The following is a 60,948-nucleotide window of genomic DNA, read 5'->3' on the forward strand; positions in this document are numbered from 1 at the left end:
AAACTTGACTGCAATGTACTAATATTTAAATAACCTCCAGGGTTTCAATTATGATAATCACAATTTGTCCCAGGATGTGATTTCTGTGATTTTCACACCCTGTGATTTCCAGGCCAATTGTGATTTCTGATATTACTGGGGGGAAAGTGAAATAGCTCGTTTAAAATATTTGCGTTCTAGGACAAAACTAACTTGAAACTTGGATTCAGCACGAAATTCTGAGAATTTTTCTATCCGGCTTGACCCAATTAGGACAAAGTTGTATTTTATTTGTAAATTCGTTAAAAATTAAAGTTAATAAAAGAAAAATGAATATTAAAAATGTCTCAATTTCCTATAAAAAATTCAGCATCCTTGAATTTTTTTAGGTGAAAGTAACTGATGACCGCAAATGGTTTCGCTTTAAGCTACATTTTTTATTACGAATTACACAATCCTACGTTAACCTTAGATAAAATATTCCCCATTTTTTTTTTACAAAATTCAGTAAAAAATCGTCATCATATCGTCCATATTAAAAAGAACAGAGTAATAAAACATAAACGTTGACTCCATCAAAAATATCAACATAGATTGAAGGAAGAAATTTCAGACTAAGAAATGGCAATAATTTATTCTAAAAATCAAAAATAAAATAATTTAAATGTTTCCCATTCAAGTTTTTGCATTGAAATATTTTCATAATGGCGAAAAACGAATCTAGACATTTAATAAAATAGAAAATTTTGATGTACGATCTACGTACCTATTTTCATTATCCCAATATACGATTAAATTCTTAATCGACATCCTTACCTTACAAGTTTTAGGAAACGTACAAAATGATAAAAAGCTGGACGAAATGAAAATCGATTAATACTGAAAGTTTTTAAAATGGCAATAATTTATCCAAAAAATAATTTTTAACAAATAGAAAGCATCACGAATTACCGTTTCTTCCAAACTTTCATAAATATGCAACTCTTCAAAATCCACGATTCAACCGTAACTGTTGACATTAATCAAAACATAATTTTTAGGAAACCTAAAAATTCTAAATTCAATTAAGCGGATAATATAAAAATCAATTGGTACAGCTCATCAATAAAAATGAATTTCGTTTAAAAAATGTATGAACTTAATCTAATTCCACATTTCAAAAAGATTTTGCACGATCAATATGCACAAACATGTATGCATTTAATGAACCAATTAAAATTTTAAATGGCATAGATAACCCACAATTTGCAAGAAATATGCTAAATACAAAAATCGTTTAAAAGACCTTTAAATTTTCGAGTAAAATAATTAATTAGTACGGTTCAATGGAGTAGATTTTAATTTAAAAATGGCAACAATTTCTCGAAAAGATAAACAAAATTGTATGCTTTCAACAATTAATTATTTATTAATGATCTAAATATGTTCAATTCATAATTTATTACTGTTTTTTGCCACCAGTTTATAAATTTCTTTATAAAGTTGTACTAACATTCATGCGATCTAAACCCGATAGAATCTAATGTAAGTTTTACTAGTAAACTTTGCAGATACTTTTATTCGGCTTTAAAATCCAATAAATTTTATAAAATGTTTATTCGAAAAGAAATCTTGATTGACATGCAGCTTTCGGGCTGCAATTTTGAATTTAAAAACCTATATTTTAAAAACTTTATAAACAAAATACAAGAAAAATAATAAATATATACTAAACTAATACTAAGAAATGTCTCAATTTCCTAAAAAAATCAGCAGCCTCGAGTTTTTGAGGCGAAAGTAAATGATAACCGGAAATGGTTTCGTTTTCGTTACATTTTACTATTTCGTTTTATCACGAATTACACAATCCTACGTTAATTTTGGATAAAATATTTCTCACATTTTTTTAAATCAGGCAGAAAATCGTCATAATATAACGAAATATTTCGTCCACCTTAAAAAGAACAGAGTAATAAAGTTTATTACATCGAAAATTTCAGCAGAGATTTCAATCTTGACGAATTATTAAACTAAAAAGTGGCAATAATTTATTGTAAAAATTACAAATAGAATAATTTAAATGTTTCCTGTGCAAGTTTTTGCATTGAAATATTTTCATAATGCCGAAACGAACCTACACATTTTCTAGCTTTTAAAATTGTGAAGCATACTACATCTACACTTTACTACATCCGAATATACGATTAAATTCTTAACAGGCATCAGAATCCTACAATTTTTAGGAAACGAAAAATAATAATAATTAGGAAAGGAAGAATAATAAAAAAAAACCTGGATGAAATGAAAATCAATTAGTATGGATTTTTTTAAAATGACAATAATTTCTCAAAAAATAATTTTCTTTTCAACAAATTGAAAGCATCACGAATTACTTACATTTACCTTTTCATCCAAACTTTCGTAAATGGAACAATTTAATCACAATTACACTTTTCAATTTTTTAAACTTAAATATAATATTATTATGTTGTAGGTATTTTAAAATAATCTACTCGTTGAAGTCTCGTGCAGAAATTGTTGAAATAGATATTTACAACTTTTAAAATATAGCAGATTTTTAAGAAAAATATCGGTTTAGTTAAATGTTTCAAACTGACGTCACTTTACAATTTTTTCATAATTTGACTTATGTGAACTCAATTTAACATATTTTTCACCAGTTCTTGTAACTTTCTGCTCATTTTCACAGAAAACAATTTTCTAATCAAAGAACTTACTCTTTAGTAACATATCTCTTGTAAATTTTTGAAATTTGTACGCTTGTAGAAATTTTGGAAGAAAAACAGACAAAATTTTAGCATTGTTAGTAGGCAGGTATCAAATTCACCTCCTTTTTATACAATTTTTTTCATAATAATGCAAAAATAAATTAGTAAAATTCCTCTTAATTTGAGGCTATTTTTTTAATTGTCTGCTTTTCCAGAAAAATAATTTCCTACTCGGATGAGTTACAATTTTCTTCTGTATAAAATTTGAAAAAAATTGCAGATTTTAAAAACGTAGAAATATTAGAAATATCTCGAATTGACGCCACTTTGCATTTTTTAAGTAATTTTGTAATCTTTTTAAAAATTTAGATGTTCTATTCTTCATGTCGTGTGGAACACCAAATGATTTTCCTCGTCGAACTTTATTTTTTTTTTTAAATAATTCGAAATCACTTATACCAAATTCAGATAGTTGTCGTCGACAACTATCGAAAAAGACAGATCGACAACTTGTCGATCTGTCTTTTTTCATAAAAAATAAATTTCCTGCTGGAAGGAAACAGCATTTTACTCACTCTTGTATATTTTAAAACTGGCGAATTTTATTTAAAAACAGGATAATATTTAGTAAATAACATGTCTCCAATCGACGCCACTTCGCAATTTTGTCATAATTTAAAAAGTCAATTATTCAATTTAGATGTATCTTGTTCATCCGCAGAACATAAAATAAATTTTTTTTTGGTGGAAGGAAGCTAATTCATAAAATTTCTCGTATACAAATATAAATTCACCAAATTTTTAAAGATGTTTTTTTTAGAAATGTTCGGCTTTAAATTTGAATAAAAAACGGAACGTCTCAAATTGACGTCACTTTATTTTTTTTTTAATAATTCGAAATCACTGAACAAAATTCAGATAGTTGTACTAAAGCTGAATTCCGTGAATTAAGTATACACAAAATAAATAGACACCCTTGATCTGAGGAGATTTTCAAAAATTTTGGAACTAATTTTCCTCCAAAATATTTGTAAAAGATTGTAATACTACAAAATTAACAATGTTACCAAGGACTGCGTGAATTGCCGCATCATTTCTCAAACCCAAATTAACATAGTATGCTCCAAGAATCTGTAAACCTTAATTGCGAACTAAATTTATCCATAATTTTGCAGATGGAGTATGACAAATATTTTTTATTGCGAATTTCAAATAAATTAAAATTGAATGTAATTATCATTTATTCAACTGAATGGGAACATTTTCACGAATTTTCACGAATTGGGCAGGTCATCATTAACTAACGAATAGTTTTTATATCCCGAGAGGAGACTTCCCTTGACAGCATCTGTAATCAGATCCGTTGGTGCAGCAAAATGTCGGTTGACAGCAAGCAAGGGATCCGGGCTAACAAGTTTGAATATAATGTTCAGATTAAAATTCAGGTTCGAAAAAACCCTAATTCTCTTCTTACCCCACAAGCATAGCAGGCGCCGATTTCGGGTGTTTCAGCTCGTTCAACCGGTACGTACGTGTCAGTACCACTGGCTTCAGAAATGGCCAAGGTGGCGATAATCGTGAGGAAGATGACGGTTGAGAATCTGTAAAATAATTTTAATTTTTGGGTTTACATTCCAAATCGTAGTTTGCGGAATACTAATGTTTTTACTCAACAATTTGGGCTATTTTAAAAAAGACGCCTCGATACCACTTTAAGAGTTAATGCGGGACAGGGAGGGACTCATGTCATGACTCATCACCAAAATGGTCAAAATCATCAAATTGTTAATCATTTCTGGGAATTTATTTTAACATTCGACAAATTTGAAATTTGTAGTCACTAAATGATTAATAGAATGGTGTTGAGTTTTTTAAGCCTGTTTCGACGAGTTCCAATTTTTCTGTAGGCTTCTTAAACTTGAAATTTTCTCCTTTAAAAACTATCAAAATCTGGAGTGTATCTATATTTTTAAAAAATTCTCAACGACCTGTTCTACAAATTTGTTGTCCATAATTAAAAAAAAATTACAGCGTCACGAAATTAAACAAAACAAAATAAAAATAATTTTTAAGCTTTTTAAGATTTTGATGAGAAATTCGCAACAGTGATATTTCGAAAATTATATTAAGGACACGACTTTTATTTGGGGACGATGTGCAATTTTGAAAAAAATACTTACTTCATGGTAATTTTTCTGGTTAATCTCGTAAAGGTCGCAAATATGATGTTTCTTGTATGGACGATATTTCTGATTGGGCTTTACCGTCTTTTTATACCCGACCTAATACCCACCCACTTCACCTAATAATTTTGGAGGTCAAATAAAGTGGTGTCAGTAGGTTTCCAGGTGTCTGATAAGACCTAATCCTTCAAGTATTTAGTTCTAAAAATAAAGTTTTCCTGATCCCGGAGAGAACAAAACATGATTCATATTTCATAATTAATATTGAGAAATCGGACCGTGACACTACAACAATGAGACTTGTCAAGGTCATTTTGATGGAACGACGACAAACAAATTAAGCCACTGACACCGAAATTCCGTGATAATTTTTCATATCGAAAATGAAATTTATGGACGGTGTCGTAATAGGTATTCCTGCATATGCTAATTGAATGACTGGAATACGTGTGTTATAAAACTAAATCATCAAAATCACCTCATTTTTAGCCACTTCTCTCTCTGCTCTGGGAATTTATTTTAAAATTTTGAACGAAAAATTTTGTTGTCAGGTTGTTGCCAGTTTTCTGAAATTATAAACTCCAGATTTTGACATTTTTTGAAGGACAATCTCAAATTTAAAAAAAATTGGAACTCATCGAAACTGGCTGAAACAACTCGCCGACAGTTTATTAATCAATTACCTGAGTACAAATTTCTGGTCTAGAATTTTCAAATAAGTTCCCAGAGCCGAAAAATGAAAATGTGTTGATTTTTGACGAATTTGGTAATGAGTCATCGAGTCAGATATGAATAATGAGTTGGTTTCCACTTTCCACTAGGTTTATGATAACATCTAATCAATCATCAAGCATTTTGTATAACAAGTTTAGTTTCAAAGGTAACATTTTCCTTGTTTTGAAATGTTTTATCGAACATAATACCATTCACCAATTTCCACAAAAATTGTGAAATTGATAATTCTCTCCGGAGAATTATTTTCTGGAAGTTTTTGAACTCAATTGAATTTTAAGATTCATGAAATTTCTAGGAAGTTGGTAATTAAGATAACAGTATTTTAAACAAGATCAAGGAAATTGAAGACAAGATTTCTAAGTTGAAGGATAAGTTCATGACGTGTGACGAGGACATCATGTTCTTCATAGTTTATGCTGTACTGCATTTGAAATTATACTTATTCTGATGTAAATTGCGCTAGAACTATTATGCAGAATATGCATAATGCAACAAAAGAGGTTCCTTTTTTGTGATGAAAGTTTAATCCCTAAAGCTCTGGAAAGCTAGAAAAACGAACTACGTATAGTTAATAAAGTAAACACATCTGAGAAAAAAGTATATCGATAGCACCACGGACTTTTAGTTTTCTCACAAAACCTTGAAAACTCGGCACTAAAAAAGGAACGAAATTATTACACATTCGTAATATGTCTTTGAGTACATGCTTACAGTTAAATATACATTTACAATAAAAAGTTAGATTTTCATATAAATTAGTGCCTCGCGAAGCCATAGACAAACACGGTGTATTTTAAGACTAATTGGTCCTTAGCAGGGCTCTCTAATTAATTAGTTGATTAATTAGCAATGCCTAACTAATTAATAATTACCAATTAAATTCAATGAGCACAGTCCTTGCTAATTAATATTACTCATTAATTAATTTTATCGAACAAATCAATTACTAATTAATTTTTTACCTCGTGTTTCTTATTAAAATCTCTATGTTTTTCTCAAAGGCAATCTTATGTCTGCTCTTAAAAATTTCTTTAAAATATACGATACCGTTTAGTCAACTTTTACAACATTTTTGCACTAAATCGTTTGATCTTTCAACATGCGTATTAAATAAAAGATATGTCTGATGCTTAATTTATAAATTTTAGAAGTACTTATGTATATATTTCTAAAATTTATAAATTCAAGTGATCCAACCAGGAAAAAACCTACAGAGACCCCCATACCAAATTATATGTGCAACGGAAACCAACAAAAGCCGAACGCACTTGAAGGAATCGAACCTTATATTTCCCAAAATTTCATTTCGTCGAACCTTAAAAATTAGTTTGAATAATTCAAACTAATTTTGCGATAGGAAAGGGCCTCTCCTATCTCACAATGTTAAAGTCCCCAGATGCCTCCACAGCTTCCGCCTCTACACTCTTAATAACTGGGTATTGATATGCGACTCCACTGCGCGTTGGTATTGAGTGGTAATACCATTTTGGTATTGAACTAATACTTGCTGGTAACGATTTAAATACTAACTGGTATTGGATTTATAACCACGCAGTATTAATCTAAATAATACTGATTTTGTGCAAATCCATAGCAACGCGGTAGAGTCACATATCAATACTGTGTTAATTGATTTTATCAGGAGTGTACACAGCTTCTATGGTTACCAAGTATCCAAGGAGCATTAAGACCTCTGAATTGTATGCATGTGCGATTTTTCTCAAATAATTCCTAAAAGATAAAGAATCTAGAAAACTCTAAATATTTATTCCAAATTTGTACATATCGAATGTAATATAAAATCCGTTCTGTAATAAGCCTCCTACGATATTACATAAATCCAAACTACGATCAAATTCTCATGCAAAACCTTAATGAGAAAAGATTTACAACCACATTAAAAAGTACACAATGTCAAAAACATAAATATTCATGTTTGTCTACTACATTATTAAATAACTCTAGTAAAATGAACTACTTAAGACTAATTTACACACTAAAAATAAATATAACACTTGTTTCCTCCTTCTCTCTTTCCACACCACATTCCCCATCTCATTGATAACTCCTCATCACCCCCTTATCTTCCCATCTCTCACGTGGATGTCCATATGCCTGGGAAAATAAATAAATATTAATAAATCCACCTTCCCCTTAGACATTTTAGAAAATCTCTATCAAAAATACACCCTAAAAACTCTTGTAACAATGAGTCCCCCAGGCCCAGCGTTGGTCTCGGAACTCCCCAAATTTCTCCATAAGGTGTGCTACACCCTGATTTTTGGGGTTGGCATGCACAAAAAACGTTATCAGAAATTTTTTTTAAATTAAATTAAAAAATTATTTTTTTTACAAATTTAAAATTTTCACCAGTAACGTTTTTTCTGCGTGCCAACCCCAAAAATCAGGGTGGAGCACACCTTATGGAGAAATTTGGGGAGTTCCGAGACCAACGCTGGGCCTGGAGTCCCCACTTGTCCTCTATATATGACTATACCGCATTGGTAATAAATTATTACCAATGCGATAACAATATTATTATTACTAATAATTAATATTGTAATCGACTGGTGGTAATTTATTACCCATAGGACTGCATATGCTTATGTCACCTTTCGTAACAATTTTATTACAACTTGGTAACAGTTTTATTACCATGTGGTATACAGAGGTCACATTTACATATCTAGAGTACATATGTACCTAGAGTACAAATGGTTGTTACCACAGTTTTTAGAGTATACCTATCTACTCCCCCTTACCGTTCCATATCTTTAAACCTCCCACAAACCTTGTCACACCCATGGAATCCGCAGTGGTACACTTTCACACCCTCCCTCTCAATCGCCCCCTTCTCCCAGACCACTTTGCACACGTTTATCTCATGGATTATCCGATTGCTCTGGTTCGACATCCGCTTCCCACACGCCGTGCAGGGGTACCCTCCCTTCCCATGGATAAGGTTCACATAATTCCGAAGGGTTACCTGGTTGCAGAAGGACTTTGGGCAGATGTGACATTTTATCTTGGACCGTCCCCGCCCGTGAACTTGGGAAATGTGCTGCTTCAGGAGACGCTTCGTCGTGTACACATTGTCGCACTGGGGACAGATTTCGACCGGAGGTGGGGAGCAAGACCGGTCGTCAAAATGTTGAATTGATCGTGACGGCCTGGAAGAGAGGGTTACATATTTATTAGCAACCTATATAAATACATACTTGAATAATGTAGTTACCAATCATATTATACGTACCATAATGATACTATCATTATTATAATAAATAATATATAAATGTAAAACTTACTGATAATATATTGCATTTATATATAATATACTTACTGATAATGTATTTTTTACTATTTTTTTTAATTACGAGTTAAATAAGCGGAGGACATGGCTGCCGGATTTTGAAAACAGTGCTTCGTTTTCTTATTGAGTCTAATTTTTTTGAAATTTTGCGAAAAGTCGAGCAAAACCTGACACCCACAAGCTTCGACCCTTTTATAAATCAATCACAGCTCAAAAGTTATGCATTGACTTGTTTGAAAATTATAAAAGTTAATATACTTATATAAATTTAATTTGACCTCCGTACCTAGCTTTTCCATTTTTTTGCAATTGACTCAAATATGAATAAACCCATTCCGCTGTTTTTTAATACATAGTAAAAAGAGGGAATTGTCCATCTTTTCCAAAAGTCGTCGTCTCTTAAAAGAACTCACTTACACTTCATAGTTTAACGCTCCCAACGAATTTCCAATTTGGCCAGAACTCGGCGCTTGTGGGGGAGGACCTCCAGAAAAATTTTGACTATATGCCAAACGATCATGCAGCATCGGGGGAAATGTGTCCAACCGTCCATGAAACATTGGCTGACCTCCCATCCTAATTAACCCACACCATTTTTAATCAATTTACAATTTTCTCAGATTTATTACCTTTCTGTTAAACCCTCTCTTCCTATATCCCAAGATTTATTGTGTATTCTAAAATGTTTTGTCAGCACTTTTCCAACTATCAGAGAAAAATAACACTTTACAAATTTGCTGATGGAATCACAAATACTTTCTAGAATTCAAAAGACACCATGTTTACCATGACTACTTCAAATTTCCACTAAATTTTAGAAATATTTACCTTGATATAATTGATACACAGGACAAACTACATATGTACAGCGCTGACACACAGTTTATGGAATTAATTAATTAATCCAACAGATTAACTCCAAACAATAATAATCTTCTCGTGTTACGACGACACGTAAACTCCAGCAATTATTAAAATCTTCAAACTAAAGTGGTCTTTTAAGACGATATATTTTTTAGTTTGCTCACATTAATATTTAAATAACAATGACAAATGCATTTATATCTGTAAAATATCATAAGTTTATTTGCAAAAACTTTGTATTTATTTTGTTTTGATTTTTACTGGTCTTTTTTTAAGCAGCTGCAGGTAGAAAGATTTGCCGGTGGTGCTGGTTACCAGGGCAACGGTTATACTCTGTGTGTGGATGTGGAGTAGGGGGATATGAAGAATCCAGCCATTTATGTAAATAAAGACAGGATGCCTATATACATACCATGCATTGTGGTTGAATAATGCGTTGAATAAGTTTGACTGGAATTTGCGTACATTTGCTCAAAATATGTGCGACACAAATCGTTTTTATAAAAATTAAGTTAGCTCACATTAAATATGTAGATAAATAAATGTTACGAAATCAGCATTGACAATGCCTAATGGTATTTTATTATAGTTTAATGCATTGTAAATAAAATATTGCAAATAACATGCTGCACAATTGTTTTTAGGATTTTAAATAATATGATTTTATTCTTCGACAATGTTAAAGTGTATATATGCATGGCCAATTAAATAAGCAACTATTAGCTTCATATGGTCTGTGCTAAATTAATAGGTCGTTTTCTTGAATTTTCTCCTGCGTACGGAACACTAATTCTTAACAGATATACAAGTCAAATTCGTATTTTTAGATTAATTATTCACTGATATTTAAAATCCAAATTGTTAATCCAAATTAGTAATGAATTTTGAACATTTCACCATAGCCAAAAGAAACGGCTTATTAATTTATTTAGAGTTTATTCAATTTAGTAAAGTAATATATTCGCAGAGTTATTAATTTATTAATAATTAATTTATTAATTTATTAATTTTGCACGGACCATAGTCTCAGGATTTTAAGCTTTTATCGTCCCCTTTGGTCATAATAACGTTTTAAAATCACTGCAAAAACAACGATGACTACAATGACCATAAATCCAATTACTGCGTTGGGGATGTCAGGTTCACAGAGTTCCACCTTCTTCTGCGAGTTATCCCAGTCCCTCACCGTGTAGTGGACCCTGGAGTTTGTGTCCGTGACCTGAGTGCAGTTGAGGTCGTCATACAAAATGGAACACGTATCTCCAGCCTTCCGTTTAATCGATCCTTTCGGCTCGGGCTCATAGCCAGGGAGGAAGATGGAATCAGAGTCATAGATATGGACACATTCATTTTCTGCAATGGAAAAGTTACAGCAATTAACAGGATCCTCTAATAAATAAAGGTTTTGATTTAAAATAAATATTTAGAAAATTCACCATCTGCCTGGGATTTATTGGCAAGCGTTGTTGCAATAGTTGACACGCAACAAATGGCAAGAATCTCAATTATGGTGGATTTGTTCATTTTTGTGTAAGGCTATATTTTTATTAGTGATTAACCTTATAAAAATTAGAACGAAATATTTACAACAATAATTATTTATTCAATTCGCCTCGTACTGTCTTCTGGATACTGTTGACTGAATGGCAGAGATATTGAATTTAAGAAAGAGTCATTGCGTAGTATGTATAATGATAAATCATTTTTCTTGCTGCTGCCATACCTATGTATAAATAAATATTCATATATACTTTTATTTGTGTAAGTAGGTATGTAGTATCAGTGCATAACGTCAATTCAAGCAAAAAAAAAATTCCTTGGTATTAATCCAACATAATTTATGTATGAATGAGTTATACAAGATGAATTCAAGTCGTACGTATTGAATATGGGATCTCATGCAATACACCGAAATCCATTATTGTCTATATGAACATTTTCCCCTCCACAATTTGCATGCAATTGAATCCACGCTGATTAATCAAGTCTGAAGATGGTGGTGGTTAAATTAGCATGTTTACATATGCTTACCAGACCAATATTAAGTATTGTTTACGTTCATATACTTATTTTTGATCAATTTGAGTGATTAATTTGAGTCAAAATTTGCAAAAAAAATTCGCACATTTTGGCATTTATCTCGAAAACTGGCTAAGCGCGCCCCCAATATTATTACGGATTATTGATCTACTCATTATTTCGCAAATTTTAAGCCATCAAACTCGAAAATCGTACGAAGATGAAAAATCACGATCTCATTGTATATATCTATCTTAACTAATATGGAAATTGAAATAATTTTGCAAAACTCAATAAATTGGAAAATTGGGGTCCGAAATCGAGGCAGTGGCTCTATTCTAGTCCAAAAATAATTTATCAAATTATTTTCAGTCATATTAAACCGAATTTGGACGAGTTTGAGACAAAAGTCAAAATTTGCAAAAATTAGCACATTTTGGCATTTATCTCGAAAACTGGCTAAGCGCGCCCCCAATATTATCACGGATTATTGATCTACTCATTATTACGCAAATTTTAAGCCATCAAACTCGAAAATCGTAGGAAGATGAAAAATCACGATCTCATTGTATATATCTATCTTAAAAATTGCAAATTTTTGCAAAGTACTTAAGGTTTTTAAATTCAAAATTGTACTATAGTTTTAAAAAATTCAAGTCAAACAAGATTTCTTTTCAAATTGAATATTTTATAAAATTGTTTGATTTGAAAACCGGATAAAATTATTTTGTCAAAGTTTAATATTAAAATTAATAATTAAATTATCAGATTTGGAATGGGGATCAAAGAAGTACAAACATTTCAAAGTTTTTTTAAAATTTTTAAAATCCATTTAAACTTAGAAAATTAAAAAAATGTATGTACCATTTAAACATTACTTCGCCTCTTGTAACCAAATTATTTATAAAATTAGAAAAACTTGATGTCCCAATTTCCTAAAAAAAATTCTTCAGCCTCGAAGTTTTGAGGCGAAAGTATTTAAATGATGACCGAAAATGGTTTCGTTTTTCGCCGCATTTTATTATTCCATTTTATCACGAATTACACAATCCTACATTAACCTTGAATGAAATATTCCCCATTTTTTCACGAAAATTCAGTCAGAAAACCGTCATAATTTCGTCCACATTAAAAAGTACAGAGTAATAAAACACAAAAATTTATTATATCGAAAATTTAAACACAGGTTGAAATCCCCGAGAAATTTTGAAGTAAAAAATGCCAATAATTTTTTATAAAAATGAAATAATTTAAATGTTTCCAAATGCAAGTTTTTGAATTATAAAGATATTTATGGAAATATTTTCGTAATGCCGAAACGAACCTACACGTTTTCTAACTTTTACAAATTTGAAAGCCCAAATCTATCTATTTTCTATATCCGAATAATACCTACAATAAATTCTTAATATGCATCAGTATCTCACAATTTTTAAGAATCGTACAAAATAATAAAAACCTTAACGAAATGAAAATCTATTAGTATGGAAATTTTATAAAAATGACAATAATTTCTAAAAAATAATTTCTACTACATAAATCAAAAATATCACGAATTACCTGAAATTACCATGTCGTTCAAACTTTCGTAATTACGCAACTCTTCGAAATCTGCAGTGGCATTTACAATACATAATTTTTAGGAAACACAAAAATTCGAAATTGAATTAAATGAATACTATAAGAATTAACTGGTATAGCTCATCAATAAAAATAAATTCCGTTTAAAAATGCATGAAATTAATCCAATTCCCTATTTCACAAAAAAATTTAATAAATATTAAACAGAACATGAACATTTTCCATAAAAACTAGTTCTACAAATTTTTGCACGAACAATATGCAGACAAATGTGTGCATTTAATGAACCAATTAAGTATTAAATGACATAAATAACCCATAATTTTGAGGAAACATGTAAAATAAAAAAATCATGAAAAAACTCAAAAATTTTGAGTAAAATAGTACTGTTTAATGGAACAGATTTTAATTACATAAAAAATAACAACAATTTCTCGAAAAGATAAACAAAATCGCATGCTTTTAACAATTACCAATTTATTCATGATCTAAATTGTTCAGTTCGTACCTCAGATTACACGAACCCAGGGTTCGGAAAACCCCGGGGTTTTTCTAGAAAAACCCAACCCTGGGGGTTTTTCCGGGGTTTTTGGGGTTTTTGTTTTTTGTGGGTTTTTTGTAGATTTTGGGGCAGGTTGAACCAAAAATTCCTAAAATCATATATTAGGGAAAAACTTATTTAATATACGAATTTATCATGCAATTTTAAGCGTTATCATTGACTTTGATTGTTAAATCGAAAATTCTTGTTTAGCATGTAAACCTGGAAATATACAACGATACTTGGAAATTCATGTCGCACATAAAAATTCTCAAAACTTCATGATGAATCCGACAATTTATTTAGGATTGATCTAAGTTGTAGTTTAAGGGATTTTGGTTCAATCTGCCTTAAAATCTTGCAAAAACCCCGCAAAAACCCACAAAAACCCGCAAAAACCCACAAAAACCCGCAAAAACCCACAAAAACCCGCAAAAACCCACAAAAACCCGCAAAAACCCCATTAAGCATTAGGGTTTTTTCGGAGATTTGATACCCCAAAAACCCACAAAAATCCCAAAAACCCCAACCCACAAAAACCCGGGGTGGCGAACCCTGCACGAACCTTTTAATTTGCATCAATAACTCCTTATTTTTACGAATATATTTTTTTGGAAATACAAAAAATAGGTAGGCCGGTGGCAGTCTGGATGGGTGATGTCTTCCGTTCCGGAAGACTCAAATAATCTAGACACTCATGACTCACATAACCTTATTTCACGCTGGTTTGTAGCGCTCGCAAATTCCCCAATTTTTGAAATGTGTAAAAATTGTAAAATTTCAGCGATTTCTTAAGAAAAAGTGGAAATTTAAAATGTCGCCAAATCGGCGACACTTTTCAATTTTTAAAACTTTAAAACAATATTATTACGCTGTAGATACTTTAAAATAACAAAGTTTTGAAATATTTAAAACTTTTAAAATTTAAAAGATTTTTAAGAAAAATGTTGGTTCAGTTAATTCTTTCAAACTTACCTCACTTTACAATTTTTTCATAATTTGACATACCTACATGAAGTAAACTTAGCATATTTTTTCACCAGTTCTTGTAATTTTTTGCTCATTTTCACAGAAAATAATTTTCTAGTCAAAGAACTTACTCTTTGGTAACATATCTGGCGCTGTTCGTAAACTTCGTAACGCTGGCTAACCATAGGAAGATAGGGATTTTTCCCTATCCTGCCCATACTGGCCAGCGTTACGAAGTTTACGAACAGCGCCTCTCTTGTAAATTTTTGAAATTTGTACAGCTGTAGAAATTTTGAGAGAAACACAAAATTTAGTTTTGTTGTTAGACAGTATCAAATTCATTACATTTTTAATTTTAAAATAATAATGTAAAAATAAATTACTAAAATTCTTCTTAATTTGAGGCTATTTTTTAAATTGTCTGCTTTTCCACTAAAAATAATTTCCTACTCAGACGAGTTACAATTTTCTGGTGTATAAAATTTGAAAAAAATTGGTAGATTTAAAAAAAACGGGAAAATATTGCCATTTAGAGAAATATCTCTAATTAACGCCACTTTGCATTTTTTTTAGTAGTTTCGCTATCTTTTTAACAATTAAGATATTTTGTTCGTTTCTCTAGAACACCAAATAAAATTTTCCTCCTCGAATTTTATCTTTTTAATAATTCAAAATCACATTAAACCAAATTCAAATAGTTTTCGAGCTGTATTTTCTCATAAAAACAAATTTATTGCTGGAAGGAAACAGCATTTTACTCATTCATATCTTAAAAATTGGCGAATTTTATTTAAAAAAAGAAAAATGTTTTGTGAGTAACTTGTCTCCAATGCAAATTTTTTATAATTCATAGTATCAATTATTCGATTTAGATTTTTATTACTCATCCGCGGAACACAAAATACAAATTTCCTAGTGGAACGAAGCTTCATAAAATTTCTCATATACTTTGGCTGACCTGATGAATCAAACGAGATAAAATGGCATATGCTTGTACATACATAAATTCACGAAATTTTGTAACATGTTTTTTTAGAAATGTTTGGTTTTAAATTTGAATAAAAAACGGAGCGTCTCAAATTGACGCCACTTAAAATTTAAAAAAAATTCAAATCATTTATCGAATGTAATTATAAATTGAATGTAATTATCATTTATTCAACTGAATGGGAACATTTTCACTACAGGTCATCATTAACTAACGAATAGTTTTTATATCCCAAGAGGAGACTCCACTTGACAGCATCTGTAATCAGATCCGTTGGTGCAGCAAAATGTCGGTTGACAGCACGCTATTGCCCTGGCCTAACAAGTTTGAATATAATGGTCACATTAAAATTCAGGTGCGAAACAAGCTCATTCATTCTCTTCTTACCCCACAAGCATAGCAGGCGCCGACTTCGGGTGTTTCGACTCGTTCAACTGGTACGTACGTGTCAGTACAACTAGCTTCAGAAATGGCCAAGGTGGCAATAATTGTGAGGAAGATGATGGTGGAGAATCTATGAAATAGTTTTTTTTTGTGGTTTGCATTATGGACAGATCCCGGTCCAAATCGTAGTATGCGGAATATTAATATATTTACCCAACAATTTGGGCTATTTTAAAAAAAGACGCTTCGATACCGCTTCAAAAGTTAATGTAGGACGCATGACCAAAATGGTCAAAATCAACACAATTTTTGTTCAGAATTACTTCGCTGAAATTATATAAACCCATTTAAAAAATTTTTAACAACTTGATATTTTTATGCTATTACTGAATTTTTTATAAGAAATTGTAAAAATCGATAATTTTTTAAAAGGTTTTTAAAAATGGATTTAAACTGTCAGAATTTGGATTATCTATATTTTTAAAAATTCGCAATGACCTGCTCTACAAATTTGGCGTCCAGAATTTTAAAATAAATAACTTTCCAGCGCCAAGAAATTATTAAAAAATTCAAAATGATTTTGATGATTTTGATGGAAAATTCTAGACAGTGATATTTCGAAAATTATATAAAAGACACTCTTTTTATTTGTGGGCACCGTGCAATTAAAAAAAACTTACTTCATTGTATTTTTCGGGATAAATCTCGTAAATATGATTTTTCTTGTATGGACAATATTTCTGATTGGGCTTCACGATCTTTTTATACCCACCACTTCACCTAATAATTTTAGAGGCCGAATAAAAGTCATGTCAGTAGGTTTCCAGGTGTTTGATAAGACCTAATCCTTCAAGTATTTAGTTCTAAAAATAAAGTTTTCCTGATCCCGGAGAGAACAAAACATGATTCATATTTCATAATTAATATTGAGAAGTCGGACCGTGACACTATAACAATGAGACTTGTCAAGGTCATTTTGATGGAACGACGACAAACGGATTAACCAAGTGACATTGAAATTATGTACGTGATAATTTTTCATATCGAAAATAAAATTTATTAACGGTGTCGTAATAGATATTCCTGCATATGCTAATTGAATGATTGGAATGCGGGTGTTATAGAACTAAATCGTTCAAATCAGCTCATTTTTAATCACTTCTTTCTCTGCTCTGGGAATTTATTTAAAAATTCTGGTCCAGAATTTCTGGACGACAAATTTGTAGTTTCCCAATTTTTAAAAACAACATACGCTCCAGATTTTGACACTTTTTGAAGGAAGAGATCTCAAATTTAGGAAACTTTTAAAAAAACTGGAACTCGTCGAAACTGACTGAAGACTCGCCGACAGTCTATTAAGCAACTAAATGAGTACAAATTTGTCGTTCAGAATTTTAAAGTAAGTTCCCAGAGCCCAAAAATGATTCGAAATGATTTTTGACGAATTTGGTAATGAGTCATCGAGTCATATATGAATAATCAGTTTGTTTCCACTTTCCAGCAGGTTTATGATAACATCTAATCAATCATCAAGCATTTTGCATAACGAGTTTAGTTTCAAAGGTAACAAACGGATTAACCAAGTGACATTGAAATTATGTACGTGATAATTTTTCATATCGAAAATAAAATTTATTAACGGTGTCGTAATAGATATTCCTGCATATGCTAATTGAATGATTGGAATGCGGGTGTTATAGAACTAAATCGTTCAAATCAGCTCATTTTTAATCACTTCTTTCTCTGCTCTGGGAATTTATTTAAAAATTCTGGTCCAGAATTTCTGGACGACAAATTTGTAGTTTCCCAATTTTTAAAAACAACATACGCTCCAGATTTTGACACTTTTTGAAGGAAGAGATCTCAAATTTAGGAAACTTTTAAAAAAACTGGAACTCGTCGAAACTGACTGAAGACTCGCCGACAGTCTATTAAGCAACTAAATGAGTACAAATTTGTCGTTCAGAATTTTAAAGTAAGTTCCCAGAGCCCAAAAATGATTCGAAATGATTTTTGACGAATTTGGTAATGAGTCATCGAGTCATATATGAATAATCAGTTTGTTTCCACTTTCCAGCAGGTTTATGATAACATCTAATCAATCATCAAGCATTTTGCATAACGAGTTTAGTTTCAAAGGTAACAAACGGATTAACCAAGTGACATTGAAATTATGTACGTGATAATTTTTCATATCGAAAATAAAATTTATTAACGGTGTCGTAATAGATATTCCTGCATATGCTAATTGAATGATTGGAATGCGGGTGTTATAGAACTAAATCGTTCAAATCAGCTCATTTTTAATCACTTCTTTCTCTGCTCTGGGAATTTATTTAAAAATTCTGGTCCAGAATTTCTGGACGACAAATTTGTAGTTTCCCAATTTTTAAAAACAACATACGCTCCAGATTTTGACACTTTTTGAAGGAAGAGATCTCAAATTTAGGAAACTTTTAAAAAAACTGGAACTCGTCGAAACTGACTGAAGACTCGCCGACAGTCTATTAAGCAACTAAATGAGTACAAATTTGTCGTTCAGAATTTTAAAGTAAGTTCCCAGAGCCCAAAAATGATTCGAAATGATTTTTGACGAATTTGGTAATGAGTCATCGAGTCATATATGAATAATCAGTTTGTTTCCACTTTCCAGCAGGTTTATGATAACATCTAATCAATCATCAAGCATTTTGCATAACGAGTTTAGTTTCAAAGGTAACATTTTCCTTGTTTTGAAGTGTTTTTTAGCGAACAAAACACCATTCACATATTAATTTTGTGAGATTGATAATTCTCTCGGGAGAATTTTTTTCTGGAAGTTCAAAAACTTCCAGAAAAAAAATTGTTGAAATTAGTAAGTTAGTAATTATGATATCATTATTTCAAAATATTTTTAAAAAATTCAGAATTTTACACCAGTTTGTCAATCAGGATTCCTTTTCAAGTCGAACATTTCGTAAAATTGTTTGATTTTAAAACCGGACAAAATTATTTTCGCAAGGTTTAATACTAAAAATTTATATTAGATTGCGTCCCAACACGGCAAATGATATTACTAGAATAAAGATTGAGTGTCAATAATTTATTCAAATTTGTAGAAATTCAAATCAATAAAAAATACGTGATTTATCCTCGCAACTTGAACCAGGTCAACACCATTTTTTCTAAATTTTAAAACACCTTTTTGGAAACACAAAACTAGTTTGAAAATTCATCAAATTCGGGAGATACAAAAATAATTTTAGACAAATTATTATTTTAAAAGTAGAAAATTTGGACTCAAAATCCATGCAGATAAATAAAGATGCCAATAAATGAACTACATATCTTTTTGTAATAAAGAAAATCTCAGTTTTTATTTATTTCAGCAATATTTTTTTTCAAGCTACACATTTCTACAATTTTTCTGCAGAGATTTTACTTATTTATGGATTCATTTTCATAAAATATTGACAACAACCACAAAACTAAAAGTTGTTTGAAGATACTTAAAATATCCACGCTTTTTTGAGTCATCTTCTGTTCTGAAGCAAAATACACTGTTTATTTTCATCAAACTAGAATGCACTACTTTCTCAGCACACTATTTTTAATGTAATTACATAATTACGAGTGAGACTTATGCATGAAATTATTTACTCAAATATTTGTAAATTTTGTGGTAATTAATTTAGAGACGCTTGCTTTTTGTAATGTGACAGTAAAGTTACAAATATAGGAGTGAACCGTAATCAAAATCAAGCTTGTTGCAACAATTTTCTAAAAAAGTATAGTATTTTTCTCTGAGTTTCAAAAATCTTAAAAATTTTAAAATTTCTCGCTTTTCGTAATTATTACTTTTGCAAATCTTCAGGTCCTGTTTCAATCTTTTGAGAAATTTTTCGGTACATACATTTTTTTGAAATATTTGAGAAAGTAGATTTGTTTTCCATTTCATGCCAGAAATACAATACATGTGACTATTTTTACATATTTATGACTATTTTAATCTAAATATGCTTGCTGCTCGTGTAATTTTCTAACCTTTATAAATATAGTTTCGTATCAGTCATCCGAAAAAAATTAAATAATATATTAAAGCAAAATTGCTAAATGCAGGACAAATATTTATGTAAATGCGGTAAATGTACGGGTAGTTAGTTAATTAACAATTAATTAATAATACTAAAGGAGGACAGGTGTAAGTAAATAATAATAATAATAATGATAACAATTTTAGGTTATCAATTCCCGCAGGATAACAAAGAAAACAAAAAAACTGAAAACAAAATTTTGTGAATTACACAAAGTAAAGAGTAAAAAACAGGGTGTGATTATTCTTGTAACTTGCGCCATAAGTTAAAACTATAACATGGGCACAAGTCGGTAACGATAAACGCACCTTAATTTAGTAATGATGAATGAATTGGTTAATCGGGAAATTAAATTAAATGGACAGTTAATTAGTAAAAAAAAACAAGATCAAGACACATTCCATCATATTTTTTACATTTTTTGTTTTTCATGAATATTTTGAAATTTCTAATATTTTTTGTAAGTGAATATAATTAAAAATTGTTAAATTGCTATGATTTGAGATTATTACATGAATATTTATGTAGCTGTACTTTTGGAAGATCTTGTTTGGTCGCGATGTTAATTTTTTGATTTTTTTAACCAATTGTTGTTCTAGATTCGGAAATTTTTGTAATTTTGAAAGGTACAATTGAATCATTGGATACAATTTTGGTATACATTTTCTTTTCTCTAATTCTAAAAATCTAAGGTAAAAATTTTACCTTTTTTTGAACCAAAATTGAAAATTGCCCCTTTTCTAACAAAATTACACCTACAAAATTGTACCCTTTTTTGAATAAAATTTCATCCAAAATTGTACATTTTTCTACCAAAATTTAACCTTTTTCTCACAAAAATTGTACATTTCTTCTTCTTTCTCACCCATAAACATTTGTTACTTTTTAATTAAATCTCGAATAAATTGTGTCATGATTAATAATCAAGCTTTGAAATCACGCGAGCTTTTTTTTTACTTTAATAAATACACTTTTTAAAAGAGATGAGCATCATTTCTGGCTTTTTTGATAGTGTGATTTTTTGTTCAAGTTTGTTTTCCATACAGTTTGAAATTTAGTAGAGACATAGATCATCGTAAAAACAAGGTGGTAATTCACGCCAAGAAGACTGTAAACTGTGAAAAAATTAATAAATTTTGTCATGTTGAAAACTTGGGGAAAAAATTCAGAAATATGGAATGTGGGGAAAATTATATCGCAAAATTGGTAAATTTATAGAGTTTACAAAGCTGCAAAGTGGAACAAAACTTATAAATTCTAATCAAATCGGAAGCCTTTCTGGGAAATGTATTTAAAAATTTGTCATAGTTTGGAAAGAATTACGACCAAATTTTTAAAAACGAATCTCTCCTTAGAAAAAAATACCCAATTTTTTAACACAGTTTACAACTCCTTAAACGTGAATTTCCCTCATAATTTGAATCTATCTCATTAATTATCCTCGTTCTGCTCTTTATGCTGGATTTGACACGCGCTCGGTGAAAGTTGACTCGCCAACGTGTCCCCACCGGGAAGAAAATCTTCTGTAACGTTCAATTTCGTTAAAGACTGCGACTTGCTGCTCGTGTTGGACGAATTCGACCCAGAATCGCCCCGTCTCTGTTTTTCCATCAATTTTCTGAGCAGAACTTCAGAATCGATCGCGTTCAAGATGCCGCCACCTCCACCGCCCGCCATGATGTGGGCGGCTTGCTGCTGTTGGGCGAACTTGGCGTCGAAAAATCCTTCCATGGAGGAATCCACGTACGAGTTTTTGGGCGTGAAGGGGTACGACGAACAAGCCCCGGGGTTCAATTGGTCTTCCGTTTTGTCATAGCCGCGCAACTTGTGTCGCTTGAATTCGATTTTTTCAATCATTTCGCGTGAGTTGAAGGAAGGGAGAAAATAATGTTCGGCCGGGTAGCCGTCTTCCGGCTCGGCGCAAGAGTTCTGCGGTGTGTATGGGCAGGAATTGTAGGCGGAGGATTGGTTACTGCCACCCTGGAAAATGAAAATAATGGGGAAAATTAAAATCTGAGCAAATTTGGAAGGTGGAAATTGTGAATTCATTTTTTAAGAAAAAATTGATTCTAATTTCATAGCAAGATTTGAAAAGTGTGATAAGCAACCCTTGATCATTCATCAGTTTATGAGATTATAACCAGGTTACAAATTTGAGAGCGAATCTAATGATAATCACAGAAATCATCTCATTATTAAATCTTTAACTTATTTAAAGCAATAATTAAATGTTGTTTCCAGGAACGACGTTGTAATGTGACAATAAAATTTAAAACGATTAAACTTTATATAATTTGAAGCAAGATTTTGAGCCAGTTTTTTTCATTGAGGCATTTCACGCAGACCTTGGTAACTTTTAAAATGCATAAGTTTCGTAAAGTAATTTTAAACTGTGCAAAGTTCGTATTTAAAAAGCTGCTTGAAAATTAAGTGACTCTTGAACTAGTTGGTCAAAGTTTATACGCAAATCTAACAAAAATTACACAGATTTGCATTGCAATTTAACTCCCAAAATTAATTACCAACTTACATGACTGATAGGATCTCCCACGCCGAGATTTTGTGCGGACGTGTACGAAATCGAGGGGACGTTTTGCTGCTGCATTTGATACTTGTTCGGACTCGCTTCTCCGTTCGGGATGAGAATATCAACACCAGTCAAAGCATCCACATCGAGCTGGTTTTCTAATAAGGAAAAAAATACCTAAATCAAAATCCAATCTAAAAACAGAATAATAATGATTGACATGCAAAACAAAGCGAGTAATGAGCTGAATCTGAATTTGACAGGTTTTCAATTCAATGAGAAGCTGAGATTGGTCGTAATTTAAATTCTGTAGGATAGATGTTATTAAAATAAGGTAGGGGGTCTGCATAAAAGGTGTGGGATGGATTTTAGAGATTCTGCCACGATAGGATTTTCCAGGGGGAAATAAAATTGGAAATTTTAGGTTATTTTTCGTATTGTTTTTCTAACAAAATCATGTTGTTTTTGAGTCACAAAATCGTAATTTTGTGATTTTAGAGGTCAAAATTCAAGGTTTTTTGATATAAAATAACGGGTTTTAAGCAGAAATCACGTTAAAAAACAAAATTTCGAATTGTTAATACAAAATCACGATTTTTGAGACAGAGTTACGATTTTTGCAAAGAATCAGGATTTCTGAGACAAACACGATTTTTTAGACGAAATTGCGCTTTTGAGCCGAAATCACCCTTTTTCATACAAAATCCACACAAATTTGCAAAAAACCAAACCTCTCCCTTCCACACCAACTTTGTAAACAAACTTACGGGCTTTGACTTCGAAATGTGTCGCTAAAAAAGGAAGGATGAATTTTCTCGAGAGCCCGATATTCTTTTGATCATAGAGCCAGTAGCAGCTTTGCGAGTCTGTCGAGTGTCGGATGAGCTGGAGGTGGAGGTTGTCGCAATTCTCAAGCGGAGTGCAAACCTAGACAGACAAGAATACGAATCAGTTTCATTGGCAAAAACAAATTAGCACGTCTCGCCAAAACAAGACTAGAATTGACTATATATTCACGGCAATGAAGTCGGTAGCAAATTGCCAAATGTATTTACGACGTGCATGTTTTTATGGGGGAATATAATTTGCTAATCGATATCTTAAAGTCTAACACGTGTAATTCACGACTGGACTCATTCGTCCAACTACAATAAAATACATAAATTCAGTCCTTTTTAGTAAGAATCGACCAATTCTTGAAATAAAAATGGATCGAAAAATGCAAATAATTATTAGCGAGAGAGGTACAACAGGTGCCCAAAAAGTAATTGTGCGGCTAATTTGTCACCTGTTTAAACAAAGTAAATGAAAAAACCTTGTAAAAAATAATTACACAAAAAATACACCATGTAAAAACTATGGCCCTGTTCTAGATATTTCAACATTTTAAAGTAAATCTGATATGTAAAGAATAATGAAATTTTGATTAATAAATTCATTCATGTCATTTTGAAAAATCTGTATAAATTGAATCACATGAAGATCACCGCACCTGTTTCGCCTTATGAATCCCATCCGAAAAGATGATCAGATCACGTCGAATGTTCGCCAAGTCTCGAACTTCCCACCCCATCACGACCACAGCGGTGCAACGATTCGTCCTCTGACAGTTCTTTAACGCATCCAGGGCACCCGGTAGCTCGAGGAATTTCTAGACAAAATTCATATAAAATTATGAAACCATTTCATGCGCAATTTAGTTTCCACCTTGAGTATGTAAATTTCACCTGAGAAAGTAGTGGTACTGCTGGAACGGCCACGGTGATTTCGGGCGTTTTTAAAATTTTGCAATCCTTCCGCAACAATTGGTCGGTCGTGAGATGTGAAATGTCCGAGCGGGCTTTGACGATCGCGGTGTAAACGTCGTCATGAACGGGACGTTTCGAAACCAATTTTGCTAAACAATCTTCAAGTTCTGAAATTGCCTTTAAATCTTTTGGCGTCGTTCGTTGCGCTGCTGGAGATAGGTTCACCGTATCGAGTAGGATGGTTCCTGTCGGATAAATAATTATGTAAAATTAATGAGAGGGGATTCGCAAAAGTTTGCGTTAAATTCTTACATCGTTTATGAAATAGTGAGACAATTCGCACAATGATAACTTTGTAAAATCCGTAAACTTACAAACTTCACAAAAATTTACAAAAAAGTCTACACAGAGGACAATTCAAGTCAAAGTTTGAAACGAGGTAAAAAATTTTGGAAAATCAAATTACAAAATTTTGAATAAAGTGAAAACGGATTATTGGATAATTTACGAAAGTCACGAAATTTGTAACTATCAAACTATGCAAGCTTTGTAAAGAGCACTCCTTGAAACTGTGTAAATTTCGAAAATTAATCAAATTTGAACGGATTTTTTTTTGTAAAATTTTCGAAATTAGGCTCCATATTTTTTGGATTACTTACCATACAACAAATTACACACCACTTGATCCCTATCGAATAAACCGAGGACAATTTCTGTGACCAAGGTGGCGCAGGATCCGACGGGTTCAATCGTGTCTCTCCGATCGAGAGGCTTTTCTCTTTTGTGATGATCGATGACCCGAACGACGCTGGAGGTCAGGGGGGCGTCCGCCGATGTTAATACGTTGTGGTCCACCAAGGTCAATTTTAACTTTCCGCTTGAGTGAAGACCAAGAAGATCGATTTCGTCGCTGTAATGAAATAAGAGATTTCAGAATTTATTCAAAATCTGGAATGTTTGCGAGTTTGATTTTCGAAAAGAGATGCAATTAACACGGAATTTTGTGTATAAACTTTGTAAATTTTGTAATTAGCAAACTTTTACAACTACGAGATCTGGTATGGACTTTCTTGTACTACAAAGACCGGAGTGAATTGGCAACATTACGAAAAATTCGCAAAAAAACAAGTCACAAATTCACAAAATCTAGCTACAAAAAACAACAAATTAAATACTTTAGATGTATAAAATTTCACAGAAATTCGCTAAATTACTAAAAAATGGAGTACATACATTTGGGGGTAAATTTAATTTAGGACGACGCCTTTAAAAATTTTAGGTAATAAAACGTTTCACAAAATCAAAAAATTATTTTGTTTACTCGAATTGTACAATTTTTAGGTCGAAATTTCTAATTTAGTGAAATTAATTTAGTTTGTATAAATTCATTTAGGTCCCAATACGAAGCTCCCGCTGTGTTGTTACATAATTTTCAAATTTGAGTAAACAGTTCATAAGTTTTATGGTCAAAATTAAGCAATGTAATTTTGAAATTGTGACTTATTTTTTCAAAATATTTTTCTCACCGGCAAATGAGCGACTCGACCCGGATGCCGTTCCCTTTGAGGAAGAACGTGACCTCTGTGCGGAGGGGGAGATCTTCTCTGGTGCAGTTGACGACGGGAAAGACGAAGGACTCCTGGTCATGGTCCACATTTTCCTTCTCTTCCTTCGCCAAACTTTGCGCCGTGTAGTACGCGGTCACAATCGCGGACACGACGGAATCCAAGTCTGCCGCATCGTTACCCAGGATCACGTGCGTATCGCCAAGATTATCCTGAAATTTATTAGAGAAATCTTTAACATTGAGAAAATTCAGGCAAAAAAATTACAATTTTGCAAACATGCAAATTATGCAATTTTGACATCTGTATAATTTGACATTGCACAGACAAACTTTTTTCTATTGTAAGAATGGGTTACACAATTTGTGAAAAATTACGATACGCGGATTAAGTTTAATGTCCAATGCTTTCACAAAATTTTGCAAACTTGTCAACTTTTTGCAGAGTTTGTACGGATATTGAGGCAATTCACGCAGTCATTGGTAAATTTTGTACAATGCGTAAATTCTGTAAAATAATTTTGCAAACTTTTACAAAAATAAAGAGACGCCCTTGATCTGAACAAGTTTACAAAAAAGCTAATTTTCCACAAAAATATTCATAAAATTTTGTACAATTAACGGATTTTACAAAGTTACAAAGGCCTGCGTGAATTGTTTCATTGAGTAAATAAAAATAATTAATCTCATCCATGTCATTCTGTGTCAATTAAAGAACGAAAATTATCCAAGTTAAGCCATTACATAAAATAATAGCGAAAATTAAGTTCCAACTCGACTTTAGCGTATCTCTGAATAATTAAACTCATAAACTATTAACGTAATTTGACCTGGTAATTGGAACTTGTTGCTACTGAATAAAACATGAGAGGGTGGATTGGATATGATGATGATTTAACTAATTATTTGCACCACCACCACCACGACGAGTACCTAAACCGTGGTAATAATAATTATCATGTTCCGTTTTCTAGACTTGGATTACATTCACAATTTCACGCAAACCATTATATTTAATGAACCATGAACTTTAAGCGATGTAAGTACAAGAAAACATGCACATTCAGGTCATACATATTTAATATTTGCAAGGATTTAGCTAGCAATTCCTATTAACAGTGATATTCGTAGCCCAGTAAAAAAAAATACAAAATAAGTTTCCGAAAAAGTTTGTAAAGGAAAATTCGGTTTCAAAAATCGATGTCATCATTTTCTAAAAGTTTTAAGAGATATTTGTAACCCGTATGCAAAGATTACGAAGAAAAGTTAGATTTCAAAATCGATCGTATCCAGATCTCATAATTTTGTAAAAAGTTTCACTAAATTTACGCAATTTACGAATGAATATTTGCATAAAGTTACACATGAAATTTGCCAAATTTGTCTAAAAAACACACGATTTACAAATGCTGCGTTTGAATAATTTGTTGTTCTACTCTACAAGTGAAAAATTGAGACCAGTTTTATTGCAAGTCTGACCAAACATTTAAAAAATCGCTATTTTTTGACGGACAACATCTTACGAAACTGACGAAATCAGCATCTCGTAAAAAATAACGTATCGTAATAACATGTCGTTAAAAATTAAGTCAAGTTCTCTTGTGTGAAATGTAACCCGGCCGAAGAACATGAAATAAAGTGCATAGCCTGGTAAAAATTATTTTATGCAGGCATCATCATCATCATTTTTATGATAATAATACACAATATTTAAACTCCGTTTCACGTTACTTGATTTGGTCATATGGAATACATTACCCGAACGATCCGAATTATTTTATTATTTGAGACCTGTAATTTTCATTTTGGCGTTTAAATTAGTCAATTTCGTATGATTTTTACGCCAAAATAAAAATAAGTGGTGTCAAATAATAAAATAATTCGGCTCATTCGGCTAATGTAATGTAATGTAATGTAATGTAATGTAATGTAATGTAATGTACTCAAGGCGGGGAACTCAAGTAACTTGAAACACAGTTTACCACCACCCTCCATCCATATTCTTATTTGTAATACGACAACTTTGCCTTTTTTAAGTCGGGCTAACTTTAAATGGTTCATTCCACCCTGTAAAAGTCATTGTTATTTTTCCTTACGTAAAGGATGTGATCCATTTTTAGGAGAAATTTTACCCTATGAATCAATGTCATGCTTTATGCACGGTGCAAAAATATCCGTACCGTACCGACCGAAGGGGTTGGAATTTTATTATCACGCTGACAGGACGTGGTCGTGGTTGTGAAAGTCGACTCTTTTAACCTGGATGATTATGATTATATAGTTACTTGAGAATAATGGGAGCGATTTAATTGTGAATTATTATTGCGGCTATTATGATTATCTGGAAGAATAGGTAGGTGTTGATAATACATAATTGATGTAAGATATGAAGGTCAAGGGTCAGGTTGGCAGAATAATGACCCACAAAAAATCAAAAACTTATTCAAATCCAAATCTGGTAAATTTATGTTTGTAACCGGTGCAAGTTTTGTAGAATTATGATACAAACTTTTATAAAATATGCAGATCTGTGTAAATTTTACATAATTGATGTAAGATGTAAGTGAAGGGTCAGGTCGGCATAATAATGACCCCGCTATACAAAAAAAATCGGAAACTTGTCCAAATCATGTTTGTCAAATTTTGGAGAATTATGGTAAACTCTTAATAAAATATGAAGATCTGCATAAATTTGTGACAAATTTGTAACCTGTGTAACGTTTGCAAATAAGTTTGCAAATTTCACTGGGTTATCAAGTCTCTGATAAGTACATATAAGTTCGCTTACCCTGGCAGCCCTGTCCACACTGGACTTTGACGATGACAGAAATCCTTGCAGGGATGAGAGGTCCATCTTACTTTTAGTAATTTTCGGTGGGTTGACAAAACTTGAATAATTTTCACGACCCCTTCTTTTATCAAGAGTTACGAGCACGACACCAAAATCAGAACTGGTAATCTTCTCCCCGAAATGCGAAGATGACGAGATTTTGTGAGCAGAAGTCAGCAACAGGCGTCGGACGATCCAGTTCTGCGCCAGGGTCGGGAAATATCCGGGCAAATGATGATAATCAACTCAACTCAAATCTGGAAATATGAGTCAACAAAATTTAGAGTCAGTCATGGAGACAGAACTATTCGCAAAAAAAAACTCTTTTATTATTCGCAAAGTTCGCAAAAATAGATAAATTTGCAATTGAATTCCAATACCGACACGTCATAACGAATGACTTATCAAGTATATTTATTGATAAGACTCAATTGACGTTGGTGTCGTGTCGGTGACTTTTACTACAGATATTTGACACGTGACGTGTTCCGATGATGATTGATTTGATCAGTGCAACAAGTAGACAAAAGATAAGTCTCCAATTAAAATATAATTTTTATGGAATTTGGAACGTGATGTCGTTCAAGTGTCAAAATAACAAAATTTTTGACGCCAGGGCACTGGGCAGGAAAAAATGTATACCTCCATTAAAAAATTATTTGTAATCATAATATTGTAAAATGGACGGAGGAAAATTGAGGAAATAAATAACTACATACGTTCGTTTGGCTTATCATATCATGCTTATCATCATTTTTTCCCCGTGATGAAAAATATTGGTCATTTATTTACATATGTCTATTTATGTTGATTAAATCTTGCTTGTGCTGTGATACTGCATGCAATTAATTAACTGGAATGAACTGAAGTTGTTTGTTTTGATTGTGAAAATATTTAAGTCGAGTGAGTTGCGCTTATCATTATCGCCAGCACTATTTACTTATATAACTAATGTCTGTATAGCTCATTAATTGTGGTGGACGGGACGCAATTAAATTTATGTATTTAATAATAAGCGAAATGAAATGGAAGGAGATTCGCGAGTCGCGAATTTGTGTAGTAGTAAAAAAATTAATGTTATTTATGTATGTACGGAACTCGCAATGTTTACAAAATGGAGTGATATAAACAAACCACGTCTACGTCGTCAAGTTTAACGACTCTATATACCATACACTAGTTTTAGTTTAATTATTGACGTAGTTAAGTAATTTTAATGAAGATGTAAAGAATTTTTATGATTCAAGGAGAGAAAGATTATATAAATCATATTTAAATGCGATGACATAAGTTTGGTAAAGTCGCGTGTCGGAAATTAATTAGTTTGATGGCTTGATACTTCTACATGTTGAAAGGTAATGTATTGATGTGGTGCGGTACATTTAATTAAAAATAATAATTTAATTGTGGTTAAATAAAACATTAATTTGAGGGGAAAAGATGAACGCGGACCCGTCACTCGTGTCGTAGAGAACGAAAATTATGAAAATTTACGAAAAACGTTTGATGGGGTTGATACTTTTAAAATTTTGCACGGATATGAGTTGACCTCGCATTTAAAAATAGTAATTTAATACTAGTTTAGTTAAATTAACCAATTTGCGCAAAGCGAAAAGATAAAGAACGAAAATAATCACGAAATTGACACATTTACGTCACGAAAAAATCTGGAAATAAAGATAAGTACTTACCCAGAAATAGAATATGGTGATCTCTTTTCCTTCTACTTATCAATCTTCTCTTCTCTTAATAATCCGATTATTTAATCAAGTTCTCTTCTTTTCTTACAAATTAAACGTTTCCGATTGTATATTTCCTGCTCAAAATTGATCCAATCCTTCCAAATCCTCTGTGACGCTGATAATCCAGGTTCACTTATCTTCCAAAATTGACACACCACCACCACCAACGTCACGGCAATTAACTAAATCGGGAGATTTCCAGAATCTGGAACGTTCGATTTCGTTCAAATCAAAATGACGACAAAACGTTGTTTTTGGTGATGACGAAAAAGCTGAAATCAAAAAGACACACAAGGCTTTTAGAAAAATATAGAACTCTGTCCTCTCCCCGTCGGAAACTTTGAAGTTCAGAAATTTATTTATTTATTTATATATTTTCCGAGGAACGAACAAATGAACCGTGTGTTGCAAAGGCGAGAGTCGAAGGGTGAATAAAAAACAAACCCAAATAACAACACAGCCAGCAGGCCAACCGTGAGGGGACGGGGGTGAAGGATGTCGCCAATTTTTGGCGAGATTAAATTTGCAAAGTTTGCAAAAATAAGTTGATTTGTTAATTGTTTTCATGAAATTATTAAAAATGTTGGGGTAAAAATTTACCACATCATTTAAGCACGACCTCCACAATGCCAGTCATTTTTTACCTAAAAACAAGTCGACAACAATGCAAACAGAAAGCCATTAAGGATAAAAATAATCAAACACATTCCTGGAATTGTAAATAAGTAAGAAAAAAAGGAGAGAAAATTTTTGAAATTTTGAAGTTTTCAAAAAATTGCGTCACCATCTTTTATCACAAATGGAAGATGCAAATCGAAATTGCGAAAACACAAATAATCAAACACATTCCTGGAATAGTAAATAAATAAAAAAAGAATGGAAATTTTGGAATTTTGAACAGTTTTTTAACCCACCTTTCGTCATCTCATATCATCATCTTCTCTTCTCATCACGAGCGGAAAAAATTGACGCAATTCCGACAAGAAGTTGCGAAAAGTGACACTTTGACATTTCCGAAAAGAGAGATGCGATGAACAAGATGTGATTCCCTCATTATTTTTTGAGCAGGAGCAGACTTTGGCAATTTATCGATTTTTTTGCAATATACCTATTTTTACAAGTGAATAGGAATCCGGATTTTTTGCAATTTTCTTTTCATATTATCGGATTGAGTAAGTAAGTAAGTCGTCTTTTCATACCGATTTTGCAATACGAATGGTATTAATAATCCATCCAATTATATAGAAGAAAAGGGTCTGTGCAAAAAAATTAAGGGATGATTTTTGCACATCCTAATCCTTTCCAGGTTATCATTTGTCCCTTATCGAGGTTATCAAAAAAAAGCTACACACATTTATTTTGCACGACCCCATCCATATTATTGCAAAGCAATGCGATATGTAATACCTTTTGCTAATGGGATATAAATATGTGCTTTCTCACGGTCGACATTGACATTGAGACTCATAGGCCATGTTTTTAGCACATTTTTTTTCGCATTACTTACTTCTGTCTGGTTCTGGTGGTGGCATTGGCACAAAAAATATATAGACTTTGCTCTGCTCAAGAAGGTAAATAAAATCGCATATTTGCATTATTTTTTTGCAATGTGTGAGACGACCTATGGAATGGTTTTGCAAATACTTGAGAGTAAAGGTTGATTTTTATTTATGTACGTACACATTTTAAGTTAAAAAGGGTCATGTTTTTCTTAATTAGTAGTCAAATATCAATGTACGTAATAGCGGATAAAGCATTTCATGATGTAAAATTGCGCATGATGCGAAAATTTGCCAAGTTTTAATGCAAAATTTGATCGGCATGCTTAAAAGAAAATCCAGGATCGAGACACTTTATGACAAAAATATTTTTAGATTTTAATGTTAATCTTGAAAGTATTATGTATGCATTTTACAAGCTGAAATAAAGCCAAGAATTTGTAGTAAACGCCACAGTCGATCATCGTTTAATTATTGCAGTTTGCAAAAAAATTGCACATTGCAACGGGTCAATAATGCATGAATTCAAGAAACTTGGGCCAAAATTGAGAAAAATTTTGGCTAAGTTTTACTGCAAAATGTTCAAAATTTATGCAGTGATTGTACCACCAACTGGATTATTCGGAGAAGTTTTTATCGTTAGTTTGTATTGATCGCCCACCCGGAGGCAGGCTGTCAAAAAATTGTTAAATTCTCATAGAATGTCCCCCCCACGGAAATCTTTAGTAAAAGGCGAAAGATTTATACGACTTGAAGGGAGACCCGAGATGCTTCAAACTTTGAAAATCCTCTCCCCCAACCTCCTTGCACCTGGCACCACTAAATCCCACAACTTTTACCGATTTCCACCACCCCCACCAAACCTGACCATACTCCAAAATCTCGTAATTTAAATCCTACATACATCCAAGCAACTCTGTATGCATCAAAATTTTCAAAGTATCTACCAATTTTTGAGCTATCTTAAATTTTCTGAAAATTCTGAGGAATTTGTATGCAAAACATGTTGGAAATAAAGGTACACACGTTTTTGATATTCATCATCAAAATGAAAGTAGTAATTTTTTAGAGAAAATTTGAATCTTGGTAAAATTAAAATTAATTTCCTCCGTAAATTACGGACCGTAATATAAAATTTAGTATTATTTTGTACAGAGTTTCTTTATTTTTAATTGAGACGAGACGAGACAATTCGGTGGGTTTTTTGGGGAATTGAGAGCGGGATCCAGAATACTTCGTCGAGAAAACGTCGTTTTGCTTGCTGGTGCTTTTTAAAATTAAAAATTTCAATTTACGAATTACGAGTCGAAATTTATGACCTGACGGCGACAAATTTGTTTATCGAGTAGGAAGATAGCGGAGCCAATCTCTAGTCACTCGTAGGGTTTGTAGCAATCGTCTAAGGTAAAAAGTGCAATTTAAAAAAAGAATAATTTTTTTTGGTCTGGATTTGGTTGAGTAATTTAACGTTTGCAAAAATAGGGGCTAAATCATGTCTGACTGATATTGTAGATTGTGTCAAATTTTGATGGGTTATCTAACTGTTGGTATCTTTTCAGGTTGAATCATCATCATGCCTCATTCTCCTAAAGCTTCAACTTCACGTTCGTCACAACAGTCTGTCGCTAAAAAGAAGAAGAATGTTGCCCCCCCAAAATCCATCGTAACAATCGTGCCGAAGGAACAGTTCATCCTACAAATCGACATTCCTGACGACGACGACGGGATGCCTGAATTTCCCCTGTTTATGTTCTCGATTTATCCAAATTTCAACTATGCTGATGAAATTGTCGGTTTAATTCATGTAAGGAATTGAAAAATTATGAGTTTTGCATTTGTGAGTGGTTTTCAAATTTTGTAAATTTGTTTTCAGCGGAACGGAGGCTGGGTGAAAGTATATGATGAAAAAGACGACAAAACTCGTAAACAATTCGATTGCACCATTAAGTTGGTAAATTTCAAGGAAATCATTTTAAACTATGATAAGCACAAAATGGGATTGCTTCCCAATGACTCGTTTGATTTTGATTTCGTTCGTCATTATCTGGCCAATCCTGGGCCACATATTAAGTTGGAGAAATATCGGTAATAAATGATAATAATAATTAACTAACTTATTATTTAAATGAAAATTTCGTGGGTGAGATTTCTGTTTTGTTTTCTTTGGTAAACGGAATTTATGTTCTTGTTTCTATCCCCCAAGAAATCCTCCATTTTTTTGCCAATTTGGCGACCACTTTTTTATGAAGAATTTTTCAACCAAAAATCGCACCCACAGATAATTCATAGAGTTTTAATTAATTCCAATTAATTTTAATCAGGTACAATTTTTATTTTTATACAGACTGACCGGCTCTGATTACGATATCAAACGGGGGAAGTGTGCTGACGACGATGTCGGAAAATTTGATGGCGACGACGTCGTATGGAAACGGAAGAATTGGGACCAACTTCCACGCCTACGACATCCTGATGCACGAGTCCCCGTGCCGAAGATAATGACTATCTATCAAGCTTGTGGTAAGCACAACTACACCGCTACGTCATCCGAGGAGGACGAAGTAGACAATACTGAAGGCGCTGGAGTGATAGCCAACACGGCGGCGGCGGCGGACTCGGGCGCGGCAGATTTACACCCTGACTCAGAAACTGATGTAGCGCTTGATAATCAGGATGAAGATGCTGATTCATTACCGTCCGGTCCGCCAGAAAATGCTCCGTCGACGGCGTCGAATGACTCGTACATCGTAGAAGAAGAAGTAGACGACGTAGAAGAAGAATCCGACGAATCTGAGAATTCGTTGCCCAAATCCAAATCCATTCTACCGAAAAAAGGGAAAGAAACTCTCTCATTCGTCACAGAGTCGTATCAGCCTCCTTTGGATAAGCGAAATCGCGTCATTCGTACCGCTCGGAAGCGGGCAGGTCCACCCGCTTCAGGCGAATGGGTCGATTTGGGCAATCAGGGTGATGATTTTTTAAAAATATTTAATTAAACTAATTTTCGTTTAAATAGATATTTTAAACATTTAATTCTAGCCTCACCACCGCCACCACCACGTCAAGCATCGCCATCACCACCTCCACCTCCTCAAGTTCAAGTTCGAGGGAAGCGAAAAGATAAGACCAAACGTGTCCTGGTCTCCCCACCACGTGACAATTCTCCAGGTGATCGCGTAATGTCTTCTCCATCACCGACGCCAACCGTGGCTGCTCCAATACGACCATGTAGCAAACAATCTGACAACGGCAATCTCATCCCTGTCGCCACGTCGAGTACAAAAGCAACCGTGGCTGCCCCACTACGTAGCAAACCATGTGATACGAACACAAAAAAAGTGGCTCGTGAAAGGTCTGATTCTAGCAGTAATTCCATCCCTGTCGCCACGCCGAGCACATCCCGACAACCACCACCACCACCACGTGGTCAAAGCAGCCGTGGAGAAGAAGAGCGCTCCTCAAGGCGTCGCACGAGGGACTCGGATATAAATTTGGAGTGCTCGGATGACCAATCATCTGACTATGACGTGGACGCTGATGACAATCCTACCCCACCACCGCGTAGAGCTGTGATGGAACAGTCTGCAAATTCTGCTCGGTAAGTGGTCATGCTAGATAAGCCGCTGTGAATAACAATAAGTTTGACCCCAAATTTCTCCAATTTTATCCCGAATTTACTCAAAATTTCCCTAATTTTGTCTCTCCCAACCATAAAGATTTCAACGACACTACTTAATTTGTCAATTAAAACATTTACTTCTCTTTCCCAGATGCAACTACGCTCCACGCGACCTCCAAGCTATCCTGGACCTCGTCCTGCTTAACAAATGGGGACGCTACGTCAAGGGGATCGCTCTCTGGAGGTTTGTCGAACAGCACAGTCTGCTCGAACGTAAGATTGGATATCGCACCGACCAAGCACTTTGGACCACGTTCAAGGTGAAAATTCTCCCCGTCTTGATGGGAGAATCCAATGCGACCACGTTCCGCATTACGGACCAACAATTAAGAGACTTTAGGGCGGATCGGGCTGCGGCTCAACTAAAACAGTATGGAAATGCCTTCCCCAAAAATATTAACATCCGGAATGTGAAAAGGGTTTAAATTTTACTAATTTACATGATTCTATTATATATTTTTGTAATTTTCAACCAAATTGGTGATCTCATTAAATTTGCAGACATTTTTTATACCAATCTCTTCTCGTTTTTGAACTGTAATTCATGACTTGAATCCAATAAAATCTATAAAATCGTAACTTATGGTTATTTTCGGCATCATTATCATCAGGCATAGTAAGTAAATAAGTATAAATTTCACGTTTCTTTCTGGGGGTTCGGTTCCAACAAATAATTTAAAATCTGAAAAACATCAACTTTTTTGTCTAGATTCTGGCATGAAAAAGATAAAAGAATGAACAAATTTGGTGAGATGACTCCGTAAATCATTTAAACTATTAACCAAATAATTCACTAAGTTAGTTAGTTAACTAAACCATACGGAAAAATTTGCATACTTGAACCCGGTCTAAAAAACGCTGCCTTGTTGCTTGTTACATAACGAGCAGTTCCAGCCAGCCAATCAGATCAATTCCACGAGGAGGTGTGTGAGAAAAATACACATGAGAGAGTGAAATATTCGTGTGAAATAAGTTTAAAATTTAATTTATAAGCTGGTTAAATATTAATTAAATAGTAAACGCATTTTATTCGTCTGCGATATCTAATACATCTGCAAAACATCTAAAAGTTTTAATAATGACATCCTCAAAATCCATTTTACGACTTGGAAGATTACCAATTTTGTGTAAAAATAATAATGCGATACGACGACAATATTCATCGTCGCCGGGTAAGTAAGTAGGTTATCGAAAATCAGTAATTTTGGATAAGTGTTAAAAAATTGTAAAATTATTTTCAGGTTTGAAAACCATTGGTTTTATCGGACTTGGAAATATGGGAGCTAACATGGCACACAACTTAATCAAGAAAGGTCACAATTTAGTCGTGTATGTATGACTTTTTTCATGTAAATATTGAAATTTTAGGTTACCTAGAATTTTAGGAAATTTTAAAATTATAAGTAACAATTATGCTGTTTTTTAGGTACGACATTCAATCTGCGGCGACATCACAGTTTGAAAAGCTGGGTGCTAAAGTGGCCCCCACTCCGGGGGACGTGGCGGCTCAGACGGATCGAATTGTGACCATGTTGCCGGCGTCGGCTCACGTGAAAAATGCTTATCTTGGAGCGAACGGGATCCTTCAGTAGGTTGCGTTACGCTGTTCTTATCAAGGTTCATGATAAGTCTAATTTATTCATTTTCAGAGGGGTCAAGAAGGGGTCACTTCTTCTAGACAGTTCTACAATTGATCCCGACACGTCAAAGTATATCGCTGGCGAGGCGTCTGCGAAAAACGCGACTTATCTCGACTGCCCAGTTTCAGGGGGTAAAATTTTAAATTCTTGTGCATGGAAATTTGTGCCTTTAAAAAATGCAGTAAACTGGAGTGAAGTGTGAGGTCAAAAGTTCCCATATTTTTGGAGATATGAATATATGACCCCCATAAAATTTTGTAGCGTTTTAAACTATTTTGTAAAAATATATATTCAGAAAAATCGTATGAAAATTGTCATAATTTCTGAACATTTTACAATTTTAATGCATTCTTTTTCAGGCGTGGGTGCCGCCAAAGCGGGGACGCTCACCTTCATGGTGGGAGGACCACAGAAAGAATACGCCGAAGTGGAAGTCCTCCTCCGCGCCATGGGGGCGAAAGTTGTCCTCTGTGGAGGAGTTGGGTCTGGACAAGCAGCAAAAATCTGTAACAATATGCTTCTCGGTAAACAATTCAATATTTGTCGATGATAACCTTGGCCTAGGACCTGACCTCTTATTCTCTGTTAAAATAATAGGAATTAGCATGATCGGCACGGCGGAAACAATGAATCTCGGGATCAAAATGGGTCTTGACCCTAAACTTCTTGCATCGATTTTAAACTCAAGTTCGGGACGGTGTTGGTCCAGCGAGGTTTGCAAAAATATTTTTTTTAATATTGCCGTTAATTAACAGTTTTTTAAAAATAATTTATCAACTTTTCTTTCCAATTTCCAGATCTACAACCCCGTTCCCGGCGTTGTGGATGGCGTCCCGTCCGGAAATGACTACAAGGTCTATTAATCAACAATTAATTAATTAGTTGTAAACTTAATTAATCCAGTATTTAACTAACGATTAAATTTTATCTAGGGCGGTTTTGGCGTCGCATTGATGACGAAGGACTTGGGTTTAGCGCAGAACGCGGCGTCCGGTTCCGGTACAGCCACCCCGTTGGGCGCTTTGGCTTATCAACTCTACCAAATGATGTGCTCACAGGGCTACAAGGGCAAAGATTTCTCCGCTATTTTCCAATTTCTTCAAGATAATGAGAATCATAATTAGTTGTTTAAATTACTTAAGATTTAGAAATGGAAAAATTGTGATTTTAAACAGAATTTATTTTTTTGTGGGAGAACAGAAACACGAATTATTTTTTTGGAAATTAAATAAAGTGTAAACGACAACAATTTGCCTGAGAGAAGATTGCATGTTTTTATTCGTGATATTTTTGGAATCTTGGATAAATTAGAGTTGTGAGGATTTTTTTAACGACTAGAAAGCCAAACTTAATTAATTAATTAATTAATTAATTAATAGAATTATTGTATATTATTAGGCCTCCCTGGTGCGGAGTAAATTAGATACATAATTAAGTAGTTTTAATCATAATTTCTGCCGTAATTAACTAAAACAAAATAATAATACTAATAATTTAATTGCTGACTAACATAATTTATGCAGAAAAAGATGTGTGCTAGATTTTTGGCTGATTTTCTATTCAGTTTTTGACATGGGAGCTTATGGCGAAAAGTTGACCCCACAAACAAAAGAAAGAGATCACATCACATCCTTTTTCTACACATGCCTGTGACACAATAATTAATTATTGAATAAGGTAAATAGGACGGCAGGCGGATCGAGGCAGCCAACTGGAAATTAAAACTCGGAAATTTACTTTACATTTCCGGCCGCACACTGAGTTAAAATTATCTTAATCATGAAATTAATACAGAACTGAACTGAAGCCTTTTTCTTGGATGGAATTGGAGCACTATAAACTAACAAAAGTCAACTAATCACTTTCCGAGTTAACATATGTATTTAGTTAATTATTAGTTTAGTTAGTTAGTTAGTTAATGGTGTAAAAATATGGGACGACAGCAGGGGTACAAAAATAGTTTGGGGAGGAGTAAGTAATCGGTGCAGATTTCACTATTCATCCAAAATTTTCTAAAGAATTGAATGTTTTGAACACTGATTTCAAAATATTATTACTCTGTTATTTGTCCTGTTCTAAAATATTTGGGTTTTATTTTAATCTTCTCTCGTTGAAAGGGAAACTTCTGCTGATTCTTCGAGTATTTCTTGTCCTTGTTCTTGGCTGCGAATGTTGACCTCCAATTTACCGCCGACGACACCATTTTCATCGTTGGAAATACTTTTTCGCTGACTTTCTACGACGCTGGTCTCCTCTTCGTCGTCATCGTCCATAAAGGGTACGTTTTCATCGAGGGGTGGTGGTCCTTCCGGTTCTTCTGGTCGGGTTTCCTCTTCCCCGTCGGATTTTGCGTCGGAAGAGTCACCCAATTCGATGAGAGGTTCGCCATCGCCGGCACCATCGGACTCTATATTTTGCGACGTGTTTCCTTGTTCGTCCCCACTTTCGTCGCCGGTCACAGTAGTTTGTGGCGAGTTGCTCGCGATTGAGGAGTCCATCTCTTCGATGAGGACGGTGTTTCGGGGAAGCGTGGCAGCGGAGGGGCGCTGTTGACGGGGAGGATTGAACTGGCGACAGTAAATGCAGCGGTAGCCTGTGAGAAAAGTTTAAAAAAAATTGAATATTTCCAAAAAATAAATTAATTCTACTTATTTTTCAAAATACGAAACAAAATTTAAAATATTTTTAAATCCTAAAAAACGTATATAGTTTCGTATTTTACCCGTGTATGGAAAATCGTCCGGTGTCGCGAGTCCATTATGAGTCGCACAATACCGACAAATAAGCGCGAATCGGTGCGCCGGACCGTCCGCGACGACATAATCAACCAACTTATCGAGCCAGCCGGTCTTCCTATTATGAATCGTAGGGGCGGAGGGGGTTTGAGGTAGCATGTAGCGCATCGGGGTGTACCCCGTCGGGACGGAGGCCATTCCTGGTGTCGTTCCTTCAAAAAAATGTCGCAATTTTTTTTTAAATTCGCACTTGCAAAGTTGGTAATTTACGTTTATTACCAAATCTCATCGGCGTCGCACCCGCGGGCATGATAGCTTGTTGCTGTTGCGGCCTAAACGGCATGGGTGGCATGGGAGGCCTGCCTCCCATGCCGAGCGGGGGTCGATACCCGGGCGGAAAGGGTTGGCCCATCCGCATTCCTTGCGGCGAGACCGACGGTTCACCCATTGTCCTCCGTCGCATTCCGAGATTGTCGAGAGGTGCAGGGCGCGACGTAATGGGTGTTCCACCGGCGCGCTGTTGGTCAGCCAGATATTTGGGGAGGAGGTGGGAAGGGGCGTACTTTTCTAAAATCTTCTTGGCCACTTTGAACGTCTCTGTGTCCATGACTTCGTCCAAGAGGCGTTCCCTGTCTTTTCTTAAGGTGTCGGATTTCTCCTTATTCATCTCGATTTTTCTGTGATACCACCACCCAAAGAGGCGACGGAGGCTCCATATTCTGCAGAAAAGAGATACATTTCAGCAAATTGTGTATTGAAATGACTTAATAAAGTGGTTCAGATGTAGGTTTTTGATAAGTAAAACAAAATTAACGTGAAAGTTTTGACTTTGATATTTTTTAAGGAATATTTTTGCACGATTTCGAAAAACTTGATCAGAAAATGATTAGAATTTTGCAAGTAATTAATTACGCACATGAAGGGAAATATGATGAAGGGGAGGAGGGAGAGGGCGTGTTGTCCCCAGGTGAACGTTTCCGTATGGATGAACAGATAATAGGCGAGGATGGAGAGAGCATACACGATAAATGCAACGATTGATAAGCGACCAATTATCCGCTTCTGTTGGACCTCCGTGTCGATTTGAAACCTTCGGATTTCATGGAGTTCCTAAAATAAGGTCATTTAATGAATGATAAGCAATTAATTTTTGATATCGAAAATATTACCTTATCAATCTTTTCAAGCCGATCTTCCAAGGAAGGTTTCGCCCTCTAAAGTAAACAAACAAGTAACAAATTTAGCTTATATTATTCTACTTCTGCTGACAAAATTGCTAAACCTGTAAGTATACTGCATATTTACACACTTACCCTAAATTTCGATAAGATGACCCCCATCTCAATTTGAAACGATAATCTCTTAAACAAATATATTCCCAAAAGCAATTTACAATCGCGACTAAATTACTATTACTCGTCGTCCCCTTTCCTTCCACACTTTCAAATCTTTCTCCTCCTCCTCCTCATTAACATAATTAATTAAATGATTGAAAAAAATTAGGGCTTAAATTTCTATAAAAAAACTTGTTTACAGTAATCTCGAACTTTTAGAGTTTCCAAATCAATTTTGATTTCAATTCGTCTTCCTACACACAATTTAACGACTACACTATTCCATATAAATTTAACTGTTCAATTAAATTTAATTCTAACTAAAAAAAGTAGAGCAGATGTTGATCACTGTTTTTTTATTACAGTAAAAATTATGCAATGATTAAACCCCATAAATTTTGGGAATGTTCCAACAACACAGAAAAGAATTTGAGATGATCTGTTGGCTCGCATCCCGCCGACGTGTCGTGTCTATAAAAATGATGTCATTTTGCACCTTTCAATCCTTTTGTTATCTGAATTTGCATAATTGCGCATTTATTTATGGCCAATTATATTACCTATAAATGATAACTAATTAGCCAACAAAGTTTTGCAATCTGCGCAACCTTTGTAAAGTTTACAAATTCATGACACCATTAATAAAAACTTCAATCAATCAATCAATCAATGCAAAAAACTTCCAAATTCATGACACCATTAATAAAAACTTCAATCAATCAATCAATCAATGCAAAAAATCGCTATCTATACAAATTCAGTAAAAAACGGGGTACAGTTTTAGTAAATCCACGTCTCATAGTTTACAAATGTCAATAATTAGTCCTCCATCGTCATTAATTAAGGACAAATTAACCTTATTTTCAATCAAAATAATTTAATTGTGCGATAAAATATGAAATAAAAAATAAACGCAGTTTACTTAACTTGCACGACCATAATTGAAATTTAATATTTTGCAGGTTATTTTAATGATTATGTAGATCAGAAGTCCTTGCTCTTTGAATTATATCGACATCTTTATCATAATCGAATTATAGCATAAATAATAATAACCTAATATTTTTTTCATGAAATTTTGAAAATGTAAACATTTTTTTATAAAAATCTGAAATTTTGAGACACTTTTTTTTTACCCGATTGTTTTCCGGAGAGTGAGCCAGCTCCACCTATGACGACGGAAATCGGCTCGAGCGTCCAGCAAACAACTAAAAAAAGTCCATTCAATCATTCATTACTCATCCGGTCGGTTTATTTCTGCTGGGATTTTGATATTTATCGTTAAAAAATAATAATAACTAATTAGTTATATTATTTAAGCTTTATCTCAATTAATTAGTCAAGTCGGGTGAGAGTAAAGTTAATCACAGTTTTATTTATCATCCTTTTCGGTACAAAGTTAAACATGGCAGATCGTAAGTTTGTTTATTTTTGTTTTGTTTAGAAATATTTGGTAAATTCTTCTAGTAGTTCAATTCGATAAGAGGTTATCTTTCCTTGTAGAATACGGAGGTTACGGAGCATCCGCTGGATATGGGGGTTACACGGCGGCGCCACCGCCAGGACCGCCTCCGCCTTCTTATGGAGGTGGACCACCCTCCTCTGCGCCAGGATTCGACACGAGTTATCCTCCTCCACCAAGCGTGGCGGCGGCGTGGGGTGAGTTTTTGTGTGACCTTTTATGTCATTTGAGTGGAAATTGACTAACAAATTCGGCGACAAACAGGCTCATCGTCAGGGTCTAGTGGGAGGGGCGACTATGGCGGAATGGGGGACAATATTTCGGGTTAAAAACTAATTGAAGTCTTCTCGTTGCAGAATTTCGCTTGGAATATTTATTTTTTAATTTTTGTCCAAGTTTAATTATTTTTGCACGAAGAATGGGTTTTAAATTTTAGTTTACCTTTGGTTTAATTATTATGACTTCGATAAGCATAATTTAGCTGGAAGATCAACTTTTTTTTCTTCTCTTTTACCTTAATTTTATATTTTTGCAAGATAAATATGAGTTAAATTTAATTATTGCTTCGATAAGCATGCCAATTGATCTCTAATTACTCACTAATTAATTATTTAATTGCTTGCCCTTCTAGGCGCCGGAGGTGGAAGTAGCTACGGCGGAAGTGGTGGTGGTTATCAAGCCGCAGCACCGGCAAGTGGTGGATATGACGCATACGGGGGAAGTGGCGGAGGGGGGAGTTCGTACGGTGGATCTACCGGAGGGGGAGGAGGTTACAGCAGTGGAGGGGGCGGTGGCGGCGGTGGATATGGGGCCTCATCCGGTGGAGGGGGAAGTTATGGCGGGGGTGGGGGTAGCTCGTATGGAAATGGTACAAGATAATTAATTAAATTATGATGAATATCAGGGCAATTAATTAATTATTTAATTTTAATTTTAATTAGGGAATGGAAACAGTGGCGGATATGGGGGAGCCAGTGGGGGTGGCGGATCTCGCTTTAAGTAAGCACATTTCGTATTTTGAAACTTTAAAAAAGAGAAGAAATCTTGATAACTAAAAGAACATTTAAAAAAGTGGTGGAAATTTTACTCTAATTGTTTTGTAAGAAAGTGAAAGGAGTAGAAAATGCAGAATCGTAAAAAATAATTCAAAACGGGTTTAGTTGGGGATTACTACATACACGAGTAATTAATGAATTGGTCGCAGATATCAACAATTAATTGTAAATAGTCACATCGTCGACACTTCCTCCGAGACGATACACAAAATCAATGTTGTAAAAAACTAATGTCAACTTGACATTGTATTTATAATTTTTATCGAAAATTAGAAAATTATCACGATTCTGCACGTTCGTATCGCCAGCCAGCAAGTACAATTTCCTCCCCGTTTTTAGGAAAAATTGTCCCTAATTGAATGAAATGTACGAAATTATGCAGTAGCGAGTATGCAAAAAAAGTGGTAGTAAAAATGGTTATCTGTCTCCTGAAATTACTAAATTTCTTGTTTTTCAATCATCGCTAAAACCTGTCCAGTTTTCTTTTCGGTTTTTGCGTGGGTGGGTGCGTGGGTAGATTGGATGACCATGTAAAATTGTCGGTGGTGGCAGGTGTTGGTTGTTGGTACACACATATTTAAAATATGTATATTGAATATGTATTATTGTAATATATAATTGGGACATGAACTAAATGCGTGTGGTGTGTGGTGTATAATTACCTCCAAAGTTCCACAGGGTCTTACTACTTATACTTAAAGATGAGATGAGAGATGTGGTGGTACATGCGATGAAACTGCAAGTTGTGCGTTTGTGGTCATTCATTCGCCGTGCTGCAGAAGTTGTCAAGTAAATCACTCACTGCTGAGAAAATGATGTCAATTGTGTCTCTCTGTTTGTAGCTCCGGTTCAAAAGGGTCTTCATACCCTTCCTCCAAAGGTAACCAGTGGAGTCAATGCACTGCAAACTCTCTCAAGTCTATATATCCTTAATTAATTAATTAGTTAATAAGTTAATAATGATGATAATAATTTGGGTGAAAAAATGGATCGAATTACAAATTAGGATATTTACGAGTATATGAAAATTGCGAAAATTACGAAAGTTTGCGAGAAGGGAAGGATAATTATGGATTAATAATTTACAAAGTGATTGCAATTTGCAATTTGTGGGTCGTTTCTAATTTAAGAAAACCTCGCGTCAGAATTTAGGATGATAAAAAATTAATGAAACACGAAATGGAAATGGTTGATGTCGGTATAAAAAAAGTAATCGATGAATTGGTGGTTCAATTAGTTATGATGACACGGAGAAACTAATGGGTTAATTAATTATAACAGCATGTCGTAGTAATTAATTAATGTTCGCGTTTAAACACAAAAAAACGAACGAATTTCAGTTGTGTCGCGTTTTGTAAAAAATCTCTGAAACAGGAAACATAATATAATACTGAAAAAATGAGAATGAAATGACGGAAAAGTAAAAAAAAAACTTGTTAGGGAATTTAATTACGTGGCGTGATTTAAATGAGTACTAATTAACCTTTGTAGATGGTTAGGGTTATTTAGTTTTAAGTTAAATTTGGTAAATAAAATTTGCCCTAATTATTGCGCTAATTGGTCATCTTGCTGTGCTGTTTAGGGGGATACGGATCTGGTGGGGACATGATCGAGCGGTCGGACACCGTTTTTGTCGGTGGACTGCCGCCAGAAGCATCAGAAGAAGCCATAGCTGAATACTTTGGTTCCATTGGGCTGGTGAAGGTAAGATTTTTATTTAAAATTAGTTAAATGACGGTTAATTAAATCTGACCTAAACGGAATTATTTTCTGCTTAGATCGACCGGCGCACCAACAAACCAAAGATCTGGATGTACAAGGACAAAATGAGTGGGAAGCCGAAGGGCGAATGTACCGTGACCTATGATGACCCCGAAGCTGCCAAGTCCGCCGTGACGTGGTTTAATGGTGCGTGAAGAAATTTCGAAATTCCAAAATTTCTTTCCAAAATTTTGACCATGTGACTTTTTTTACATCTGCAGATAAAGACTTCCAAGGCTACCGAATCTCCGTGTCGATCGCGACCCGGCCCAATATCGATAATTCTTCCGGTGGTTATGGCGGTCGAGGTGGAGGTGGCGACCGTGGCGGAAGAGGGGGCGGATTCCGAGGGGGAGATCGAGGCGGTGGAGGATTCAGTCGTGGTGGTGGTGACAGAGGCGGAGGCCGCGGGGGTGGCGGTGGTGGTGGTGGCGGAGGTAGTAATATATCAAAAATATTGGAAAATGTGTGTGGTGGTCCACGTTAGACGGCTCCTTTACGTTGTCCCCCTTTCTTTAAGGGTTTGGTCGCGAAGGTGACTGGACGTGCCCGGACTCTGGCTGTGGTAATACAAATTTCGCCTGGAGGACGGCCTGCAATCGGTGTGGATCTTCAAAACCGGGTAATTTTAAGATTTTAGAAATAATCTAGTTTACCAATTTTATCTCTGCATTTTTTCCTCCAGATTCCGCCGACGGTGGTGGCGGTGGCGGCGGAGGTTTTGGCGACCGTGGCGGTGGTGGATATCGAGGTCGTGGTGGCGGTGGTGACCGTGGAGGTGGCGGCGGTTATCGAGGCGGACGTGACGGTGGAGATCGCTACGGTGGTGGGGATGATCGTGGCGGGCGAGGAGGTCGTGGTGGTGGAGGTGAGGGTGAGAATATGGGAGGATTAAAATTACAAGGAGTTGGGAACTTGCACCATAGTTAGAAATAATAACATGGGCGCAAGTTGCTGTTAATAATAAACTCTGTGCGGTGGCAAAAAGGAGATGGGCGATCCATGAAAAGGTCACCCAGATACCACGTAACAAACAAATTAGTACCTTAATCCAGTGAGAGAGCGGGTTTATTGCGCTGGGAATTGAAAGTTGACAACGCGTACCATATGTCTGTCATTTTTTAAAACTCCAACACCACAAACCTTGCAGAAAACAAGGGATTTCGGTGGAACTAGATTTCGGGCTGGCGGAGGAAGCAAGGTTATTTGGTTGGGAGCGCGGAGGCCTACACTAAATATTATTTTATACCACTTTATTTTTATTTTGACGTACAACTTATACGAAATTGAAAGACTTTTACGTCAAAATAGAAATAAACTGGTGTTAAATAATATTTTATTATTGTAGCCCTGCGCAGCACGATCGGCAAATCACGCCTCTTATACTCCGCCAGCCCGAAATCTAGTTCCATCGAAATCCCTTGTTTTCTGCAGTGTTTGTGGTGTTAAAATTTTAAAAAATTGTCAGAAATATTGTACACATTGTCAACTTTCAATTCCCAGCCCAACAAACCCGATCTTACTAAATTTGACTAAAATCGTTGTCAACTTATCGTGTACACAAACAAACAAGCATATTTCCATTAATGAGTTCACCCTTAATAACAGGTCACAGAGGTGAAATTTCTAAAAATTTTATAAGAAAAATAATTTTCTAGTAATATTTTCTAAATTTCGGCAAAGTTTGAAAGTTCTTTTGTTACGCGGTATCTGGGTGACCTTTTCATGGATCGCCCATCTCCTTTTTGCCACCGCACAGAGTTTATTATTAACAGTACGTACTGATGTTGAGTGGGATTCTGGCCCGGACAAAAAGTCCTGTTTTGATGTGAATCGAGCGTGCACGCGCTCTTCCCTACTTTTGCACTGATTCATGTGAAAGTTTAAACTTTGTCCTAGAGATGCGAAATTTGGCATGCACATGCACCAACATATGCTGCATCATAATATAACATCAATTCCCGTTCCGTTCGCTATAAATTTTTCAGGAAAAATTAAAAACCAAATGTCATCCCTATCATTTCTTGGGTTTTGATTTTTCCTGAAAAATTTATAGCGAACGGAACGGGAATTGATGTTATATTATGATGCAGCATATGTTGGTGCATGTGCATGCCAAATTTCGCATCTCTAGGACAAAGTTTAAACTTTCACATGAATCAGTGCAAAAGTAGGGAAGAGCGCGTGCACGCTCGATTCACATCAAAACAGGACTTTTTGTCCGGGCCAGAATCCCACTCAACATCAGTATATAAATGCACATAAATAATGAAATTTTTTGGAATTTGTAGGCGGATTCCGTGGTGGAAGAGGAGGAGATCGCGGCGGCGGGGGTGGTTTCCGCGGAGGACGAGGCGGCGACTCCTGGGGTGATCGAGGCGGTCGTGGCGGCGGAAGTGGTGGTGGCCCCATGCGCGGAGGTGACCGAGTCCCACGTGACAGACCGAGACCGTATTAGAGTGCGAAACGAAACAAAATAGTTAATACTTTCTCATCCTCTCGTCGTCTTTTAATTAATTAAATAGTCTTCGATTTAATTCCACAAACAACAGTTAGTTAAGTTTATTAATTAATTGTCTTATACCATGTATTTAGTTAATTATCAACAGTTTTTTCGTCACTACTTACTATGTACAATTATATAGATTAATTAAATAAATAAATGAGCAACAAGTGTTTCGTAAATAATGCTGTATTTATTCAGATAATCAATTAATTCACTAACTATTCAGTTAACACGTTTTTTGCAAAAAATAATTAACTATTCAGATATCATTTGAATAACCATAATTACTTAACTAACTATTCCGATAGCATTTGAATAACCTGTCTCGCCCTCTCATACCCGACCTTGTCCCCCTCACTCGCCGCCTGGGTGCTAGCCCCCACCGAAAAAACCGAAGATTTCTCTCCCGTGCCAAACTTTGCTTCAAAAGCCGCCATATGCGCCCCCATTTCTATCCTCGTCTTATCCCTGGCGACCCCCTTGATCGACGCGACGTATTCGAGCAGGGATGCAAAACAAGGTTCATCGACGGCCTCCGTGTCGACAGCATGTTTCAAAAGCCAGACTTGTTTGAGCTTGTTGAACTTCCAAACGTCCCGGTGACCTTGCCAGAGTTGAAGATAAGCCAGCGCTTCGCGACGACAGCGATCAGAGGAGTCTGCCGCTGGGAGGAAGGAAGATTGAACTTTGACCTCGCCCGTTGTCGTAGTCTTGACCTTTTTCTTTTTGGATTTCTTTGACTTTTTCTTAGATTTTGAGGGGGTCGTGGTTGTGGTGGATTTTGTGGGAGCGGTGAGCGAGGAACCGGCCCATTCTCGAGCGCGGATTTTTTCCTTTTCCTTTAAAAAACGTTGCCCTTCGACGGAAGCGTGGCGAGGTTTTTTCTTGCTTTGTTGGGAAGATGAGGGGTCAAGAAGGTCGGTATCTGGAGGGGGGTGGGGTCGTTTAGGTACCGGGGATGGTGTGGTAGCTGTGGTTGTGGGTTCCGTGAAACGTTTGGATTTTGAGAGAATGGAATTTTCTAATTTAGCCTTTTTCGCTTTTTTTACGGGACGAGGATCTGGTCCGGTTGGCATTTTGAAACGTTAAAAAACCTGCGATAATTAACAATTAATTGTGGAAATCTTACCACTTGTACTTAAACTTTAAGAAATCTTAATTGATCCTTTTACCGTTTGAAACTGATCGAAAAATTAAACCTGCGATAACTAACAATTCATTTTGTATTTAGTTAATGATAATTTAGTTGAATATATTTAAATATTGGAAATCCTACCATTTGTATTTCAACTTTAAACCGTAAATTTTCAATTTAAGTCTTAACTTGATCCTTTTACCGTGTTAAACTGAACTAAACCAGTAAAGTTAATGACTACAAACTGTGTTTTAGTTTACAGTCGTGCTAACAAACTTGTAAAGTTTTTGGAAACTATTAAAATTAAATTTTTACGAAAAAGTTTAATTTCTCTAAAATCTGGAAACACGTGTGACTTTGAGTCTGGCTTGTTCCCAGTTTTGCTTGGTAAATTTTGGGGCTTTAAGCGAGTTGCTTTATGAATCATAAATTATGATTAATTAAAACTGAAAAGTTTAACCAGATTTTAAGTATAATTTGACGCAACAATTAAGTAAATAAGTAGCTATTTAAATGGCTGAAATATGTGTATTCATATTTCTAAAATATTTTTATCCATTGGTATTTAGTTTACTCTTAAAAAAAACCTGAAAAAAACCTTTCTTTGTTATCATTCAAATAATTAACTAATGGCGTTACACTAGCGAAAAATTTAGAAACAATTACCAAAATAAATCATGCAGTTCCTTCACGCAGTCATTGGTAACTTTGTAAAATAAAATTTGAATAGCTTGGGACACGTATGAAACAAAATTGTCCCAAAAAATTGGAAATCGCAGAATAGGAATTAATATGATATCCAAATTAATATATCAAAATTATAGGTTTGCAACTTTTATATCTGATAAATGAAAATAAGAATGATTGTTTGAAAAATTATTTTCAAAGGTAATTTTTGAAAGATATGTTTAGATTTCAGAAAAAATAATGTGAGGATTCGAAGCCGTTAGCAGTTTTATTATTATTAATTAATGAATACATTAATTTATGGAAGGAATGAATTTGCATACTACAAATTCATTCATTACATTGAATTACTTTTTCATTCACAAAGAATAATAAAACCCATAACGGCTTCAAATCATCACAGTTAATGATTATTTTTTATAATAAAACAGTCATCATCGTAAAATAGTCATCGTTTCTAACAATGAAGGTCTCCCAACGTATGCTCACAGATTTGGACCAAATCGATCACAAATATAATTAGTATGAAATTTGCAAATGACACTTTCTGCCAATGCTCAAGTTTAGCGGAGATATTTGCATAAAAAGAGGAGAAAACGCATGGAGAAGAGGCTGGCAAATTTTTTATTTTCCAAATTTGCTGCCAATTTTTCCCGTATGTATGTTGTCCTATATATTTGGATGTGTATGTAAATATGATATGTATCTAAACTAATGACTAATTGGTAGACGTATTTTTTCACTTTATTACCGAGAAATGCTACTTTACACAAGTGTGAAAAATTGAAAAACCAAGAAACATTAATTTAAAATACTTCTCTGTCTTTGAGAAATTCAATGTAAAGCTCTTTTACAGGATAAATAAATACTATTTTTCTAAGGTGAGGTAAAAAAAAACTATGGTTACAGTTACACCTTAGTATGCATTCACCCCCCCCTTCGAAAACTTTGACCGCGCCCTACAGCCAAGGGGGTGCGTTTTAGCGAAAAAAATAAAGAGACCGAAAAATCAATTACGGACATAATCTAGTGCTATTGAAAAGGATTTTTCGATATGACCTCCCAGAAAAAAGTTTTGATGGTGGTGAATGGTTGCGTTTCACAGTTTAAGTATGAAGGAGACTACCTACATAGCTGGGTATCTAAATTTATGGAACATCGGCCCCACTTTACTATAACCGGAAAGAAGAATTGCGTCGATTAGTTGAGAAACCACCGACTTTTCCCTATAATGAAAATTATCGGGTGGTTGCTATATAGTAACTATATAGTTACACCCTCGCTATGGAGTACTTATAGGCTTAGCCCGAGTCAGGGCTTATGGAATCGCCATGTCCGTCCGTGAACACGATTGACTTGCAATTTTACCATATTTATATTGGACAAAGTTTGGAAACGAGTTCGAAGGTGGGCGAAATCGGTCAAATTGTTGACCCGTGGAGGTATAGCAATTGATGCTATGCACCAGATTTCAAAATTGTCATATAAAGCTAAAATTTTGCATGCAGATTGTGGCTCCTATGGAAGAATTGAATTCGGATTGTAAAAATTTTCATCTGGAGAGACCCTATGGGGTGACCCATACCAATTTTTCAAAATCATCAAATCGAGGTGTAATTTAGTACAACGGCTTTTAGTCGCACCTTATGGAAGAATATGAGTTGGATTAGGGAAAATATTTATGTGGAGAGACCCTTGAAGTCGCTAATTGTCCCCAATAGTTATATATAGCTTTACGTTTACACATTAGTCAAAGCGCAAATTTAAGTGGGTTAGGCATATCGAAACTTGATATCTTTCAACTGACACTTTTGAAACGTATGCTGTAAATTTGAACGAATTAAAACCTAACGGGGTAAATATCGTGCAATATTGGTTATCTTCTATCTTTGCTTTTAAAATTTCAAGGCAGAAAAAAGAATTAAATAAAATATATCTTGAAAAAGTAAAAATTTCTAAGGTGAGGAAGTGCACTTAAAAGTACTAAACAAGCTCCACACACCTCCACCCCTCCGCCACCCAGATAATTTTACTTCGCCTGGGCTGTCTATTCCATGCAAAAAATATCGACAGTAATGTTTTGGCGTCACGTAAGAAAAAAGGATTAGAATTCATTTATTGGCCCAAAGCTAACTTTTCAATTGGTCCACCTCAACATTGCTGGGTGCTAAGGGCATTAGCAATTATGATCATCTGATTGAAATTACGTATTAGACATGGCTCATTCGCCCCCAAATTTAATTACTTGTATAACGACGTCGAGCTCGTTGGACATTCAAGTCAGAATGTATGAACTGATAACCCGTAGATTTTAAACCTATAGTATAGTATACAATGCAAAACAAAGACAAACATCGTTATTAGATCTATTGGGTGACTCTTTGAGCGACTTATTTGCAACATATTTTTACTAAAACAGATATTTTTTGCATGCAATGGACAGCCCAGGCGAAATAAAATTATCTGGGTGGCGGAGGGGTGGAGGTGTGGGGAGCTTGTTTAGTACTTTTAAGTGCACTTCCTCACCTTAGAAATTTTTACTTTTTCAAGGTATATTTTATTACGTATGCAAATAATTTTGTTACATGTCAGACGGCTTGTATAGTAGTCTTATTACTTGGTGTAAGAATTTATTAGAAAATTTACATGAGCAAAATTATTACAAATATTGTACCACGGGATAAAAATAATACTAAAGTTCTACTAGTGTGATAAGTAATGGAAAATCGAAAACATTGGATTTGTATGTATTATGGCATCAAGGCATCATGTGGGGCCATAATTATACATGTAAAATGTAAAAATGATTTACAAAGTTTAAATTAAGTTGTTTAAGTCAAGATCATGTTTCTCTAAAATGGTCGTATCAAATAAGCGTATGATTAATTAATAACAATAAATTTCAAAACCGTATTTTTTACCATACTCCTCCGATTAGCTCTATATGTTGAATGTGCAAGTTTGGAACCCTTAGGAGGGGAGGTTGTGTACTGTCAACTCCCGGATCTCGATGCCCTTTGGATATTTTGTAGTGTCCCACGAATGAACAACAACCCTGAAGTGGTTTAATGCCATGGACACATTTGCGCCCGCCACACCCACTCAAAGGTGCCCTAAAATCGCTTTCACTCCAACTTTCACCCATTCAAAACCACGCCAAAAATCCAATTTTACTCCGATTTTGAAATTTCTTTCACCATTATACACCCAGATAGTTGCTTTCTTATGTCCTACATCAAACTCAATTTTTTTGATGATTATCTCGCAGAAATAATATTTGCTTTGTTGATTTCTACAACAATGCGCATTCAGAATTTTAAATTTTTAAAATACTAAGAATTTCAAACAGTTGCGTTTGATGTTGAATATAGGAGAACAACTATCTGGGAGTATAATGCTGAAAGAAATTTCAAAATCGGAGTAAAATTGGATTTTTGGCGTGGTTTTGAATGGGTGAAAGCTAGAGTGAAAGCGATTTTAGGGCACCTTGGAGTGGGTGTGGCGGGCGCAAATGTGGCCATGGCATTAAACCACTTCAGGGTTGTTCATTCATGGGACACTACAAAATATCCAAAGGGCATCGAGATCCGGGAGTTGATAGTACACAACCTCCTCTCCTTAGTAAATGTGGAATTGTGTGCATGAAGTGCACAATATATTTTTTTTTGTGAAAGCCCTTCTCTCATATCGTAATCCAGTCATACATCTGTGCAATTATTAATTACTTCATTACTTAGTTTCTAAATTAATAATAAATTAACGAATCATTTACCAACAAAAATTATTAATTTTAGTTATATATAATTATGCTATATACTATATAGCATAATTTCTTAAACAAATAATTCAACTTCAAGCTCTTTAACAAAATTCTGTCATAAATATTGATAAAGTCAGAGCAGCTCATGCAGAAACGATATACACATGTATGTAAGATTCACATTTTACTTGGTCACTATTAATGATACTATTAATAATAAGACGCGTTTGACTAACAATGCGATGGTGTGAAGTGTAACCCTCCGATGTGGTCGAAATTTCGAAATTACGTGGTCCATGTCAATACAACCAACGTTTCTTCCGGCATTTTGTGCGATGGTCAGAATTTGACAAAGTATTTGAGGTCAAAGTTGAAAAACGGACGATTCTTACCAGACGGAGGAAGCAAACTCAAGTTCCATTCCCTTCCTGTGCTAAAAATCGCATGTTTTTTTTAACTTTGCCCTCAAATATTTTGCCAAACCATCGCACAAACTGCCTCAAGAAACGTTTGTTGTATTGACTTGGACCACATAATTTCAAAATTTCAACCAAATCGGAGGGTTACACTTCACACCATCGCATTGTTAGTGGCCGTCCATTTACGTAACGCAAGGGGGGAGTGGGGTCAAAGGGTCCAATGAATCGTGCCTACGTTAAAGGGGGAGAGGCAGATCTAGAAAATTAAGATTTTTTTGTTCCATAATTTATGACCGGCCCCTAACAGACCTTTGAATTTCGTCCACCATGAATAACTATCAAGGTTGAACTATCTCTTTTAAAATGCTAAGACACACCACATATCCTCGAACAGGTACATGATCAGTGACATTCAAAGGTGCAATATTTATCAACGTTTCCACAGCTTCAGTCAACCTTTCCCCCAATACATTCCCTCCAAGGGTATTTCTTCTACACTATGCAACCCTAAAACAGGCGTGGGACCAAAAGTCGAGACAAAAAAATCAGTAGGATTCTCCCGTACGCAGAATTGGGAAGGCTTGTAGAACGCCGTATTTAACTCGACTCCAAACATTTCTCCAATATCGACTGGATAATGCAACCTGCCAAAATCCTTTACTTCGTAAATTTTTAATTTCGTATGATTAAAATCTCCCCCGATGAGGGCCGGAATTTCTAATCTGTCCACTAAGATGTCCACAAATTGAAAAAAGTTCGCATTCTGCGTCCCCCATCTGTCAGCATGCCAACTTATCGCTATAAAGTCAAAGTTAGGCTCAGCTTTATAGGTTAATTTAGTAATACAAAACCTATTAATGTCCACACCAGGTCCATCTTCGGCCAGGTTATATTCTTCGCTGATACTCGTAGCCTCAAATTTTTCGTCATTGTAAAAAATGATTTGCTGGTATGACTTACATATACTGAAATTTTTCTTCAGTTTAAGAGTTTCTACATGGTTTAAAATGTCTACCCATCCGCACTCCTGGATGAAATAGAGGTCTGCGGGTAGATCTGTGAAAATTGCGTTTAGAAGGGTTTTTCTCTGCACTGCTGTAGGTGTAGCTGGATAATTGGTGTAGGAAATATTGTAGGTGATGATGGAGAAGGAAATCCCATTGCAGAATTGGAAAATTTCCTCTTGGTGGTGTGACATGTTGCAAATGTCGAGATCAGAGACAGGAATTACTTCCGGTGCTGGATCATCTTCTCCGTCAGAGGATGGTGGAGAATGTAGTGTTAGTGAAAGGGATGATATGTCGGGTAGATTAGTCCCACTATTTCATTTACGAATTAAATTACTGGCAAAGAATAAATGCATATGTGTGTACACAGTTATATAAATGTAAACTTTTTATGAAATCCATGAAAAAAACCCACCTCATACCGGCGTCCTTTTTGACTTTGTCCTTTGACTTTTTCGGCATTTTTTCAAAAACAGGGACGGCGTCCAACCACAATCTTTCTGGGCTGCTACTACCATGCAAATTTTCAAGCTGTTATCGTGCCCAATGTGTGAGATGGAACAGTTTTTCTATATACCGTACAATTTAATTTGCTTCCCAATGAAAATGTATATGTATGTATTTAGTTTGGGTAGCACGTAAATGCCGATAAAACAGTGTCGCGCCGCGGAAAAATAATTCTATAGCATTATCGATTTTATTAAAGTTTGGTATTTAAACTTCAATAAATCGTGATACCTAAGAACAGCAGAAAATTGCACAACATAGGATAAAAAATGTTGCGTGCAGTTATGTATCGTGCCTTTGTATATAGTGCATGCAGAACAATTACATCGTTTAGATGTATTGGTATGTATGTTAACCTCCAATGTACATATATACATATCTATGTATGAACATACATATTTGTTTTGCACATATTTGCATACAAATATTGCGTAAAGGCCCAACTATATTACGAGCTAAAAAACTTGTACTGTCATCCAAACTAAACACAACCCGAACAACAATATTTCATACCATGAAGTTCATGGCATGAACACAATTTAAAACTTTGGTTGGAAATTCAAACTTTGAATGGTTTTATTTTTTAATTTGGTTTTATTGTGATTAAAAATAAAAACATGAATATTTTTCCGCATCCTTAATCCTTACATAATTAGCGATCTAATCCTAAGGCGCTGACACTTTGTACACTCTGTAGCAAAAATGCAGAAGTGTAGGTGTTCGACGCTTCTACATCGTTACGAAGGAATTATCGAAAAAATTTGATCAAATATTCTTAGGCAGTACATGAAGTAATGTAATTTCTAAAATTTAGAAATCGCTATGATTAAAAATTGCGGCATTTTCATTAATATACATAATTACACGCATACATATTTATGCAAAATAATTACGTTTGGCTAATCTTATAATAGAACAATAATAAATAAATTTTCATGGAAGGTTTTTGTTTCTTTCGTTTTTCAATAAAAAAAGTATAATTTGTAATTAATAACTTCCCTGGAAGATCTTTTTTATCAGATAAAATAAAAAAGATTAATTATTCCTAGTATTTTTCTTAACTACGTGGAGTTGCTGAAAAAATTCCATATTTCCAAAAAAAATTGTTGCAATTGATTAAATATTCTTGGGCAGTGCGAAAACGTAGTTCCTAAAATTTTAAACCGCTATGATTCGAAAATTACGAGAATTACATATTTATAAATGTATCTACTCGAAAAAGTAATTTTTGTTGAATTGTTTAATAGATTTTAAAAATTCATTACTTTATGAATAATATCATTGAATAAGGCAGGGATAATTTTTCTAAATCCATTTTCATGGAAAATTTTTGCTTCTTTTTGCCTTCATGTATAATTTATAATGAACTATTTTAAAAGAATTGTCTTATTGATGACTTTCTGTAACTGCTTCTGTAACTGCAAAATTTGAATAAATGAACAATGAATGAGTGAAGGTTTGTCTCAATTTTGAAAATGAATGAATTTTGAATGAATAAATCTTTTTTGAACAGGTGCGTGCGTGCATATTTATTTCACAACAAATAAATTAAATCAATTTAAGATATGTTTAATATTACTTCTGTTTTATTTTTTCAATTAATGTCAATATACCAAATGTGTAAATTGAAAAAGGAAATAATCAAATGTGAAAAATAGTCCAAAAACATTTTTTGTTTTTCCATTTTATCAATTCAAGTCGATATACCAAATATCATCTCTTATCATCCTGTTATCAGTGTTATCCATCTGATCGATAGTTTGTCCTCCAAAAGCGTAAATTCTATTCAATTTCTTTACGTAAACGGCATCAGTAAAAAACATTTGCTGATCTTCTTCGTCCGGAAGTCGTCAATTGTGACCGGGGCTATCAAATTTGTTTCAACATTATACGTCCAAACGTTCGTGGAGGTATAGTTTTGAACGTTTCCGAAAATATAGATTAACTCCCCAGTCCACACCGTCGACAAGGAAGCCATATCTCCAGAGCGGTAAATATTATCTAGTTGGAGCACCTCGACATGATCCATTTCGATGCTGTACTTGCCAACTTTGTCACAAATTTGGTCCAGCTCCACATATGCGCAGCCAAACAGGAAGATGCTGTCGTTTCCTGTGTACCACAGGAAAATCAGAAAACCCTAGTTTTAAGAGTCGTTAACTAATTTTGTAAAAAAATTGGGCTGGGAAAATGTTAAAATAAAAATTCCCAATGGACAAGAAAAAATTAATAATTTCAATCTAGTATTCGCATCATTATTTACTAGAATTGTGAATTTTTTATATTTAAGGTTCCATTGCAGGAGGGTTTGAGTTTGAAGTATTCAAATGGCGATTTCGAAACCCATTTTTTACAAATATAACAATCATTTTTTACACAATTGTTTGACCTTTATATCGAAATCATTTTAGTGAAAACTTGCCAAATCGTATTTCGCCAAACCTTATAAACATGTCCATCAAATCAATATTCATAGTGTTGCGGGGTTGCACCCCCCTTTGTATTTCTTATCTTTATATGTTCTTGTCAATTAGGGGTACTTATTTCATCCCGAACAACTCCGGTTTGTGTTTCTATGTATTTAAGTCATTTATTCTTTCTTCCACTTACTCAACTATCTAACTTACATACTAATTTACATACTAATCCTAACCTAATTTAACTTATTCCTTCTTCTTCTTCCTCGGTTCCCGATGTTGTGAGAGACCCTGTTTTCTGGTTGGGTTCGTTATTTTATTCGATTTATTCTTGGCTTTCTTGCCAAGATATTTATTTCGGGGAGAGAGAAATCTCTCCCCACGACACTCCTGGGCCCTTGAGATCTTCGTCCTCGAAGACAAGTGGTTTACATATTTACTAAAAATGCATTCAATTTGGCGTTTGAATTTCATTGATTAATTATTTTGAATAACAATTTTTGTTTGTTGGATAAAAATTTACATATGGCGTGAATCTCATTTTGTAAGACGTATTTTTAGAAATTGGTATAATTATCATCTTAATTATTTTTATGTTATCATATTTTAATTTAAATGACAGTAGGTTATTCACATCGTATATTTATAATTGAAAATAATAAATCATCAATTTTTATGGGCGTATTTTAACATACATTTTTAGCTCATGCATTTTATGCTGAATTGTACATATTTTACATTCTTGTTTTAAACATCTCCAATTTTTTTTTTCTCGTAAGTCATAACAAAACTGCTTACATTCCAAATTCGTTTTTTAATGGCAGTATAATAATTATTCGCTCAGTCATAATTTGACAACGTGAAGAATATCATTAATAATAGAATTTTCATTTAAATTTTAACAATGTTAAAATTGATATTATTATTTTTCTTTTCCATTGTTCATTCTCAAAATGTTCCTCTTGCATTATCATGGGACATATTACAGTCTTGTTTGTCGTGTTTGAAAACAGAAGAGAATCTATTCTTGATACGAGGTGGGGACGAAATTTGTGTACCGTGCCATAAGTTTCCAAATAAAGATGATGAAGAATTTATTGCTTTACATTTTGTCGCCTTCCCGGAGTTTTGCTAGTGCAGATTCCTAATAACTTCATTTCATGGACGTGATGTGGGATGTGGAAATTTTGGTGAGTAACTTTTGTATATAATATTGTTACATGATTAATTATTCATATTATTTATATAAATTTTACATTTGATTTGATTTGTTAATTAATTTTCATAATAATTTCACTATTTTTACAGGAGAACTGCCCGTGCATCTTTTAAATGCATGGATGGACGATTCTTCATTGAATATTTCCCAGTTCGTGTTCAATTGGCCCTTTCTGGTAAACACAATAATTTGTCAATATCTTATTGTTTTACATATGTAATAATAATAATGTATATATATGTATTTGATTTTTGGTGTTTAGCAACAATCCTTGCTTGAAATTCCAACAACGACTCCATTAACCCCCGAACAGTCAACAATCATGACGACGACAATTCCTTCATCAGCAGAGATTCCCTCCTCGGAACAGACAACGACCATTTCTTTTTCAGAAACGACCCCAATGTCGCCAACGACCTCCCCCATCAGTCCGGTTTATGAAGTCAGCGATGACGAGACAGTTAATCAAGCGACGACTCACTCGTCTCCCTTCGTCACGGAAAACACAGAGCCGGACACCGCGAGGACGACAGGAAAGGAGTGGACGGAACAAGTGGGAGCGTCCTGGTGGGTGTGGTGTAGTATCGGTTATGTGGCAGGAATGCTGACATGGGTTGTCATCTGGGTGCTCGTCATAATGAGTAGTTGGAAACAAATATTAGCCATGTAAACATATTATTAATTTTGAAGTGAATACCCCTCGGAGGAGGATTTTTATATCTCACTTAGTTGAATAATAAATTACTTAAAATTTCAAAAATTCAGAATAATTTCAGAACTGTTGAAAGTTATATGTAATGATAATTCCTGATAATTGGTGGATTATAAACAATTTGAAATATGATCATTTTAATTATTGTTGTTGTTTTTGTTTTGAGTCAATGCATTTTTGGAATATAAAATTCCTCCCCAAGTCAGGTTTTTATCAAATAATTTCAAATTATCGTTTGGAATGATTAATTAGACCTCCCTGGTCATAATTTTGTCGATAATGACCAGGTAAACACGCCGCCACCTGGTCATTTAACCCCAAACCATAATCCATCCTCCTATGTGTTAAACTGCTATACGAACGTTTTCGTATTTCTGAGCCTTTTATGGCATCCGCCAGACTTGAACCAATTAATGAGCTCCGAATAAGTAAAATATGCCTATGTCGGACCAGTAGACTTTATTTCATTCATTGGAAGTCAATTGAGGCTTATATTTAGCCCATTCCAATTTATTCAGGTGGTTCGCTTTGGGGACTCTCTCGTCGGTCGGGCTACTGGAGCCTGAAACCCCAAGGCATAATTTTTTAGTGAACACCAAATTGAATGATATGTTTGCCCCACAGTTGGTACTGCAATTCAACATGGATTTGGGGGCTAAAATCTTCCGA

General features: G+C 34.4%; 9 protein-coding genes and 1 non-coding gene across 17 annotated transcripts; 4 read left to right on the top strand and 6 right to left on the bottom strand.

Moving 5' to 3' along the window:
* Window positions 1-7,351: 7,351 nt before the first annotated feature.
* Window positions 7,352-10,118, bottom strand: LOC110848662 (zinc finger protein 600). Of its 3 annotated transcripts, none has more exons than XM_035851172.1 (5): window positions 9,744-10,118; window positions 9,545-9,674; window positions 9,333-9,491; window positions 8,368-8,775; window positions 7,352-7,720 (listed from the first exon to the last, which is right to left on the bottom strand). In XM_035851172.1, exons 3-5 carry the CDS (start codon window positions 9,488-9,490, stop codon window positions 7,678-7,680), a joined length of 609 nt encoding a protein of 202 aa, XP_035707065.1. In that variant the 5' UTR covers window position 9,491; window positions 9,545-9,674; window positions 9,744-10,118; the 3' UTR covers window positions 7,352-7,677. The 3 variants fall into 3 exon arrangements, with proteins under 3 accessions (XP_035707065.1, XP_021951618.1, XP_021951619.1); XM_022095926.2 differs by having other exon boundaries at window positions 9,545-9,620; window positions 9,744-10,117; XM_022095927.2 differs by lacking the exon at window positions 9,545-9,674.
* A 296-nt stretch (window positions 10,119-10,414) lies between these two features.
* Window positions 10,415-11,439, bottom strand: LOC110848853. Its single transcript, XM_022096188.2, has 2 exons — window positions 11,216-11,439; window positions 10,415-11,132 (listed from the first exon to the last, which is right to left on the bottom strand). The coding sequence occupies exons 1-2, from the start codon at window positions 11,301-11,303 to the stop codon at window positions 10,822-10,824; spliced, it is 399 nt and encodes a 132-aa protein (XP_021951880.1). The 5' UTR covers window positions 11,304-11,439; the 3' UTR covers window positions 10,415-10,821.
* Window positions 11,440-19,772: 8,333 nt separating this feature from the next.
* LOC110848895 (exopolyphosphatase PRUNE1) lies at window positions 19,773-31,184 on the bottom strand. The gene is made up of 9 exons (XM_022096241.2): window positions 30,695-31,184; window positions 28,962-29,260; window positions 26,136-26,386; window positions 25,269-25,519; window positions 24,589-24,854; window positions 24,354-24,512; window positions 23,629-23,788; window positions 22,865-23,019; window positions 19,773-22,314 (listed from the first exon to the last, which is right to left on the bottom strand). The coding sequence occupies exons 2-9, from the start codon at window positions 29,025-29,027 to the stop codon at window positions 21,766-21,768; spliced, it is 1,857 nt and encodes a 618-aa protein (XP_021951933.1). The 5' UTR covers window positions 29,028-29,260; window positions 30,695-31,184; the 3' UTR covers window positions 19,773-21,765.
* A 1,714-nt stretch (window positions 31,185-32,898) lies between these two features.
* LOC118435511 lies at window positions 32,899-33,014 on the bottom strand. The gene has a single exon (XR_004834827.1). It is a non-coding gene; the product is annotated as a U5 spliceosomal RNA (small nuclear RNA).
* Window positions 33,015-33,454: 440 nt separating this feature from the next.
* LOC110848549 lies at window positions 33,455-36,502 on the top strand. The gene is made up of 6 exons (XM_022095796.2): window positions 33,455-33,648; window positions 33,804-34,048; window positions 34,118-34,329; window positions 34,589-35,211; window positions 35,284-35,842; window positions 36,015-36,502. Exons 2-6 carry the CDS (start codon window positions 33,818-33,820, stop codon window positions 36,346-36,348), a joined length of 1,959 nt encoding a protein of 652 aa, XP_021951488.1. The 5' UTR covers window positions 33,455-33,648; window positions 33,804-33,817; the 3' UTR covers window positions 36,349-36,502.
* A 318-nt stretch (window positions 36,503-36,820) lies between these two features.
* On the top strand, window positions 36,821-38,809 carry LOC110849538 (3-hydroxyisobutyrate dehydrogenase, mitochondrial). The gene is made up of 8 exons (XM_022096957.2): window positions 36,821-37,095; window positions 37,165-37,252; window positions 37,350-37,511; window positions 37,573-37,694; window positions 37,923-38,087; window positions 38,161-38,276; window positions 38,361-38,417; window positions 38,496-38,809. Exons 1-8 carry the CDS (start codon window positions 37,002-37,004, stop codon window positions 38,685-38,687), a joined length of 996 nt encoding a protein of 331 aa, XP_021952649.1. The 5' UTR covers window positions 36,821-37,001; the 3' UTR covers window positions 38,688-38,809.
* A 3-nt stretch (window positions 38,810-38,812) lies between these two features.
* On the bottom strand, window positions 38,813-42,241 carry LOC110849537 (endoplasmic reticulum junction formation protein lunapark-B). The gene is made up of 6 exons (XM_022096956.2): window positions 41,612-42,241; window positions 41,468-41,512; window positions 41,215-41,408; window positions 40,578-41,017; window positions 40,286-40,510; window positions 38,813-40,156 (listed from the first exon to the last, which is right to left on the bottom strand). Exons 1-6 carry the CDS (start codon window positions 41,636-41,638, stop codon window positions 39,660-39,662), a joined length of 1,428 nt encoding a protein of 475 aa, XP_021952648.1. The 5' UTR covers window positions 41,639-42,241; the 3' UTR covers window positions 38,813-39,659.
* A 595-nt stretch (window positions 42,242-42,836) lies between these two features.
* Window positions 42,837-48,583, top strand: LOC110849539 (RNA-binding protein cabeza). 6 transcript variants are annotated; one of them, XM_035850677.1, is made up of 12 exons: window positions 42,837-43,047; window positions 43,136-43,291; window positions 43,359-43,418; window positions 43,726-43,962; window positions 44,036-44,093; window positions 44,992-45,029; window positions 45,732-45,853; window positions 45,928-46,057; window positions 46,132-46,347; window positions 46,431-46,532; window positions 46,596-46,784; window positions 48,202-48,583. In XM_035850677.1, exons 1-12 carry the CDS (start codon window positions 43,038-43,040, stop codon window positions 48,366-48,368), a joined length of 1,485 nt encoding a protein of 494 aa, XP_035706570.1. In that variant the 5' UTR covers window positions 42,837-43,037; the 3' UTR covers window positions 48,369-48,583. The 6 variants fall into 6 exon arrangements, with proteins under 6 accessions (XP_035706570.1, XP_035706572.1, XP_035706573.1 ...); XM_035850679.1 differs by having other exon boundaries at window positions 46,446-46,532; XM_035850678.1 differs by having other exon boundaries at window positions 42,838-43,047; window positions 46,596-46,778.
* Window positions 48,584-48,586: 3 nt separating this feature from the next.
* LOC110849541 (uncharacterized protein C7orf50 homolog) lies at window positions 48,587-49,931 on the bottom strand. The gene is made up of 3 exons (XM_022096962.2): window positions 49,693-49,931; window positions 49,589-49,624; window positions 48,587-49,510 (listed from the first exon to the last, which is right to left on the bottom strand). The coding sequence occupies exon 3, from the start codon at window positions 49,490-49,492 to the stop codon at window positions 48,713-48,715; it is 780 nt and encodes a 259-aa protein (XP_021952654.1). The 5' UTR covers window positions 49,493-49,510; window positions 49,589-49,624; window positions 49,693-49,931; the 3' UTR covers window positions 48,587-48,712.
* A 9,284-nt stretch (window positions 49,932-59,215) lies between these two features.
* Window positions 59,216-60,264, top strand: LOC110849380. The gene is made up of 3 exons (XM_022096786.2): window positions 59,216-59,538; window positions 59,657-59,742; window positions 59,830-60,264. Exons 2-3 carry the CDS (start codon window positions 59,689-59,691, stop codon window positions 60,235-60,237), a joined length of 462 nt encoding a protein of 153 aa, XP_021952478.1. The 5' UTR covers window positions 59,216-59,538; window positions 59,657-59,688; the 3' UTR covers window positions 60,238-60,264.
* Window positions 60,265-60,948: the final 684 nt, after the last annotated feature.

Source organism: Folsomia candida, unplaced genomic scaffold, assembly GCF_002217175.1.
Source record: "Folsomia candida strain VU population unplaced genomic scaffold, ASM221717v1 Fcan01_Sc004, whole genome shotgun sequence".
Classification (NCBI taxonomy): Eukaryota; Metazoa; Arthropoda; class Collembola; order Entomobryomorpha; family Isotomidae; genus Folsomia; species Folsomia candida.

Coding starts and splice junctions, on each gene's coding strand:
- LOC110848662 (XM_022095927.2), bottom strand. CDS start 9,490: ATGGGAGGTCAGCCAATGTTTCATGGACGGTTGGACACATTTCCCCCG. Junction 8,776..9,332: donor GGAGCGTTAAACTATGAAGT/GTAAGTGAGTTC, acceptor CCTCTCTTCCAG/GCCGTCACGATCAATTCAAC. Junction 7,721..8,367: donor AGGTTTAAAGATATGGAACG/GTAAGGGGGAGT, acceptor TTATTTTCCCAG/GCATATGGACATCCACGTGA.
- LOC110848853 (XM_022096188.2), bottom strand. CDS start 11,303: ATGAACAAATCCACCATAATTGAGATTCTTGCCATTTGTTGCGTGTCA. Junction 11,133..11,215: donor CAATAAATCCCAGGCAGATG/GTGAATTTTCTA, acceptor TTTCCATTGCAG/AAAATGAATGTGTCCATATC.
- LOC110848895 (XM_022096241.2), bottom strand. CDS start 29,027: ATGGACCTCTCATCCCTGCAAGGATTTCTGTCATCGTCAAAGTCCAGT. Junction 24,855..25,268: donor GGTGTGTAATTTGTTGTATG/GTAAGTAATCCA, acceptor TTTATCCGACAG/GAACCATCCTACTCGATACG. Junction 23,020..23,628: donor ACATTTCGAAGTCAAAGCCC/GTAAGTTTGTTT, acceptor TTTCCTTATTAG/AAAACCAGCTCGATGTGGAT.
- LOC110848549 (XM_022095796.2), top strand. CDS start 33,818: ATGCCTCATTCTCCTAAAGCTTCAACTTCACGTTCGTCACAACAGTCT. Junction 34,330..34,588: donor ATTAAGTTGGAGAAATATCG/GTAATAAATGAT, acceptor ATTTTTATACAG/ACTGACCGGCTCTGATTACG. Junction 35,212..35,283: donor GGTCGATTTGGGCAATCAGG/GTGATGATTTTT, acceptor ATTTAATTCTAG/CCTCACCACCGCCACCACCA.
- LOC110849538 (XM_022096957.2), top strand. CDS start 37,002: ATGACATCCTCAAAATCCATTTTACGACTTGGAAGATTACCAATTTTG. Junction 37,096..37,164: donor ACAATATTCATCGTCGCCGG/GTAAGTAAGTAG, acceptor AATTATTTTCAG/GTTTGAAAACCATTGGTTTT. Junction 37,695..37,922: donor CGACTGCCCAGTTTCAGGGG/GTAAAATTTTAA, acceptor ATTCTTTTTCAG/GCGTGGGTGCCGCCAAAGCG.
- LOC110849537 (XM_022096956.2), bottom strand. CDS start 41,638: ATGGGGGTCATCTTATCGAAATTTAGG. Junction 41,018..41,214: donor TTCATCATATTTCCCTTCAT/GTGCGTAATTAA, acceptor TCTTTTCTGCAG/AATATGGAGCCTCCGTCGCC. Junction 40,511..40,577: donor TGCGACGCCGATGAGATTTG/GTAATAAACGTA, acceptor ATTTTTTTGAAG/GAACGACACCAGGAATGGCC.
- LOC110849539 (XM_035850677.1), top strand. Junction 46,058..46,131: donor CGCCGTGACGTGGTTTAATG/GTGCGTGAAGAA, acceptor TTACATCTGCAG/ATAAAGACTTCCAAGGCTAC. Junction 46,533..46,595: donor GTGTGGATCTTCAAAACCGG/GTAATTTTAAGA, acceptor TTTTTCCTCCAG/ATTCCGCCGACGGTGGTGGC.
- LOC110849541 (XM_022096962.2), bottom strand. CDS start 49,492: ATGCCAACCGGACCAGATCCTCGTCCCGTAAAAAAAGCGAAAAAGGCT.
- LOC110849380 (XM_022096786.2), top strand. CDS start 59,689: ATGGACGATTCTTCATTGAATATTTCCCAGTTCGTGTTCAATTGGCCC. Junction 59,743..59,829: donor TGTTCAATTGGCCCTTTCTG/GTAAACACAATA, acceptor TTTGGTGTTTAG/CAACAATCCTTGCTTGAAAT.